The following is a 60,948-nucleotide window of genomic DNA, read 5'->3' as shown; positions in this document are numbered from 1 at the left end:
CAAAGTTAAGACCGACGTATCGAACTATGCGATCGGAGGATAATTAAGTTAATGGGATAATAACGAAAAGTTGTACCTTATCGTATTCTTTTTTAAAAAGTTAAATAGATTAGAACTTAATTATTAAATTTACGATAAAGAGTTAATAATTATTATTAAAATATTCGAAAAATAGAGATATTATTTTAATAAAACATCGGAATTAGTAAAAGTTTATATCGATTATAAGAATTTTACGACGTTTATTATTATAAAGGAATTTAATAAACGATAAGTACGATATTTCGAATTCTTTTCTAAGTTTAATTTCGTTATTATTTATTGAAAGGGTAATAAAAACGGTTATGCCGACGCGTTAAGTAAGCGACCGGACTATTAAAAGGAAGTTTTATTAGAGATTAGGATTATTTTTAAATAAGATTAAGACGGTAACCTTATGCCGTTACGATAATTAAATATTACGAGCTTTGTTTAATATTACGATAATTAGGTTATTAAGTTTAAATAATTAAACCGGACCTTTGATTTTATTAATTATATTAGGGATTATTTCGAGGACCGTAATGGCCTCGTTTTTTACCGAGATAAGATCTATATTTCTAAGTAGTATCGGGAAGATTTTATTAAGGATTTTTACGAATACCCCGTATACGGATATTAAGGAGTGTTTAAAACTTAGAAACGAATTATTAAGTAATTCGATTACGAAAACCTTAAGTTAATTATAACTAAGGTTATCGGTAAATACGATTTATATAATAAAGCTAAGCCCGTAAAATATTAACCGTACGGAGAACTATAACTAATTTTATTACTAAATAGGGCGTAAAAAATAATCGCGCTCGACTTTATAGTTAAGCTATTTTTATTAAAGGAATTATTAATTAAAATTAATTACGATAGTATCCTAGTAATTACGGATAAATTTATAAAATATACCTACTTTTTACCGTATAAGGAGTTTAGCGATATTAGCGATTTAGTTTATACCTTCCTCCGTATTATTATTAGCTAGTACGGGTTATTAGAAACGATTATTTTTAATCGAGATAAGTTATTTACGGCTAAGTTTTAAAAATTATTTATAATATAATTCGGTATTAAGTATAAACTATTTATAATTTATTATTTTTAAATAAATAAATAAATTAAGAAAATAAACTAAACTTTAAAATAATACTTATATTATTATATTAATTACGAATAAGATAATTAAATAATATTATTACTTATAACGTAATTTATATATAATAGCGTTAATAACGAAACTACGCGTATTTTATTATTTTAAACGAATTATGGGTATAATTTAAAAATTATTAAATAATTTTTAAAAAGAGAGTTAATATTAGTCGCGACTATATAAATCGAGAAATTAAAAGAACTTTAAATTATTTTATAATAAAACTTTACTTTTTTTTAAAAACGAATAAAGAAATATGCCGATAAAATAAAATTAAAAGGATTAACTTTTAAAGAGGGGGAAAAAGTTTACTTTTTACGATATAATATTAAAACTAAATAACTTAGTAATAAATTAAACTTTAAAAAGATTAAATTATTTAAAATTATAAAAATTATTTTAAAAACTAATTATTAATTATTATTATTTAAAATAATACGGATATACTTTATATTTTATATTTTATTATTCGAACTAATTTTTAAAAATATAAAAATTAATGTATAATTAAAAGTCGAAATAAATTAATACGAGTACGAAATTAAAAAAGTTATTAATAAATAAAGGAAAAGGCGAAAGCTTTAATACTTTATTTAATAAAAAAGATATTTATTAAAAAATAATATTTAAAAACTTAAAAAATACTTAAAAAACGTTATTAAAAAACTTTAAAAGTTTAAAGAACGACCTTAAACTCGGCTAATAGCGACGGCTTTAGCGGGATATTAGGGTACACCTCGTTCTAGTCGAAAAAGAAGCCCGATAATAATATAGGAGTAACCGCAGGCGACGGCTCGGCCGCTACCTTACGACGGGCCTCCTCCTCGGCCTCTTCTCGCTCGACACGCTCTAACTCTTCCACATTCGAAATACCACGACGAACCGCCCGCATTATCTTCTCGAACCACAACTTCTTCTACTTACGAAAACGCTACACTTTCGCGTTTATCTCTCGACGACGCTCTTCGATCTCCTCGATCTCCGCCTCTAGCTTAGAGTGCTAGAGAGTAGTATCCGTTAGGACCTTTATAAAAAACCTTATATCGTAACTAGACTAGTAATTAACGATATATTTATCGTAACGCGATAAATTATTTAAAGAAGCACGGTAAAAAAACCGTAACGAATATAATAAAAATAACCGTCCGGTATTTTTATAAAACTTTTAAAAATAATTTATATAAAAAAATTATAAATATAAAATTTTTTAGTTTTCGATTATTTTAATATATAACGTTTTTTAATATAATTAAATATTATAATAAATAAATATTATAATAAAAAAAAAAAACTTATTAAAAAACTTAATAAAACGGGAAAATAAAGGTATTTATAAAGATTTAACGTTTTAAAAATAAAATAATTAAAAAAGAAAGAATAATATTATAACCTAGTTTAATTATACGGGCTAAACTTATAAAAACTACCGGCGCGGAAATATTATACCCCGACTAAGTTACGATATTATTAATACCGACTAAACCGCTAATTATATTAATATAAACTTATTTACGCTTTATGACCGATTACTACCCGACACGACACCTCCCCGACGGGCCATAAGACGAATAGGCACCCCGGACGAAGAAGGCTAAGGACGGAGGTCACGTGACGGATCTTAGGATCACGGCGAGATCCCAAGATCCGGCTTAAGCAGATATCGCGAAATCTACGAGATCTAAAAAATTAATAAAAAAGGGATTAAATATATAAACGACGAACGTTTCTTATATATTTTATATAAATACTTTTTATTTTAATAATTAATTTAAATATTAATTTAATTTATTAATAAAATAATAACCTTAATAATTTTATTATAAATACTTTTAAATTAAACGTACCCCCGTTACTTTTCGTTTTTACGGCTATTATATATTATATTAATAAAAGCGGACTTCTATCGCACGTTTAGATACGCTCTCGTACTGTTAAATATAAACCCTTCGGTACGTCTTACTAGGTTTCTATTTAAACCCTTAATAGCGTTCGTTATATAAGTTTTAAAAAATTTTAATAATATAACTCAGTATTAAATATAACTTATTTATAATTTATTATTTTTAAATAAACGGATAAACCAAACGAATAAATTAAACCTTAAAGTAATATTTACGCTATTATATTAATTATAAATAAAATAATTAAATATAATTATTATTAATAATTTAATTCGTTTATAATAATATAAATAATGAAGTTATATATATATTATTATTTCGAATAAATTATAAATATAATTAAAAAGTTATTAAAAATTAATAAAAAGAAAGTTAATATTAATCGCGATTATTTAAATTAAAAAAATAAAAAAACTTTAAATTACGTTATAATAAAACTTTACTTTTTTTTAATAATAAATAAAAGGATATACTAATTAAATAAAATTAAAGGGATTAATTTTTATAAAAGGAAAAAAAGTTTACTTTTTATAATAAAATATTAACATAAAATAATTAAATAATAAATTAAACTTTAAAAAAATAAAACTATTTAAAATTATAAAAGTTATTTTAAAAATTAATTATTAATTATTATTATTTAAAATAATATAAATATATTTTATATTTTATTATTCGAATTAATAATTAAAAAAATTTTAAATAATATATATTTAAAAGTTAAAACGGATTAATACGAGTATGAAATTAATAAAATTATCGAAAAAAAATAAAGCTTTTAATACCTCGTTTAATAAAAAGGTTACCCGTTAAAAAATAATATCTAGAAGTTTAAGAAATATTTAACGAACGCCGCGGAAAAATTATAAACGTTTAAAATAAAATAAGGTTAAAATTTATCGCGTTTTAATTTATTATTTTAAACGCCCCGAAAAATTACGCCTTAATAACCGCTTCGGACTTAACGTGCTCGGCCGCCTTTAATTCGTTTAAAGAACAAAGACCACGCCTAACTATCTCTACGCCACGCGTCGCTAAAAAGTTCCGCTATTACCGAATTCGCTCTAGGCGTTAAAAGGCCTCTTAAGCCTCTTAATAAGCCTTCTTTAAAACCGCGCTCGCCTCGTATAGAAAATCGCTAGCCGCCTATTCCTTAAAGCGTAAGCAACGGGACTTATCGACAACCCGAAATACCGTAAAAACCAATAAACCAGAACCATCGTAAAACCGACTATAATGAACGTACTCCTTATAGCGAAAAATATTATTTAATATAACATATTTCTACCCTTTCTTTAAATAAAAAAAGTACGGCATAACTTCGAAACTAAACTCGTCGAGGAAGATAACTAAGTTATAATATTATTTAATCTTTTTAAACTTTATATAAAAAATAAATTTTTAACTCGATTTAATATAATAAATAAATATTATAATAAAAAGTATAACGGAAAAAAAAGGAGCTTACTAAGAATTAATACAATAAACGGGTAAAAATATTTAAAAAACCTAACGCTTTAAAAATAAAATAATTAAAAAAAAAAATATTATAACCTAACCTAATTATATAGCTAAAACTTATAAAACCACCGGGCCGGATTTATAATACCCCGCTTAAAGTACGATATTCCGGTTACTAACCGCGCCGCTAATTATATTAATATAAGCGTACTAATATTATAAAAACGTACGGCGATTATAATAATAATATCTTAAACCGTAATAAATTGGACACGGCTTAAAAAAATAACAAAAATAACGTTACGTAATAGATCACGGGGATTATTAAAAACGGCGAAATAAGTCAGTATTTTAACTTATAAAGGAATTACCCGAATTATTAAAATACGAAAATAAACTAAATAATTTAACCGATTAATAAAAAAAGAAATTAAATATATAATAACGGACGTTTTTTATATATTTTATATAAATATTTTTTATTTTAATAATTAATTTAAATATTAATCTTAACTTATTAATAAAATAAATAGTTTTAATAAAATTATTACGAATACCTTTAAACCTACGCACTTTAATTATTATTCGTTCTTATTAATTATTACCTACTATATTAATAAAGGCGATCTTTATCGCACGTTTAAATACTTTTTTATATTATTAATATAAACTTTAATACGTTTTACTAGGTTTTTTTTAAAACTTAAATAGCGTTCGTTATAATATATTAACGCTAATTAAGTTTAAGTTTATAACTTAGCGAATATTAAACGCCTTTAAAGCTTCTTATACTTTAAAATAATAATAGTATACTCGTTTTTTAACTAGAAATAAGTTCGTTAAAACCGTAAGGTCGAAAATAATTAATTATAGCCGGGTTAATAAAGCTATAATAATAAATATTAACGTTTTTTTTAATAAATTTAATACTTTAAAGCTAGTTAATATCTCTTTTAAACGCTTTTATAATATTAATAAAATAAGTATCGGCTAAAGCGTTAGCGGTAACTATTAAGTAATTACTAAAACTATTAACTATTTAGCCCTTAAGAACAACGTCGAAAAAAGGGAATAAATTACTACTCTAAAGTGTATAGGCTGTAATAGGGTAGCCCTCTCGCCGTTAATTATTTTTAAGGGGGCCAACGTTTAAAGCTAGTGGTTTTTAAACTAAAACGGCCATCTTTAAAATAACTAGCGGTTTAAAGCGTTACTTAAAAGGTGAACTAATAATATTATAGCCTTAAATTAAATCTAAGACATTTTTATTTTTTATATATAATTTCGCTATAATAATAAATAAGATATAACTAGTTTTTTATAAACTATATTATAATTATATAATATAAGTTTTAAATATAAGAATTTTCGACTTATTAAAAAAAATTAAAAATTATTTTAAAAAAGTGCTTAAATATAATCCTTAAATTAAAGCTTATAAAGATAAATATATTAAAAATATACCGCTAAGTTAAAATTAATATATTAATTCTTTTTATAATTAAAAACGTTTAAAAAACGGCTAAAATTTATTCGCGAGATCGCTTAAAGTCGTTATTATTAAAATACGTTATCTTAAAAAATATAAAAATTACCTAGGCACGTTTAAAATTATCGGAAATAATTAAAAAAGAATTAATACTCGATTTCCTCGCCGAATTAATTTTAATATTTATTAAAACACTTTTTAATAGTTAAGAATTACGAAATAATAGTTAAAAATTAGTTATTATAAACTTTATTATTAAATTACCCTCTTAACGGCTCTTTATTAAAAAAGGTAATAAGGCTTTAAATTAAAGCAGTAATAAAATCGCGTATCTTAAAGCTTAAATTAATTATTTTTAAACTAAACTCGATAATAAAACTACGAAAGTATATTAAAAAATAAAAATCGCACCGGGATAACGATTTATTTACATAACTAATATACGCTGGGCTAAACGAAAGCTAAAGGGTAAGGTTATATATAAAGACGAAGCTAATAATATCGAAGTGTTAAGAGGGCCTCGTAATATTATAAAAGCTATAAAAAATAATAACACAGAAGCGGAGGACTATATTATTATTAAAAATAACGAAAAATAATATATTTACGTTAATTCTAGCCGTAGAAATAGCTTTAATTACAGGGGTAACAGTAGCTCAGTAAAGTAGCCCGTAAAGGGGTGGCCCGTGAGGGGGCGCTTTAGCTTAAAGTCTAAAAAACTAGCATGCCTGCTTAGGTATATCTTTATCCCAACGACTTTACAGTATGCTTGCTTAATGGTACTATTTTTATCTGTAGGTGATAGGAGAGTGTGTATGGCGTTAATGACGTAGGTTAGCTGCCACATGAAAAGTGGTATTCTTCGCAGTTGCAACCTTCGTACGTACAATTGATATGGGGTGCAGTTGGGTGGCACTACAGGATCCGTTCACCTACATGTACTCCGTACCATTGAGCCTAACGAAGAAGTGCCGGTATTGTTTGCTCTATTTGGTATCCCGACTTCCTCCGATAACCGTCTTTGCCGCGCTCCATGGGCCGACAACCGCTATCAATCTTGGCAGGGGTCCTTGGCTTACAGCACAATGAGGGAATCGAAATCGAGATGTTGGATGTCAGTAATCACCTTCATTGCCGGTCTGCTAAGACCCCAGAAGTAAGGGTTATTGGCTTGCCCGCTGATGTGGCTGAACAAGTGATTATCGGATCTTCCTACGAAGTCAGCCCAAGTTGCGATAAGATGTTAACCTAGGACCCCCTACTTTTTGATCAGTGCCGCATCAGGACAGAAGTTCATCATCACGGCTCTACAGAAACTCAAGCTTGTTCTACGGGACATCATCGTTGTTGTTATGGAGCATCGTTGATTTCCAGATGAGCCATGTATTTTTCCTCTGCACTCTCCATTGAATGGTGAGAACGGATAACAGAGGTTGAATGATCATCGTACTGATACGCACGAACCTTCGGGACAGGCTCCTGTGCTTCAGTGTGTTCATGTCCACTAATTCCACTAATTCGAGGCGCATCAGGCCCACATCCGCTAAAAAGTATCGAATCACAGTGCATGGGCTCAAAAGCTGACCGCTAAATCCACAGGATTAGGTGGTGACTGGGGCCCGTGAGTGACCGATGAAATTGTCCCCGCGTTTCCCCTTGGTTCCCGAGCCGGGTTCCCCTCGTGACCTGACCCATCCTGCAATTTTTCTGACAACTGGTTTTCTACTTCTCTCCTCTCTCGCAACACTTTGGACGGAGGAAGCATTTCCTCGGATCCGGCCTGGTGTAATGCCCCGAAAGACCCGCAATCCGACTACCCACGCGCTTGGAGATCGGACCCCAGATCGCCTGCGTCTGCCATGGAGATGGAAGACGTGAGCCTCGAAGTGGCGGAAAAGGACACTGCTGCTGAAATCGCCGCCGAGGCTGCCGTCTCTGACCCTGCCAACCACAGGCCACCGCCAAAGCAGTCGGATACGACCAATCCCCGGAAAACATGCCAGCCCTGCCGTCTGAGGAAAGTGAGATGTTTACAGCGTGACGGTGCTTCTTGCGCCAATTGTGACCGCCTAGGCTTCACGTGCTCTTTCCAGGCTGCATCGCCCCAGGGCGACGGTGAGAATGGCTCCGCGTCGTCCATGACATTACCACGCCGGCGCGTCCGGCTGGCGTGTAGCAATTGCCATTCGCGCAAGGCGCGATGCAGCGGAGAGATGCCGAAATGCAAACGATGCCATTCCCAGGGCATCGAGTGCATATACCGGCCGACCAAAAGGTCGGGAACCATGACCACCCCAGCTCCGGGGCAGGCCGGCGATTCCGAGCACGAGTCAGTCTCCTCCGAACCCCCGGAGAAAAGGAGACACGTACACAACAACTCCATTGCCTCACAAGGCGATTATTCCATCGCCAATCGGGCTAGTACCCATGGGCCCTGGTCCATGAACCATGAGCCGTCAGTATTAACCCTACCGTTGTTTACCTTGCTGCCCAACGAGCTCGCTGTTTGATAATATGGCTGAACAGTATCACAGAAACATCCCATTTCCTGATGAGGCTCTTATCACCCGCACTTTCGACAACTACTTCAAGCATGTACATCACGTGCCGGTATTTTCTTTCCTGCACCGGGCGTCGCTAATGCAACGATATCACGCAGGCATGATGGATCGTGCCTTGCTACTGGCGCTGGTCGGCATCACCTCCCTGCTGACCGACCTGGGCCCAGGAACGAGGGAATACGGGGCTAAGTGCATCGATGAATGCCAAAAAATGATCCTGGCAGATATGGAGAATCCGTCCACCATCAAGATCCAAGCGATGGTTTTCATCATGAAGTATCGGATGCTGACCCAACGGTTCACGAGCGCCTTCATGCTAGCCTCCGTTGCCGGTCGCGCTTCATACGCCCTGCGCCTCAACTACGAGAACCCCAACCTCTGCTTCCTAGCACGCGAGTCGCGGCGAAGACTGATGTGGGCTTTCATGACCATCGATTCTGGCATTAACGGAGGTTACCCAGATTTTACGCTGCTGCCATCTGAAGCGCTGCATATACAACTGCCCTGCAACGAACGGAATTTCGAGTTTGATCTTCCCCAGATCACCGAACACCTTCGTCCTATACCTACTAAACCATTTCCAGATGATGTTGGATCGCTGGCACTCCACGTGCGCCTGCTCTGGATCCGCAGCCGGATCCTCTACTGTACCAAGAACGTACTCGCGATGCCGGAAACTGAACTCCGCGAACTTCCCAGGCTCGTCGAGGTCCTGGCCCAGGAGCTCAATGGCTTCAACGAGCACCTGCCAGCATCCTTCCGGTTTTCTGACAACAACGTCAAACTTCGCGCTTACTCGCCCCGGCTCTGCGTTTTCATCATGATCCACGTCTGGTGGCGCCAGTGCCACTGCGACCTCTACCGCATCGTTCTAGTGGGGCTCAAAGAGGCACTCCCGCGGTCCTCGCTCGAACGCCTGCCGCCCCAGTTCGTCGACCTCTGCCAGCGCCAGTGCTACGAGCACGCACTGGCCATGGCCGATATCTTCCGGGTCGTGCTGTCCCTGGACGGCGGGCTGCCCGTCACGGACCTGGACTTGCCCGTCTGCGCGTACCAGTGCGCGCGCATGCTCTTCTTCGCGCACCACATGGCGGGCCTGCAGTTCCAGATCAGCGCGGACCAGGTCCACGAGCATTCGCAGCGCTGCCTGCAGATCGCGCGCCACATGTCGCACATACCCGCCGTGCAGACCATTCTTCGTGATCTCGAGAAGCTTATCGCGAGGGGCTTCTCGACGAGCACGACGCCGAGCCACCCGAGCAGCCCGGACTTCACTCGAGCCTCGATCCCGGCGCAGCAGATCCTGTCGCGGCACAACCCGATTACCCTGATGGGCATCACCGACGAGAACGAGATCCCTGCCAGAGCAGCAGGGATGGTGGCCTCGCCGTCCATCCATGGGGCCGTCGCGTCGCCCCTCACGCACGGTGGGCACGGCGGCACTCCGATCCTGCAGACACCGCTGTCGCAGTCGACACCGCCCGCGACGGCCGCCCGTGTGGCCGCCTTCGCCGACCAGATGCCTGCACAGCACCACGTGAGCATGCCTCGACCCCACCTCGCGCCCGTGGACCCGCCCGAGGGGCTCGACAACAACAACGCCTTTGAGGGCGCCATGGACGGTTTCGACTTCAACATGGAGTCCTTTGGCAACACGGGCGCCGAGGCGGTCTCGTGGTTCTCCAACGAGTGGCTGGGGAACGATTACTCGCAGACGACGGCATGAGCTACTGCACTTTCTAACAACTTTTTACTAACCCGTGGGGCATTGCGACCCCGGATCAGTTACACGACACATTACCTCTCCGCCTTGCAGCACGACTTTCCAACCACGAATAATTTGATTATACTGGGAAAGATTTTGTTGCTATAAAATGTTATATAAAGCACACTGAATATAGTTCAAAAGGCATGCTGGGTGATTTGCACTGCTTGAGGATTTTGATTATATACCCCGGGGACTTCGTTTGGTGCCTGGAGAAAGCAGGCGTCATATCACATAGCAATGCGTTTGGTGTATATTTAGAGCGCTTTTTTAAATCTAGGTAGAAATAAAATAATTCAACTTCGAATACGCAATATATTTGGCACTCATAGATGAATATTTGTGGCTCTCAAGATGGTGGTATTTGGTGGCTGTCTTACATTGCTCAGTCGAGTTCGCCCTCGGGGGCATGAAAGGGAGGCAAACAGACATCCTCCAAGTCGCACAAGCCCAAAAGAAACTCAAGCAACTGCCCAGACTTGAAGCATTGCATCTGAATAATGTTTATATGCACGTTTGGGGGTAGAGAAATCACCAAACGGAAGACTCCTGCATACCGCAATCCCTTCCCCTATGCCACTCGACCAGAGACCGCAATATTGGATGAGGAACCTAGGCTAGCCTAACAAATTTCCAGCTGGGAATAGAGATGGAACACACTCAACGCTCAACATATGCATACTTAACGCTTGGGTAGTATGTAAATTATAGTATCGGCAAAAAGCGAAGGTAATGCCTCCCAGTTCTTAGCCAGTTACTGGCATCTGCTTCTGTTGGCGTCATAGGGATCGGGTGGTCTTGTGGTCTATCTAAGTGTGTGCTCAACTACTTCGCTGACGGAGAACTGGTGTAAATGGGTTTATATCCCTAGGACTGGAGGTATCGGTGCAAGCTTAAGGCACATGCTTGCCAATGGGTTGAGCCTCCACCCAGTCACTGTATTTAGTGCTAATTCTGCCACCAGTTTCCGCTAAAATTCTCTTTATCGACTAGAGCCATTAGCACAACCCCGCCATTGGCGATAACGAAATTCTGAGAGACAGCTTACCCCCACTAGCGATTGATCGATCAAAAAATCGTTGCGATCCAGTCCCTAATTGTTGATCTTATTGAACACCCGAAACGAAAAGTACGAAACAGTATTCTCCCTCTGAGTAGCCTCGATTTTCAATCGGAGAAAAATTCGCCAATATGGAGGAGCCGAACGCAGTCCCGCCGCCTCCTTCGATGGCAGCAGCAGCAGCCGCAGCTGTACCAGCACCAGCACCAGCCCCAACCCAAGCACCAGCGCAGCAAGCCTCCGAGCCGACCACCACCGCCGACACGACCACTTCCTCCCAGAAACCCGTCAAGCTTTTGATCGTCGATACCGGTCCCCTGATCAAGAACGACCCGCCGCTGAGCACGCTGCTGGCCAAAGCCGACGAGATCTACACGCTGCCCTCTGTCCTCACTGAGATCCGCGACGAGGCGACGAGATCCCGAGTCCAGACCCAGCTCCTGCCGTTCCTGAAGCTGCGCAGCCCCCGCCCCGAGAGTGTTCAGTTCGTGCAGGGATTCGCGCGCCGTACCGGTGACCTCGAGGTCCTGAGCAAGCCGGATATTCACCTGATTGCGCTCGCGTACGAGCTCGAGTGTGAGAAGAATGGTGGCGACTGGCGCTTGCGCAAGGAACCCGGGCAGAAGACTTTGAACGGGAAGTCACCTTCGGCCATCGCAAAGGAGGCCCAGGAGAAAGAAGCGAAGGGAGAGACGGCAGAGAACACCACAGCCAGCACATCGACAGAAACACACGCTGTCTCAACAACAACGGCGCCAGATGTGTCAGAAGAAGAGCAAGCGAAGAGCGAAGAACCAGTAATCGGCCAAGAAGAGGTGTCACACAAATTAGATACCCTCAGCCTAGCGGAGACGACAACAGAAAACACATCGGCCGATAACGCACCGGCAGACGCAGTGGCGGAAGACGAAGACGAGGATGATGACGAAGAAGGCTGGGTTACCCCATCCAACCTCAAGAAGCACCAGGCCAAGGACCAACTCGCGACGCCCGAACAGCCCATCCAGCGGGTCCTGCAAGTGGCCCTGCTCACGTCCGATTTCGCCATGCAGAACGTGATCCTGCGCATCAACCTGAACCTGCTGTCGCCGTCCATGGCGCGCATCACTCGGGTCAAGACGTGGGTGCTGCGCTGCCACGGCTGCTTCCAGACGACGCGCCAGATGGACAAGCAGTTCTGCCCGCGCTGCGGGCAGCCGACGCTGACCCGCGTCAGCGCGACGACGGACAGCAGCGGCAACTACACCCTGCACCTCAAGAAGAACTTCCAGTTCAACAAGCGGGGGAACGTCTACAGCATCCCGAAGCCGGTCCACGGCACCGCCAACAGCAAGTACCGGGGCCAGGGCGGCGGCAAGGGCGGCTGGGGCACCGAGCTCCTGCTCGCCGAGGACCAGAAGGAGTACGCCCAGAAGGTCGTCGACAACCAGCGGATCCGGACCAAGGACCTCATGGACGAGGACTACCTGCCCGGCATCCTGACGGGCAACCGGCAGGCAGCGGCGGAGCCGGCCGGCCGCGCGTGGGCGCGGGGAGGACGATTAACTCCAAGAAGCGGAACTGCTGAACAGTTGGAGACAGAAACAGTAAAATCACCAAAGACTTTATAGATATGACATGACACACTACGTATAAATGATACCACCAAAAATTTGGAATTGCTGGATAAAATCCGACCTTGCTTCTGCTGTGCAAATAACGCGTGAGCTACGATACCTGTCACTGAACCATGCAGAATCGCAAGAAGCCAAGCGGTGTCTGTGAAGCAAGGGGGAATAATCCACCGATATTGCCAAAAGTCCTCGGCTCCAAGCCCCAAGCTTGTTCAGAGCAGAAAGAAATCAATCTTCTTGAATCTGGTATGCCAATCAAATATATTCCACGCCTTGAACTCCGTTTCCCGAGGTGATATCTGCTTCGTAGTAATAGACGAGCCAATCCGGTCTTCTTGCTTCTTGAATGTACGTAGTAAGAGCATTTCCATTTTCATCGTATCCCAAACCCCCAATTCTTGCGGCTGTCGTTGCTACTCCTGGGAGAGTGCTCGATTCTTATTGACATGTGCGGGTGCTCCTTGGAAGATGCAGCACAAAGTTTCGTCCAGCTCAGTCCAGTCCAGTTCCCAGCTTATTCCTACGCTGAAGAGTTTTCAGTCGTCTTGGAGGGTGGCCGATTTGGGTCATTTGTCTTGTGCCGTCTTGTCTTGGGTATTCTATTGCGCAGGCTTGTCTAAATAATTTTAAAAGTCATATGTTAGCGATCTCCCTCTGTCTGCCATGGCACGTTTCTTCTTCGTTTACCCAGAATAACAAGTCCCTTGTTTGCTTTCCCACCGTCTTGAACTTGGGCTACAACACTCAGCCGGAGATAAAAACAAACGGGGGGAGGGCAGGAAGAAAGAGACTGCTACGTACCACCCTGGAGGTGAAGCAGAAGGCCGTAGCGCTTCTTGAGGGTGACGCGCTGGCGCGACCACTTGTCGTCGGGGAGAAGCGCGCCGGGTGCGCCGACTTGGTGACCTCGCCGGACAGGACCTTCTTCAGCGTGTAGATGCGCTTGCCATCGGGGGCGAGGGTGTACATCAAATGCATCTTGGGCGGTTAGGTATGGGTATTTTCTTGAAAATGGCGAAGAAGGTAGGCGTTCGTCGGCGTCGGCGGTGTCGTGGAGCTGGGGAATTGTACTGAAAGCTGAAGCTGTTGCTGCACTGGATGGAACTATTTTTTTCTTCCGCAGAAAATGGGCAATTGGAATTATTTTGGGGAAAGGCTTTTCAATAGGCAGGCGGTGAAGAGCTTGGCGCTTGCTTTCGGTGGGGCAGCCGTTAGCTATCTGGCTGTGGGGCAATTAAGTCTCCAGGCCCCTTTCACCATGCGACGACATGTTCTTGAAATGCCTCGGACCATCAAGACTTGATCGATCTTATCTGGCTTCTTTCTCGCAGCGATCAGAGTGCGGGTAGTTAGCACTGAAGCGCTGGAACTGCAACGGCAGAAGCTTGATGACACGTATACAGGAGTACCAGAAGAGAGGGTATTATTCACAGGAATCAGAAATTGGGCAAAAAGTCTGGACGAAGGTCGGCAGATCCCTATGGATTCCTTCCTTGAACTGATTTAGATGCACCACGAGAGGATTCGAATAATTGCAAAGAACTTTTGTGTCAATGGATAGTACGGTCAATTCGTATAATAAATCATGAGAGGATATCTGGACTTGCTACGGAATGGCGATTCCATTTCAATTGACAGTGTATTCGCAAGGCGACCTCCCTCAACTATACTTCAACATCGGGACCAGGTCATGGGGAAACTGTCAGATACAATTGCTTCTGGCTATCTTTGTGCGGTCAACTGCTAAACCAAATAAGAGGGCCGCTCTGGTTGCGAGTATGAGATTTCACCGCCGAGGTTGATGTAAATCACTATCAGAACACGGTATCAGCCGTATCTGCGGCGCCGTCATCGCCAACAAGCGGAGCCACATCCAGAGCCACATCACGCATCAGCACGACGAGAAGTTGGCTCGCCATCGGGATTCGAAGAAAACCCCAGAAAATCCCTGGGTCTGCCCTTGTGATGGCGTGCCCCGGGGCAGCTGGGTGAACTACTTGAACCACTTGCATAGCACACATGGCTTCCGTGGTGTATCCAAGGCCATTCGTGAGGCCCGCGGTGTGAGTTTACCTACTACTCTTTTATTGATTCCAACCCCCACCCCCTCATCGTCTAAGCGCAGCTTTTGGATCTAGTTACTGATTTGTCTTGATTTATTTCACCCCTCTGTAGGTCAAAATCGACAAGAACACAAACCGCGTTATCATGCCCAGAGCTAAGGCAGAGGATCAGGAGGAGGAAATGGAAGAAGTTGATGAGCCCTACGAGTCCTTCCTCCCTCCTGACCACGGACCTAAGGGCCCTGAACACAAGGACGATGACGACGAGGATGGTGGTCTCGGCCCGTCTGGTGCTGCTGGTGGTCTTATCCAGGCGACCGCATGAACGATAACTAGCGTGTGAGTATCTGCGATCTTCTTCACGGAATGAAATTTGTCTAATGGTCTTCTACAAGCAGTCTAGGTTGCTCTTTAGCGAACTCGCCAGGAAAGCAACTTCCATCCGATGAACACGATGGAGTGGATATCCTATAGGCATGACGCTGCAAGCGGAACCGATCGATTAATACACTATTGAGCTCTCAGAATTATAGCACGTTTTCACACAGGTCCACGGTATGTTTCCATATAAAGCCAGGACTCATCTCCCTCGATATCCATGCCTCTTCAACCGTTTGGTGTTTCTTATGCGTAGGAACTGGGAGATATGGTAGGTAGATACCGGCTGTGGCCCACCGCAGTCCACCTTGAGGCCCCACCACGTGGCTGCCTGGCTCAGGGGCAGTGCTGGTTCCACTGGGTCCAGTGCTCCAATGTTTGTCATATGAAGGAGGTAGGTATTTTTGCAAATGGCAGTCTGGGTCGAGACTATGTGCTCCATTTTCCCTCTTCATCTTCGTCTTCCTGCTTAAGCTTCCGGGCATCACTCCTCCATATCATCATGTCTATCCAAGAAACATTCGAGGATGTTCCATATGAGCTCACAATAAATACTGCCCGCGACCCGAACCTAGATGAAGATGCTATGAATCGCATGTTTAGGCTTTATCAGAGTACGAGCAAACATCCACCAGGGGCATATGCTCGCGGCTCCTGGGGTTATACCAGTAAGCGTAGAAACTCTTCTTTGTATTTCTGTCTGGTAACTCTCCTCGACCTACTGACCGCGGCCAAGTTCTGCGTACCGTTTACACGCCTGAGTCTGACGAGTAGGTTGCCAGCGTCGGACAGGACCCCCGCGCCCGGTACCCTATCAGCCCCCGGTTTTGCGACTGCCTGGTGGTGGACGAGGAGTCCCTGCGCTCGCTTGCCTCCCTTCCTGACGAGCCGCCTCGGTTGCGCGTGTGCGCCAACTTTGAGGAGAAACAGGTGGGTAAAACCTGCAGCTAGAAGACATATCTTCTGTTGGCATGCGCGCATTACCCTCGTATCTTCGCTAACTTGAACCACAGCAAATACGCTGGGGCCATGATGAATTACTCTGGTTGCTAGACACGCGGTCCGTTAAGAGCTTCATCCTGGATCCCAATCCGGTTCCATCGACCAGGTCAGATCCAATGTTTCGAGGTTGGATGAAGATGGCAGTCGGGTACTTAGATGCTGCCTGGTTTGAGAGATGCTCGAGGTTGGTATTATGGTCGGATCATATCTTGACTTGCGAATACGGCCACTACCCAGACCCCACAGAGTACTGGTACAAAAATTATTACTTTTGACCGGCACCAGGGATAGCCCTCCAGCTCAGCCTTGGTACGGACTAGACAGACATTCCTACGTATACAGAGCTACTAGGGGGAGCAAGCGCACAAAGCCCGCACCGTTTGGGAACATGATGGAACATAGTGTGGGCCCTGCTCGATATCTGTCTCTATACCTCGCTCCTTTCTCATTTCCTTAAAGGTCCATGTATCAGACAAGTCAAATGCCAAGGTAAGCACGGGAACGGGATGGAAGGCGAAGTCAGCAAACCCCGCACATCCTTGTGGGGCCGGATATGATATCTAGGCTGTACTCATTAGAAGCGCATTGTATGCGGTTTACTTAGTTGTTTTTATGTCACTTCTATACTTCCTGATATAATGGTGCTTGATATACTGACCTTAAACATTAACACGGCTGTAAGTACATTCGCGGACCTCAATGCCGACGTCCTTCACATAATAGTAGACGAAGTTCTGTACCAGTACCAGCGAACTTCGCCTGGCCACACGGCTATTCAATCACAAAACCGCTTTCTCGAGCTCATTTGCCTTAACAGAAACACGTACAGCTCGCTGCAACATCGGCTTTATCGAGACATCCATGTCTCCACCACCCGATCCCTCGCCTTGCTGGTGAGGACACTGCTGGAACGGAAAGACTTGAGAGCGCTGCCTCATTCGTTCACCTCGGTTCCCAGAAAGTGGAACAAGAAGGTGTCGGGCATGGACGATTCTCTCTGGGCCGAGATGAGGTGCTCTTTAGCGGGCTATGGTCCCAGCTGTTATGATGCTGGCGTTAGTCGAGTGCTGGACGTCATTGCCAACAGCCCAGACGCCGACGGGCAGGGTCGGGTGCTGGTCTCGGTCCTCATCGTGACGGCCCTCTATCTTATGACAAACCTGCGGTCGGTCGTTGTCGGCCAGCATCTTGTAGAGGGCATATCAAGAGAGCGTGAATGGCTCACCGACTTGGCGGCGTCGATCCGGCAGCTTGATAATGACGATCCCGCCGACAGCGGGGGCTACCAGCAGCAGCAGCAGCAGCGCCTGCCCCTTTGTCGCGCGTGTCCCGGACTGAGGGAGCTATGGCTCCGCCAGGCGACGAGGGCCCGAACCGTAGAGCAAGCCCTGCAAACCTGCAAGGGCACGCTCGAACGGCTGCGGCTCGACATCGTGGGGCCTAGTTGCCCTTTCCCGTTACCCTGCCTGGCCCAGCTGTCGAGGCTCCAGCATTTGAGCGTCAATTTAGGCGTGCTGTGGCCTGGGCTCCTCCAGGACGGTACCCCGTACCCGAAGCGCCCGAAGACGCGCCCCTCGAGGTGATCTTACCGAGAACTCTCAGGAGTCTCCGACTGGCGTACGGATGGCGGTGGGCGGATCGCGTGCGCGCGGAGCGGATACTGCTGCAATTGTCGACGGATCTCGTGAGGTTCTTGGAGGATGGTAGTGCCATCATCTCCCCGCGTTGTTGCCGTCCTTTCCCGCACCTCGAGGAGATTAGGTGGACGGAAAAAGATCGCTGGGCTTCAAAGGAGAGATGCTACAGCGCCGGTCTGTATGATAAGAATTTAATGGGTCTGGCCGAAGCGTGCGAGCAGAATGGTTTACGGTTCAGCTTTACTTAACTCGATAGCCCGCGTTCTCGAAGAAATGTTTGATATCCTTTCTTTACATATGTTTTGGGGGTTTCAATCCTCCAAGTTTGGTGATGCGGCAGGCAGACACCGTTTCACACGCTTTCGCGGGTAAGTGACCAATAGACTGCATTGCAATGAAATATAAAGTATTAATTCTTTTTTTTTTTTTTTTTGAAATCGGTGTACTCGGTTGGTCCTTGGTGCATCGAAGCCGAAGTCAACACCTTGCGTGGTTAAACACGGCTGCCTCTGAACCAACCTAATTCTTGGCGTACACTCTTGTCATGCCATTTAACAAATTGACTGTCTCGAAATGGCACTTTTCGGTGACCAACTGGACTATTGATGCATCTACGTTATTGACGTGGTTGCCCGCAATGCAGGAAAGTTTTGTTGGTTTGTCGATGAGCGAGACATGCATCCGAGCTGTAAGGAGTAACGGTACCAACGGCCAACAGCGCAACCTTGAAGCGGGGTCTAGCGTAATTCCATCCCCTTTCTGAGCCCTGTACATTCGTGTCCCTGTTCAATGCATTGATGGTAGCAAGCCTTTCTTGAAAAACTTCCTCGTCACGACAGTAGTCCTACTCGAACATCTTTTTCATTCAGTTCAGAACTGAACACAAGGAAGCCATGGACAAGCAGCGCCAAAACGTTACCATCTATCTGGCCGAGAGACCAAGCTACGGCATAGTCCCAGGAAAGACCTTCGCGAGCAAGACGGAGCCTGCGCCTACGGTTGATGATCTGAAGGATGGCGAGGTTCTCGTGGAGACTCTTTATCTCTCCCTCGATCCATCCATGCGAGGGCTCTTGAATGGAAAGTGTTCTTTGATTTCATTTCTTGCTCATGATGTCTTTTACAAATCGGATTATTAAATAAGTGAACATCTGAGACTAACACTTTATTATTGCAGATCGGAAGTCATACATGCCTCCCGTAGCCATTGGCCAAAAGAGTACGTATAGGTCCCCAGGTTTCTCTGTCAGCTCCCAGCACTATTTAGGTCCCATGCGTTTCTCTTATCCCCGGAGGCCAAAAATACAAAAACATACAACACCGAGGATTCCCAGGTCGTCACCGACCCTAGTACTAATTCGGCTCTCTGCTGCTTATATATGGGAGAGCGGACGGGATCCCTAGTATTCAGCAGGATATGGTCGTATGTGAAAGAAAGATAGCTTTTCACAGTCTATATATCATATGCTCTTACACTCGCCTCATGCTGACACTTTTCTTTATCAGTGGTTGGTGGAGCAGTTTCGCGTGTCCTGGGAAGCAAATCGGCCAAGGCTAATCCAGGCGACATTGTGCACTCGTTCTCGGGATGGACAGAGGTGGCTATAGTTCTTGAAGCTGCTGTCGACGTATTTCTGGTGCCCCAAGGAGGCAAGCTCACGGATATTCTGATGGCTGCCCTCAGTAAGTTCTCCGGCGCAATTTTGACCTGATAACCCATTCGCAATTGCTGATACGTGCGATTCATTACAGATGGGCCTGGACCAACCGCGTACATGTAAGCCACGCTTAAACCTCTTCCCTTCCTGCTTTTATCCGACTCTTGGATTCAGGAAGCACTGACTGTGGATCTTGCAGTGGCATGAAGAACATCGCAAAGGTCAAGCCAGGCGAAACGGTCGTGGTTTCGACCGCAGCCGATGGCAATGGCACACTAGTCGGTCAGATGGCCAAGTTGTATGGTGCCGCCCGAGTGATCGGCATCACCGGCTCGGACCAAAAGTGCGACTGACTCCGCAACGAGGTCGGCTTCGACTTTGCCCTGAACTACAAGTTCCCCACCTTCCTTCAGGACCTGGAGACCGCCACGCCGAAGTGGACGTGTATTGGGACAATGTCGGGGGGCAGCTCCTCGAGACGCTCTTGAATCGAGCCGCCAAGAAGAGTCGATTCGTCATCTGCGGTGGCGTAAGCGAGTACAACACCCCCTTGGAAGAGCGCTATAGGGTGACAAACATACTTGAAGTGGGGAAGAAACGAATGCGAATGGAGGGGTTCGTCGTACTGGATCATGCTCAAGAGATGCCCCAGGTGAGAGCCGAGCTGTTTGATTGGGTCGCGCAGGGGAAGCTCAAGATATTCAACACCATCCTTAAGGGGGGAATCGGAGAGGCCGAGAACGCCTCGATGAAACTGTTCGAAGGCGAGAATTGCGGCAAGCTCTCACTTGAAGTCAAGGCCGCCTTGTGAATTAGTGCGAGGTACGTTCGTGTAGTCGGGTCCGAAGGTAGGATCCGCGGGAGGATCTTGACACTTAGGTAGTTGCGTATCTTGAAGCATCTTATGTTCGAAACAGGCGCTGAATATGGAGCTCGCATTCAAATGCCGCCAGCTAATGAAGATTAGCCAACGTCCCCTGATACATCAGCGCTGAGGTTGCACTGGCAGTTCAAGACGTACATCGATGATGTCTGATATTTCTATTATCAGTTCTCTTGCCTATGAAAAGGTTTCACAGCTCCGAAGAGCAGAAGCCAATCTACCCTTGTCGTTGAAAAAAAGCAATTTGGTTACACTGACTCGGAACAGTAACAGGCTGCCGTGAATCCCAGGCGTCGACTGCACTGCCGCCACATGGCGTATCTTATGTTTAACAAGAACTTATGGTAATCTCATATTTACGCCACCCTCCAAGGGTGAATGTATTGATAAGCTAACATACACATTATGGTACATCTACGGCGTCAGTATCACCGCGAAAAAAATGTTCCTGTGCATATCATTGGGCAATAGCTATCCAGCCACGACGACAAGTCATTAACCCAGTGGCCACCCGCCACCGCCCATTTATTTCCTGTCAAATGACTCTCAACAAATCAGGCTGGAATCTATTTCGAATCCCAACCTCATCAAGTCAAATAACTCACATTCTACCTGGGCAACGGTACCGGGATTAGACGAAATCATGTCAGACACCTCAGGAAGCGAGGAACTCTCATTTGCGGCAAGGCATCACCGCATGATGCTCATCGAGCCCATCAAGAAACAGGCCTTTACCATATGGGATATCCCCGCGGACTGGCCTGTAATGTTGCGTGGACTCTTGGAGAAACTGTTCTGCTACTCGCCGCCGAGAGTCCCAGACAACCTCAAGAGATCAGATGAGGAACACAGCTTCCGGGTTAGAATTACGGAGATGCAGAGGCTACGGCTGCGGAAGTTGCAGTGGAAACTTGCCGAGCACGCCGCCGAGATCCAATGCGACGGCAAAGAAGCGGATGGCTGGGAGGCGGACCTGGACCAATATGGTATATAATTTCTTTCTCGCCCCTTCCTCCTACGAGCCTTCAAGCTTCATACCAACTGACTTGAACGCGTTGAAGTCTTTGTCTTCAGTGAAGGCGCTGCAAGACGACGAATACATGGAAAAGCGGAGCAGCCACGCAAGAGACCCATTCCTCATCACGGGAAAGCGGCTCGTAGACCACCACGTGTTAGAGACAGTTCTCGGGGGGCGGTGCGTCGACCCGAACGGCAGCCCCATCATGGTCCGGGGGCCGTGGGAGCAGGATGTCGAGCCCGTCGTCGCGGGGTCCCGCGAGTTTTTTCCAGAGGCGTAGTGGACTCAGGAAACGGATGAGCCTGGCGGTGATTGTCGCTTTGTTTCTCCTGACTCTGATGCTGATAAAGATCCGGGCGAATGTTTTGGCTACGGGTCTGGTGGTAGCCGGCGTTGTGATTGTTGTGGTTGGGTGTACGGCGACAGTCTCTCTGTCGAATCCCGCCGATGTCATGCTCTTCACTACTGCATCTGCGGCAGGGGTGGGCGTCTCTGTCGGCCTGCGGTGGTGGGCGAGTTTGACGGCCTAGCTGCTGCGAATGGAAACAAACAAGAAGTGAATTAGCGCAGGAAAAGTATCAGTATGATTAGGGAATGATGGGGACATTCCATTACGCGAGGATGCTTGAGCCAATGGACGGCAGGAAACGTATGTGGACAATCATAGCATGATGCTGGCGTCAAATGTAAACCGAAAGAATGACCCACTGTCGAGGTCAACAAAGCTTGAAGGGGTTTGGATATCATGAATCATCAATTCGCTATTCCCCCCAGTAATTAAATAAACCGTACTATCATTAGAAAAGACAAAAAATGACCAGTCAGTCCAGCCTCGAACCATCCTCGGCCATGAACACCAACTCCTCGATCCGTATCTGCGTCTTGCCCACCATCATCCACGAGTCGCCCCGGCCGTGGTACTGCTTGAAGCGGTCGACGAGGACGAGGTACTGCATGTGGCGGTGGTCGGACTTGCCCTCGAAGCCGTCGAGGCGGCAGGTGCCGCGGTGGAAGCCGGCCGGGGGGTCGCACCCGCGGTAGAGCACGAGCGTCAAACGATCAAGCTTGTGGAACAGGGCGCGCTGCCAGATGCGCAGCGTCGGGCCCGCGTAGTCATGCGCCCAGGGGGCGACGCTGAGGGCTAGGTGCCGTAACCCGCGCGGGTCCTGGTCCTCGACCTCGGCGAACAGCTGCCGCAGCCGCGGCAGGTCCGAGTCGCCCAGCACCACCAGCACGTCGCGCATCGGGTCGCAGTACAGCATACCGCCGTGCGGCATCGGCAGCGCCACCGTCAGCGCCTGCAGGGCCTCGCCGCGCGCCTCGTCGCACACCGACAGCAGTGCCGGGTTGAAGCAGTCGGACTGCCAGGGCCAGTCCTCGGCCTGGGCGTAGTGCGTGCGCCGTGAGTGCAGCTCGAGCACGCGGGGTTCTAGGGAGAGGCGCCTACGGGTAGGTTAGTATGATGATCAAACAAGACCAGCTGAGAAGAAGAAGAAAAAAGGAGCGAAACCCCGAAAAGGAAAGCAATCGGCGATAGGATCGCAATTCTATGCGACCGGGCGGGGCGATAAAGATGGGGGAGACGGGGAGACGGCATGACTCGGGACTTACCATATCTTCAGGCGGATCTCCAAGGGCAATTGCGGGAAAAGGTGGAAAACTGGTTGGGCCATGGGCGGTTGTTTACATGTCTCTGGTACGCCGCAGTCTGAATCTGGTGTGTCGCTTTGTTTATCCAGCAGGTAGTCTGGTGTGTCGCTCGTTATCCAGTGATGCTTCATGGTATGCTCTTGTCAGTGTCGCTGTCGCCCCCCTTGCGTGCGTGTGTGTATATGTGCGTATGTGTGTGTGTGTGTGTGCGGTGGATGGCGCCCTAGAAGGTTTTGGCTGCCCAGTTTCTTGGAAGGAGGCTGCGGGTTTTTGCTTCGTTTGGTGGTGTTGGATGGTCGGTTGAATGTTGACTTGAGAAGGGGATGCATGGCGAGAGAGGCCTTGTCTTTACCTTTATCCTTCCATCCATGGCGGGGCCCTTGCCCTGGTCCCAACACACCTCCCTTTCCCCTTCTTGACTTAGCTAAGCAATACTGTCCCGTGTTGTTTTGGCCCCCAATGGTCGGCTGTTCTGGTTCAGGCCATGGAAACTTTACGGGCGCAACGTCCGACCAAGTCCCCTTGCTCGTCCGACTGCCGGCCGGATGTAACGCTGAGGGTGCAGCGACCTAGGGTATGCCTTCTAATTTTCAGGCGACATAGACCGGTGGCGTTCGTGAATCCTGCTTTTTGGGCTTCAAATGACCCCGTCGGCCAAGGCAGGATTTCATGCAAATTGATAATAATAATAAGACCTCTCTTCTTTTTTGTCAGTCAATAGCATGACGACGTTCCCGCGTTCGCACATGAACCACAATATAGGCTTCAATCGATCGCGCAAACCGGCTGATCCGGATTAATCGGAAATGAGATCTGCTTCAAGTGGTGAGCCTGCGCCTCAATCCATCGTCGTCGTCTGCCAACTTCTTGGTGTTCCATCAATCATGCCAATAAGCCGCTTCCCGGTTCGTCGTCGCCTAGAGACACGATGCTCCCCCGCGATGCACGCCTGAATCAGGGTCATTTTTTATCTCTCACGCACACTAAAGTAGTCTGAACCGGTGGTCCCACCGCCCTGGTTAGTCCTGAAAATGTGACATTGCAAACCGGTATATTGAGTTCGTATACCGGTTTGACCTGAGTCGGGACGTAGTATCGAGTCTGTTTCCAATTGAGGGACAGAGGACGGCAGACAGAAGAAACAAGTTTCATGTGCTGTCACGAAAGCGCCATGGGCATAATAAAGGGGTTTCGCTCGCCTGGCTCGGCAGTTAGGGCACGATAATATGATCCCGCCCAAAGGGAAGATGTCGAAATGAAACCAGTGCGCGATTTTGGGGCGGCGTGTTGTCCGACGGATGTCTGTCGATGCACGCTACTATGGATCAGACGATAGCGCACACCGATACAGCTGCAAAACAGAAGTTGCACAGAGTACAGTACAGCGAGATAGGTGCGCGAGGTGGTGGAAGGGTTTCAGCCCCGTTGCTCAGGTGGCACGTGGGATGTCTATTCTTGGAATATATGCTAGGTAGGTAATAGGGCATAGGATATATGGATCAATCTATGGCCGCAAGAGCGGTGACTCTTCATCGTGTTCTTGCTGGTCCCCAGCAGCAGCAGCACGCTCACCGCCTTCGCCGTGGGGATACCTCTCGATGGCCTTCTCCCTCAATAGCCAGGACCCACACAAGCCAGCCCCGGGACCGAGAACAACGGAGCTGACGATCATGACCGCCGTCGTCAGCATGCCGGCCTCGACGAGGAGCCAGTACAAGAAGGTGGCGCCAATGATGAGGAAATCGATCTGGATGAACTTGGTCGTCGCCCGCGTCATCTCCCTACGATCGTCGGGGCTGCCGAAGAGGTTCACAAGAAGGAAGACGTGCGACGCGATGGAACACACGACGGGCACGGCATACATGAGACCGAGAGATATTTGGTGAGACTCGAGGCGGTGCGGCTCGGGATCCCGGATGGCGTTGACACCGACGACCTTGACGGCGTACCGCACGAGGGAGACCCAGAGCGGGAAGAACAGCCAGACTACGACGGCGATCGGGTGACCTACCGTGACCAGCATGGCCGCGCTGGGCGCCACGAAACCCAGCAGCACGGCCAATGGGATAGCAACCACCTCGACCTGGCTCGTGAGGCCGCGCACCTCGAGGTCGATGAACGAGTCGACATCTCGCAACCGCTCGGCCGCGGCCGACTCCTTGGCGGCCTGGACGTGCTTCGCGCGGCGGAGGAACTCGGGCACGATGACTATGTCCCAGACCAGGGCGCCCCCAATCAGGTTGAAAACCAGCCAAGGCACGGTGGGCCGGGCGATGAGCCAGCTGCGGCGATTGCAGAGGCGGGCGGACTCGACCAGGTTGACAGTCAGCAGGGCCGCGACGAAGGAAAGCACGACGCTCATGATGGCGAGGGCGCGGACCGAGGACGAATGATGATGATGGCTATCGCCACTATCGCCGTCGCCGCCACCGACAGCGAGCTGGAAGAAGGAGGTCAGGAAGCAGGAGGGCGCGCCGACGATGGGGACGCGTGACACCCAGCGCAGGCGCGACCTAGCGTGGCACTGCGAGTAGAGGGCCGCGATGTTCAGGTCCGAGTGAAAGCCGAGAAGCGCGATGGTGGCGATGGCGAGCAGGCCCGGGACGATGAGGAGGTAGGGCAGGCGGAGGCGGTGGAGGAGAGGTCGGTGACCCGCCAAGGGTAGAAGCTTCTTCTGCAGCGCGTCCATTGTCTTCTTCCAGGGTGAATTGAAGGGGGTGGAGATCGAACGACTGGGACAAAACAGTGGACGTCTTGGACTACCGCTGCTGTTGCTGCTGCTGCTGCTGCGCTAGACTACCTGGGGAATTCCGAATGACTGACTACGATCGGAATAAGGATGGGGGTTCGCCAGGTAGGCCGAAAACTCTCGTGACAAGAAGCCGTACGAGGGGGGGATAGCTGGCAGGTTGGATTGATGATGTTGTTGCTGCTACGGTGCTACCAAGATCGGCCAACAGCCCGCATTTGTGTTAGTTGCCCTTCTTATGGTTAGTAAGGCGCGCTGGCAGGGTTTCTCCAAAATGTCCCCGAATGACCGGGCCCCGGCCGATTGTCACTTGAAAGAAGAGCAATCTTGGTTCTGATCTTGCTTCTGCTGATCTGGAGTTCGACATATACCGACTTCCAATTATTACTATTAAACTGGGCGTGGAGACCATTCCATCGGAATTGGGGGAGGTGACGTGGAATGATCCGATAATTCTTGTTTACGAGTCAAACCAACGTGGTGCGAGGGCAGGCGGGTCCCCACCCAGAGAGGATGGGGATGGGCAGTAGGTAAACTGGAGAGAGCCCATCTGCCATGGAAATCCAAATATGCGTCATGCAAGGTACGACTTGGCAATATTTTTTCTATTTCTTTTCTGTGGCCGGTTAGAGGTATACTGCTTACCTTGTAGGGCATATATTCGAGGCCCAGACCTAAACCTACGACTTCAAGTTGAAGAAGATATATGTGTGGACTCTAACAGATGCTGCGTAAACATGGCAACTTTGGTTTCACAAGTGCCCACACCTCTCTTCCAGCTTCTAGTAAGCAGTCGACGTTATTTCGTTATCTTCAAAAGGCGAGTGTGATGACAAGCCATTAGACATTGAGACGATGCTAGCCCATTACAGGTTTTACTTGACGTGACGTCGGGTTCGGTCCATTTGACTTGGTTCTCAAATCAGCAGCAGGTTCCTTGGAAAGATCATACCTCTCGCACAGAAACGAAGTATGGCTTGAATCGATACCTGAGGCAGAGGGAGACACCCGGGTCTGAATGGAATGAATGGTGCTCTCTAACTTCGTTATACACATGGATATAGTATTTTATACATGTTGTTACAATGCAATGCTCCTTAGGCTCCTTGTGTCCCACTCTCACATCTTTTATTTAGTTTGGCTTGATTCTCCTAATTATGCGCTCTCGGACAACTCGGCTCGCGACCTTGCCACCGTGTTGCAGAGAGATGGCTCCGATGATGGCGTAAATAGCGCCGCCCATGACGGGAAGAACACCTGAAGCTTTCATGCTTTCGGGCTAATCAGATGGGTTAGGTATTAGACGTTCCGGGATACTTCAGAGAGTTGAATTGGGAGTCAATTGGAAGTGACCGCGCTCACCTTTCTCGGCTTCCACCTAACAACCTCCGCAATGCCCGTCGACACCGCAATCTTTTGCAGCTTCTTTAGCGACAAGATGTCGGTAGCCTGCAAGATGCTCAACTCGTCGGTCCTCTCCAGAGCGGCGTGCTGGAAGGGCTCCCGCCTGTGGCCGTAAATATCCTCGGGGATGCCCTTCTCCTCTCTGGCCATACCCTCCACGACCTCGGCGATGACGCCCTCGGTTGGCGATGCGGAAGGAGGAGTTGCGGCCGCGCTTGCAAATTTAGAAAACTGGGCGTTCAGGATGCCCTGCATGGCCTCCATGGTGGCGACCTGCTTGCCCAGGAAGGCGAGGCGGTCGTTGAAGCCGCGGCGGCCCTGGTCGAAGGACTTGTGGGTCACGGCCAGCCACTTGAGCTCGTCGGGCAGCAGGCGGTCGCCGTCGTGGCCGAGCAGGTTGTTGAGGGCGTCGTCGAGCTTCTGCGGCGACTCGTTGACGGCCCAGATGGAGCGGCTCGGGTCCATGGTGATGTGCGGGCTGAAGGACGCCTTCATGCGCTCCGGCGTGTGGGCCCACCGGGGGGACAGCTCCTCCGACGAGACGTAGAGGGCGGAATCATCTTCTTGTAATAATCTGCTGTTGGAGGAGGAAAAGGATCGGTGTGGTGTCGTCGTCGTGGCGGCGGCAGCGGCGAGAGGTCGTGTGGTTATGGCGGGCGAGGAGCGCTTGGTCGAGCTTTGCAGAGCTTGTCGGGCGAACTGCGCTGCGGACCTCGAGGCATTAAGCGCCATTGCGATCTGCCAAGTCTGCTTGAAAAGAAAAGAAACAGGACAAAATGGAGACGGCTGGCAACAACTTGGTAGCCAAATCGTCCCAGGCAATGGCAGTCTTGGTGGTTGCGAATCGGCACCGGTGGTTTTTGTGGCTGGAGCTGGCGATTGGGAAATTTTCTGGAGTCACCAGCGATAATTCAATTGAGGGACCAAAAGAAGCGGCTACTGTTCCTGCGATTGGATTGGGTGCGCTGTCACGTGGGGACGTGCATTTTCGATACTTGAGATTCGCGCCACAACGCTATTGAGCTGCAAGTATTAAATTCGCGCTACTGGCCGCAACCCCCCTGTCGATTGATTTACCTTGTCGGAGCTCAAGCTTAGGGGGTTTGGGCAATATGCCGGTAATCGCCAATCGGGGAGCGCGTCCACTGCTTGAGCATTGCGTCGAGTCGAAGCATGACGGACTAGAGTCTGAGCCACCACGTCCCCTTTGGTCCTGATCCATATTGAAAATGTGTGCTGTTTGAGCCTGACTGTATGAAGCTGGAGTCATCATCATGTCAATTGTATTCACACCAGTCTAGATGACTGTTTCCGCAACCTTAAGTATGACTTAAATTGAATGGGTTCTCTTTCTGATACTTTGAAAATAACCCCAACTCCAATCCCGATCTCCAAATATGTCGAACCCAACAGAGACAACGGGCGGCGGCCCCGAAGCCAGCGCCTCGAGTCCCAATTCCAAGAAGAATGCCCTTGTCGAACAGCTCGCGCAGGTCCTCCCCGAACATGCCAAGTTCGCCGTCCACCATCTCTCGACGCCTCCCACCCTGACCGAACCTCTGAACAACCCGCCCGCGCTTCCGACCGAAACCACCAAGAACGGCGCCGAGGCCGTCGAGGTGCGGCCGCGGAAGCCGCTCAAGACATACTGCGAGAAGCACTTCCTGGCCGTCTCGATCGAACACCCCGAATCCAAAGAGCAGGTGCTCGTGCTGGCCCTCGAAGTGTACATATATACGACCTCTTTTTCCACCATCATCTTCGTGTCCAAGGCCGACTCGACCGGCTACCTCAATCTTTTGAAGCTCCCGCAGGGCACCCTTTCGCCCATCCGGCAAGTCACAACTACCTTCGTCTCGTACCTCGTTGCGCAATGGCGGCGCAAACACATTCAGTGCATCATCAACCTATTCGCGCGAGCTCAGTCACAATACATCTTCCCCGGAAGCGTCAAGAACGGCGGGAAACATGTCCTCGACGACCGGGGCCTAGTGAGATGGTGGTGTCGCGTCCTTAACCCCTTGCTAGAACCGCCGGGTGGGAGCACCCCAGAGTGGGAGCAGGTACACGGTTATCTGATCGTGCCGGGTCTGGAGCAGTATGATACCCGGCTCCTGCTACCTCGCACCCAGAAAGCCAAGGACAACTGGACCCTCAAAGATCCCCTGGAGCGCATCTCGCCTTACACCTCGGATCCCGCAACGTATGGAAAGAACATCCCCCCCACGCTGTCTTATACCCATGTACCCAGACGACCCAAAGGCCCGCTTCGTAGATGAGCTGGAGGAAACTACGCCCCAAAGGCAAAGGCTGACAGGTGGATGGCCAACACCAAAAACACTCGACACATTCTGGGAGCTGATGTCACACCGTCAAGAATGCTCTAGTGGGCGCTTGACCGGTTTCATCTGGCTTGTTCTTGACCCGCCCTCTCGACCTACACACTCTGCTGCAGATGCATCTCATGCAGCACAGGGTGGTGTGCGGTCAGCTAGTGCAGCTGCAGCTGCAGCAACTCTAAAGCGCAGCGAGACAGATTCAAAGGCGACGAGGGAGAAGAAGCAGAAGAAGAAAAAAGTGGTCCTCAAGGGTCCCGTTGTTCCGCGCCCACCACGCATCAAAACCCACCAGCGTGCCCACTTCCCCAAGCACACGAGCACCGCCCACTACTACTGGCCCGAGGAGGGCCGGGGCCAGGTCATCCTCGACGACTCGGGCTACAAGCGCGCCGTCGAGCTGCTGCTCCACCTCGAGTTCGGCTCCGTGAAGCAGGCGCTCGCAAGCACCGCCCGGTGGATCAATGAGGTCAACGTCGGCGAGCGCTGGAGTCTGGATATTGTGGGGCGCCGACCGAATCCTGTGCTACCTCCGGAGGCGAGTAGCGACGGCGGCGGGGCAACGACAACAACAGGCACTGCCATTAACAACCTGTCGGGCATGGTTAAGCGAAAGCGCACGGCAGCGGATGGCGAGGAGGCTTCTTCGTGCCCTGGCGAAGCAGCACCTCCTATAAACACTCTGGGTGGGGGCCTTGTGAGGAAGAAACCGAAAAACTCGGAGTCGCAGCAAGCTCTGCCGACACCTACACTGTCCAGCAACGGAGAGCAGGTGAATGTACTTGGCGCCGGGCTCGTGAGGGAAAAGCAGAAGTCTTGAAAGAAATGAATCTCGATTGCTCAATGCTGTGAGGTGTTGGCTGGCGTACGCCGCAATTGGCAGGACTGGCCTAGAAAGAGAGCAGCAACACGTTAGCTGACAGAACCTCTCAAGGTGTGCTTGGATAAAGTCGTTCTTTGCCGATGTCAACTCACTTTGTGCATCACAGAACATCATAGTGCCGCCATTGTACAGCAGTTTACCGATTTAAACACATGCCTCCTGGAGTGCTGACAATCTCTACGCTAGCGCGAGGAGCTTTGATGCTTACAATCGAAGTGATGCCTTCGCATACAGGGCCTTGCTTAAAGCAGCTCAGGTGGTTTATGGCTCTAATGGTCGGCGACGCTCAGTGGGAGCTTTACGGTTGACCGCTGGGTGAGCGTGCCTTATTCAGGCGCCTCAGGCGATATGACTTAGCGGTCTTGTTTGGCCACAACACTGATTCGCAGTGAATAGCACTGCGTAGGTCACAGTTGAGCCATTGCTCTCACTGGGAGCTTTCATTGTAGATATTGTGCTTTAGGCTCGATTCAACTTACACACACTGGCGCGCAAAAACGAACTTCAGTCACTCTGTTTACTTTTGCAAACCTCTGAGAAATAATATCATTGATACCAACCAACTGCGCCCCTGACTTCACACGTTGATCTTTGATATTGGAATCATATATATTCACACACACACACACTCTCTCTCTCTCTCTCTCTCTCTCTCTCTCTTACTCTCTCTCCCTCTCAAGGGATTTTCGGCCTGTAAGTGCATTTAATGCTGCTGCCCACGATGCACGCCTCAGTTAATACTCACTCATGCCTAGCAGACATCATGAACAAGATCCTGGCCCTGCTTCTGGTGGCCATCGTCACCATGGCGATGGGCGAGCGCGCCCTCTGGGTGCCTCGCGAGACTGGATCCGTCTCCCCCGCCGCCGCCGCCCCTGCCCCTGCCCCACCCCTGCTTCTGAGACCGCCGTCGCCTTCGCCGCCGCCTCCGCCCCTGTCTTCCTCGCCGCCGCTGCCGCCGCCACCACCACCAACACCTGGCCGAATACCAAGACTTGCGGTTGGGTCTCCGGCGTCTCTTGTAAGTTTCTCGTCTACTTGAACTCCGTTATGCGTCGCTTCTCATGTTGTTTTTGTCCTAGCAAAGCATCATTCTACTCTGAGACAGATAGGGAACTGAAACTGAGGACTGAGGACTGAGGGCTAACAATATTTATTAAATAGCTTACCCCTGGACATACAACGAGGGCTTTGCTTGCGCCACCAACGAGGCGCACGTCGTCCGCTGTGCTTCGGGCACAAACTCGCCGCTGTTTTCGGTCTGCGTGGACTATAGCGCCGTCGTCGCCGGGTCTTGCGACGAGGCCAACACCGCCGCCGGCTGCTGGTAAGTGATTTAACCTCCCTTTTTCCCCCCTCATACTTCTCGAGCTCTTCTTCTATTACCTTGTCTAAAACACATTTCATAATTCACTATTTATTATGGGACTGACTGGCTGACTTGAATATGTAATATAGCACCTACACCGACTTCCCCGCTTGCGGAACGTACCTCTGGACCGGGACGCCGGCCCGGTCCATGTACAGATGTTTTCCGACCACCTCGGTGGTGACCCTGCTGGACGAGCCGCAGTTCGTGGTAGATGCACGAACCAACACCACCAGCAGTGCTGGGGGCGTTGCCGTCTCGCCAGCGGCAACGCCCAGCACTGATGTGAACGCTGGTGGAAGCGGCGGATGGGACAAGAACACGATGATGTACGTCATCATCACGGTCGGCACCATCCTTGGCTTTTTCCTCGTGCTCGGCCTGGTCCGCCTCGCTGCGTCGTTCCGAAACCACTTCCCCGGGTTCCCCTGGTTCCGCCGCGGCGGCAACGACAGCAACAACAACAACAGCGGGATCGAGCTGGTCGACTTGCCGCCGCAGCAGCAGCAGCAACAGCACTAAGAACATCAAGTTTAGGGAGAGGAAAGGGGGGCGGGCGACCAATCCCATGTAGTCTGTTTTTTTGCTTCCTCCCCTCTTCTTTTTGTGTCTTTTCAAGATTTGAACGCTGGCCAGAAGAGCCGTTTCCTTTTTTTTCTCTCTCTCCTTTGCTTTGCTTGTTTGGAACCGCGCCATGCGTGCGCTGGATGAGACTACCGGCGGCAACGCTTGGGCCTGCGAGATGATGAATACGATTTGCAATTTTTGACGGGGTTTGATGATTCACCCCGGACCGAGTCTTCATCTTCTTACGTTGCACATTCTTCATGCGTGACCGTAACTCGTTTGGTGAATTTTTTTAATCCTTTCTTCACATACCGAGTTTACACGTTATATGCACTACTTGATTAATCAGGTGGTAGCTAGTCCGTGACAGGTCTTCATCTTTCAAAGTCGAAGATAGTGTGAGTAAATTAGGTTAAAATCTCGTTTCAATGTCCGCGATTGGCACGTTCAGAAATCTGATTCTAGCCTATGGGACTTCTCACACTGCAATGAGGTCGAGGCAATGTAAATAACCCAGCACCAAGTCGAAAAATGGGTTTCTAGACAGAAGGAACGGGTACATCACCCATTACTATCCTAAGAAAATATACCTAGGCTCATCCTTAGGCGCCTGATGTTCCTTGGGGGGCTGGTGCGGCGCCACCTCGGCCCATTGCGACGCTGGCTGCCAGTCCCCGTTCGGCGCTTGCACTTCTACCGGTGGCGGCGATCCGCCTGCCTCGGGGAACACGACCACGGACGGGTCCTGCGCGGCAAACGGCAAGACATGTAAAGGCTGTGTTTTCGGCGAGAAGGAGCGTCGTCTGGAGCCTAGCATAAGAGTATAGTATAATAGTTCGTTATATTGCCATTTGTTTACTGACCCCCCTTTCCCCCTAGGTGTAGCCTTTCTTGAGCCTTTATAGGGTTTATAGATTCATAATGAGTGTGGTAGACTTAAGATACAAGGATTATACTCTTAACGCCCACATCTTTGGTACCTCTCCAAGCGAATGAAATCCCAGTGCATTGCAATGCCTCATTCACCTTGTAAACGCGGAGAGACTGCGGCACTAACGTAATACTTCTTCAAAGACTGGTCTAGCCTGAACCAAACACTCTAGTAGCACCCCCGAGACGATCCCCGAGAGCAGCGACGGCACTGCAAGTTGCGGGTGCCGAGCCCACAATGGAATCGATGATGTCTGCATACCGAGCGTAGGAGACCTGTCCGTCTTCGATACACTTGGTGCTGATCCCTACTTTGAATGTGGCGTCCCCAGCCATGGCACGGGGATCGGAGGGCATGCCGTCGGCCTGTTGTTTCGTCTGTATCAGCCACACACAACTATCTTCCCACCAAGAAAAAGTGATGCTCGACTTACTGTACAGATCTTACACTTAAGGCGCTTCGTGAGGAAGGGCTTCACATCTTCCGGCTCGAGGCTGCGGATAACCTGTTGAGCTCTGAAGTCGATCAGCATCGAAGTGATGGGGATCGTCGTCTCCACGAGGGTCGCGGCCGCCGCGTGGTCGCCGCAGTTGTCGCAGACCTCGGCGGGCGCGGTGAAGACGTGGTGCACGCCCACAAGAGCGGGCGCCTGGAACGCGTCGTGGGTCGTGTCGGGCGCGGCGCCGTGTTCTTCGGTGAAGATGAAGAAGAAGACGGAGAAGGTGCCGTTGAAAAATTGTCTGCCCGAAGTAGTTAGTATCCAGGACATCTCGATCGATGCAATACGCATCTATAGATGCATCACATACCTCGTCACCATGTTGTCTATGTACCACTCTCTCGAGTTGTGCTTCGGGTGGAATACGGCCAAGTGTTTCCCAGGGCCTGGTTTTTCTTCACCTGATAGCAGCTTGTCTCCAGGTGCTTGGCCACTGAGGATCGGCGGTTCTTCAATCAAAGGTGCAAAAAATGGCGTTTTGTCTACAGCTATCGGCTCCACTGTGGTGTGAAGAAAATGAGAGTCAGCCTTGAACCTCAAGGGTGGTTGAAGAATAGGAGACTCACTATTGGCCGGCGCCTTGACTTCACAGTCGCGGCGGCTGTCAGGGTCGTAGATGGACCAGTTTTACATATCCTTCAACCTATTTCGGATCTCCTCTTTGGTTCCCTGGACGTTGTCGTACGTGTATCCGAGAGTCTCGTGGTCCCTCAACATGTCTGCCTTCCACATGTTTTCAGCGGCTATGCCTGGTGACTGGCGAAACGGGAAGAGAGCGAGTTCACGATCAGAGGCCTCTTTGAGCCAGCTGTGCTCCTCGTCTCGGTGGATAGCCTGCCAGATGGAGGCAAGCCTCTCCACTTGACTGAGACAACTTCATTAGTAGGAGGACAACTTGTACGATGTTTCAAAAGCGCTCGATTAATATTTACCCATGGTGCATCCACTAAGTAGGCAGTCAGTCATAATGTAGATTAGTCGAGCAGGACTTGGATAGGTAATATGAGTGCCAGCTGACGGGCAGTACTCACAAAAACGGGGTCGAATGCCGCAGTGCTCATTTGCGACATATGCCCTCCGCCGCCACCAACGATAATTTCGTCGTTGTCTCCCCTTTTGATCTTGGGGTTTCCCCCAATAAGGCCGTGGTAGAGGTTGTGCAAAGATTCGAGGGACCCTGATGCCTTCTCGTCCATGTATCTCCCTGCGTCCGTGTTGCTCGTGTAGCCTTCCTTGCGGCTCTCGTTGGATGCGAACACATCGTACTCATTATAAGCCTCATCCAACAGAAAGGCCTGTGCAAGGCGGTTGGAATCCATGCGCAGAGCGTTGAGCACCTGGTTGAGCAGCGTCTCGGATTCCGTTGTAGGACTAGGCGTCTTGCCCTTCCCTGGTAATGGGTAGCGGGTGGTCCTATTCCTGGCGTACAGGAGCTATAATGGTCAGAACTCTGCTTCTGTAAGGAACTCTTTACGTACCTCATCTTGGACGAAAGCTTTGGTGCTGACCCAATCCTTCTCGGGTACGAAGTCCTTCTCGAAATCCCAATGATGGAGAGGATTTCCCATTGCCATCCATTTGTCGTCCGGAGCAGCGCGCACATTGATCTTGTCCACTGTGAAAGCAATGGGGCAAGAGTAGTCGTAGGCGAAGGACGTCATTCCGTTCTTAATGATGCCGGGAAAGTTGACTCGGGGGCCCCTTGGACGGTAGTAGTCCCAATACGGCATTCTGAACTCGAGGGCAGCCTGATGATATTTTTCCCTGTTCTCCGTCGTATTCCACTGTCTGGCAAGTTCCACCATGGTGATGAAGAGGGTTTGCTGTAGGTATCGAGTCAGAAGATGATGCAATCTGCTTGGGTGAAATAATCTAAAGCATACCTCGAGTAGACCCACGTAAGGCCGATGCCAGACTGGGAACGTGGACCTGGAGTGATGACAATACCCGCAAGGTCACCTCCAGCCATGTTTACCTTACCGGGCACCCCATCCCATAGTTTCATGGGTATGCCATGGATTCCTTCGTCCGTGTCAAACACAAGTCTTGGTTGGATAAAGGGGTGAAATTACCGGAGATCTCTGCGTATCGCAGTCCACGAGGTTGAAAGTCAGGCTTCTGCATCTTGTCAAGAGCCAGGATGAAGAGATTGAAAGTGTCAGGCTGGTCCCGAATCATAACATCAATGTCAAGACGATGCTTGACGCCCGAAATGTCTTTCAGGCCCTTGACAATGCCGGCATCAGTTGCATCCTTGAGCGCTTGAATTAGATCCATCCTGACGTATAGACTGGCAGAAGGCACGCGAAAGGACTTAGAGCTTGGTAGTGATTGGTTTAGATGGATGTCCAGGTTGCGGTCCAGACGGGTTCGGTGGCTGTAAATTGAGGATCAAGGATTGGTGCACAGGATGTCTTTCGTATCAACGCGAGCAGCAGAAGGCAGTATAGGTGAGAGTATGGGGTCGAATACTTCTAGAAGCAGGTCTGATAAAAGAGAACTGCCGTATGGCTCTATATATATACAACAGGCTTCTTCTGAGTTACAGAATTTGAGAGTTTCTTATATGTGAGTCTCGATTTCTGCCCAGGCGCCCTTACCGTGGTATCGAATCAAAGAAACTAGAGAAGAAGAAAAAGGAAAAAGAAGAAAGATAAATATATATAAGAGACTGACTAGCGGACCACGCTAGTCACAATAAGGGGCTTTACCCTTGTTATATACTGCGACGATATCTTTGATTTTGATATAATATAATCAAGAAGCTGAGCTTCGCTAGCGTTCCATAAACCAGGGAAGAATGGTTCTATAGAAACCTGAAGCCTTGCCGCTGCTACACAGTCTACGGGAGATACCCTCCCAAGACAACGTGTAGAACAACGTGTAGAACCAGAAAGGCGATCTGCAGGAATGCGGGACGAAATGTTGCATTAATTCTGGGGTATGTCAGCAGTAGCTGCTCATAGACCTTCCAGGCTTCAAATCAACTCGCCACGAAAATTCTCAGATCCCTAGCCGAATGACATGGCATCCTCCAGTGCCTCAAGCAATGTTAAATCCCAGTACTTTTGAAAGGTAGCTGTGCCAAAAGACCATCGTTCAAGCACCAACGGTATCACCTCGCTGTGACGTAAGTGACTTGCTGCGTATCATGAAGCTGCAGATTAGTCCAACGAGGCCGAGAATGGCCGTGAAAAGGAATACTTGGTGTAATCCATCGCCATAAACGACGCATATTCGGGGACGATTGGGGCCTGGGAACAGATACCTGTCACATTGCTCCGCGATATTGGGCAGATCCACGGGCTGGTGGCCAGCATGGGCCGCCGTAACTAACCCCAGGATGATGCCTGAGCTTGCGACGCCGCATGCGGCACCGGTTTGACGAGTGGAATACAACATGCTGGTTGCTGTAGCTTGAACGTGTCGCTCCGTCAGCGACAAAACCGAGATCAGAAGCACCGTCAACACACTGCCAAAGCCGGCTCCCATGGCGCCCAAGATGGCCACCGTGACCCAAGGGCTCGTGTCCAGATCGCTCAGCATGAAACCGCAGGGGGCGACAAGATAGAGCAGGAATACAACCGGCTTCACGGCTTTGTAACCCCCCAAGGTCTTGATGACAATCCCCGTCGCTAGCGAACCGACGGATGCGCCTACAAGCTCGCCAAGCATCTGTACACCAACTTCGGATGCACGGAAACCCCTGACCTGAATTAAGAAGGGGACGTAATAAAGAAGGCCGTGCATGGAACCTGCCACGAAAAAGCCTGACAGACAGGCCATCGAGATGCTGCGATCTTTGAGGAGGTACAGGGGCATGATTGGGTTGGGTGTTGACGGTGCGTTTTCCACGTAAACAAAGCAAATTGTGAGGAGGAGTGATACAACCAGTAGCCCCGACGTCAATACGACACTGCCTTGCTCAGCCAGGGCAAGACCCACAGTCAGGCATGTAACAGCTCCAGTGACAGTCGCGGCGCCCAGGAGATCAAGCTTGCCCGATTGACCTTCTGAAGAGATTCCGTGTGTCTGCTGTGGGAGAGTCAGAGTGGCGCTTGCTCCTATTGCCACGACTAGGGTGATCGGGATCGCGCCGAGAAATGCCCAGCGCCAACCAACCCAGTCGTTCACTAGGCCGCCGACCACACCACCCAGACCGATTCCTACAGCCCATACAACATCGGCAATGCCCGACCACACGGTCCTTTGCCGAAGCGGTACGAGATCCGTGGTGATAAAGGCACATATGCAATTGACTGCCGTTGGTAGCAGGTCACCGTCAGCCGTCATGTCACGGATGAGACCAAGGTGGCTACTTACTCGCTCCTCCGCCGAGCCCCGCGATGATCCTTCCCGCAATAAGCACCCAGGCCTGTGGTGCAATCCCGCAGGCAACGTTGCCGAGACCGAACATGGTCAGTGCAACGAAGAAGCCACAACGGCGGCCGTATATGTCCGACAGCTTCCCGCATAGTGGTTGAACGACGGCAGAGGCGACGAGGTAGGACGAGCCAAGCCAGGAGACCAGAGACAGTGCGGAGAAAGCGGCGGCCATGGTAGCGGAGAGGGTCGACACCAGGGTCACGTCTGGCATTGAATCAGTGATACATTAGCCGCCTGGACACAGGCGTGTTTCCTTACCCATAGCGACCAAGAGAAGGGCCAAATAGGGAAAGCCAATAGCGAGGCACAGGTGGACGCCGTTCAACTTTCGATCCTCATGATCCTCCTCTTCTTGCGGGGTATTTCCGTTGCAACACAGGTGCGTTTCGAACAGAAGAGGTGCTTGCTCCTCGTTGTCGGCTGTCATGTTGGACGACATGATGCGAAGGTTGGATGGTGATACTGGATAAGACAAAAAAAGAACCAATCCACGGACTTGTACTTGAAATTATGCCCCAAAGAAGAGGAAAAACCGGGTTGTATGCGCTTTATATACAGTTTAACAACTATCGGCAACGCCGAACTGAAGAGATGCGTCAGATGCTGTTCATATTATACCGATCGGGACTGTTGATTGGTGGTGGCGAGATGAGCGGCTCACCCACGTCGTCCATTGGTGGACAACAGCGCGCACACAAATTACATTAAAAGTACCTCATCATCTCAGGTCATACCTGTATACCTGTACTGCCAGCTTTACGCGATATGACACAACATTAAACCATTCCAGGATGGACCGCTAGTCGGCTTCCTAGAACCTCCCTTGCCGATAACGGGCAGAGTGGGCAGCTGCGACGTCATGGAAGGAACGTACCACACATACCTCGACATCAGACATCTCGGGCCCTTGCACACACAATGTAAGATGCAATCACGCAAGGGTCCAACTGAGTACGCAAGGGAAGTAGCTACTAGACCTGGGCACCTGCACCGACCTCGGCATTGCCGCCGCAAATCTGCAGTAAAAGTAGAGAGGCCGTATGAAAAGAAAAAAAAGAAGGAAAACAAAACCGTTCTTGTGACTTAAATTCCTACATGCCGAGCGGAAATACGAGCCTATCGGCCGTAGCCGTATCGGGAGAGGGGGGTGGTGTAACTGTTGACGCGGGAGGACCGTAGGTGATAACGGGGAAAAGAAGCCGGCATTGAAGGGGATGCTAGCCCGACGGCGAGTGTGTTTGCCGTTGACAAAGGGTCCCGTCCTGGGCGACGGTGCTGGCGTCGACGGTATTGGTAGAACGAGGGGATATGGGAAGTCGATGGGGGCGGCTGGCATTGGCTATTAACGTAGCCGTAGCACTCGCTAAGATATATTACTGGCATTGCCAGTGAGGCTTAAAGCGACGCTACATGTAGCTGTCTCGAAAGATGCCTGTGCAGAAAGCATCCAAACTCGGCACATCTTCCAATGATCCAATGAAACCGACGTGCTGATCCGGTCGACACACGACTAAACATCCCTTTTCGCCATCTACTCCACACTTGGCATACATATCGGTGAAAGCACCATATACGTCTGGCTCATCACTGAAGACCACGTCATACTTCCTGTCCTGCCCATTCTCTCCGCGGTACAGCAGGGGAGGTAGACCCATCAGCGGCAGGCTGTCTCTCGAACTGGCCGTGATGGTGACTAGCTTGCTGCTGCCTTGAGTGAGTAGCAAACGTGATCTGAGGAGCGCCGCGCACGTCTCTTCCAGCCGCCTCAACTGGGTGGCCTTCCTCAGGTCGCCCGCGAACAGTATCACGCCCCATCTCCCGTCCGAAGCCAATTTGCTGGCGAGCTCAGTTGGCCTGGCGTCGGCGTAGTTGATGACACGGTAGGAGGGCATTCGTCGGCCCAGCTGGATCCCCGTTGCGAGCTCAATCGCTGAAGGCGCATAGATTAGGGCGTTCCCTTCGTCTGCCTGACGTCAGCACTACCTCCTCAACTGGATATTGAACGGGCATCCCTCCGGGAGAGGATCTCCTCGGGAGAAGTGGAACACTGAATTCACTTACTATAAGCACAAGTCAGTATGAAGAGCATTGAAGGCATGATGACACGGGAGAAAATTTACCATTGTATGGCCACACCGCTGAGAAATGCGTAATGACGTTCGCGGAAACACTGGAGATCTCGGGTTGCGATATTATCACCGCGAGCGGCATAGAAGGCCACCGTCTCCTGGTCGACGGAAATGAGGCTCTCGGCCACTGGGCGTCGCTCCGTTTCATACGTCTCGAGCACATGTGACTGCAGCTGTCCTTTGAGCACTCCACTTACTTTCCAGCCCAGATTGTAGGAATCCTGCATCGAAACGTTCATTCCCTGCAAAAACCACGTTAGATAGAGTGGCGACGCCTGCAGAACACGGGAATTGCAAGTCGTTACCTGTCCAACTTTGGGCGAGTGGGTGTGGATGGCGTCGCCGACGAGGAAGACGCAGCCCCCTGCGCTGAACCGGTCTGCGATGCGCTGGCCTACCTGGTAGACCGACCACCAGTCCAGACGGGCGCATTCCAGCGAAAAGGGGTGCAGGGCCTTCCTGGCCGTGGAGAGGATTATCTCGAGCGTGGCTTCGGACCGCAGCCCGGCGCTGAGGCTGACCCCGTCGAGCTGGACGTAAAGACGCACCATGCCGCGCTCACGTGGCACGACGTGGATGTTGCCCTGCTCGGAACAAATGACGCAGGTCTGGCGGATATCAGGGAAGTCTGTGATTGCGACGAGATCAATGACACCCCAGACGTGAGGAGCCTGCTCGCCTCTCATGGTGAGGCCCAGCTGGCGACGGGTCCAGCTGTGCGCGCCGTCGGCACCGATGACGTACTTGGCTCGGACGGTCTCGACATTATCGTCACCCATGCAGCCTCCTCTTTGCCGTACGGTCACTTGAACAGGATGAGTCTCTGCGCTGGGATCATCCCGTTTGTGCAAGGTGAGCCTCAGCGTCTCAACATCACGCTCTACCCTTAGGCGGCCCCTTCGGGAGATTCGATCCTCCAGTAGCTCTTCGATGCGGCCCTGACTTAGAAGACATTGCTGGAACCTGCTAATCTCAGCGGCCTGGGAGTTGATGGACTGGGCACGGTCAAGCCGCCCCTCGGCATTGAATCTCTATGGGGGAAATTCCGTTCGATCAGCAGCGTCACCAGCCAGCGGAGGTCACTTGGTGTCGGGACGTACTACTCACCCAGTAGCGGATTTGATAGTCCAGAGCAGCTTCATCGTAAACATGACCGGCGATGCCGAAGCTGTCGAACATCTCCATGGTCCTGCATGTGATTCCGTCGGCGTGGCCCTTGGTGACGCGGTCTGGCTTGTCATCGATAACCCGAGCATCGAGGCCATATTCCGAGGCCCAGTAGGCGGCTGCAAGGCCCGCCGGCCCGGCGCCTATGATGAGTAGGTCAATATACGAAGTTTGGGGTCCCATATTGTTTGCGTTGAGAGGCAATCTCCTGGTCCAGATGTGGGAGAGGAGTTCTGAGGAGGGGAACCTTCAAGCCGTCACTTCTCCAAGCCGCGACGAGAGGTCGCTATCTGGCCCGGCGAATGCACCACCCCGCTCATAGCCTGCAGGGCTTGTGGCTCCGCCGAGTTTCCTTTTGCGAAGCTAACTCTATTCTCCCACGTGTACGACTTGAGTGACGGCCAAGACTATGTTTTGTTGAGGGCATTGGTGTATCCAGTTATCGAAAACTGTGTCCAATTGTGCTACAGGGCAAGCCGTTCTGCATAATAATGCGGGACCCCTATAATGCAACTGACCACTGGCTGCCAGCAGATCAGGTTGCTTGCGTCTGTTGGAGAGAATACCGTTGTCCCCTGCCCGCTCTTTCCTCGTGTTCGTCGTTCGGACGGCAGCAGCGGCGGTGGCGATCCGTCGATATTCACGGGTAACAGCGGATAGGTACCGACATTGCAGGGCTTTGTTTGTTTCATTAATGTTTGTCCAGCCTCCCGAGGGGTATGACACGTGCTCCTAATCCTCCCATCGATCCATCTGCGGATTCTAGCAGTGATATCCGTATGGCTGGCTCTTGACAACCCGAGGGGCACCTCTTGTGTCGTTGTACAGTTCCGTACCGTGTTGCGAGGGGTGATTACTCATCGGTCTGTCGGCCTTGGGGTCGTTTGGAAGGAGTGCGAATCTTCTGGGTTGACTACTTGCATAAGTAGGGGTTTCCACGGTGTTTAATCATTGGACTAGAAATTATCGTTACCTGCCACTCAAGCTCGCTATATCTGAGTAACTCTAACAGTCACTATTGGTGACGTTGATCATGGACCCGATGGATAGTCATCACCGTCCGCATCCCCACATGGAGCGGACCAAGGCCATTTGGGCGCGCATGGACCGGTACAGAAAACTGCAAGAAATCGTCATCAACGGCCAGACTCTTGATATTGCGGGAGTTGTAGCAGTCTCCAGGTGACTGACCTTGCTGCTCTATACCGATTACTGAGCCAGAGAGCTAACCTGCGTGTAGGTTTGGCTGCAAACCGGCCATTGACAAGAGCCCTGAGCTCGGAGGTGCCATGAACGACAGTATCGCGACACTGAACAAGTACCTGTCTGATGGTTCGTATCTCTATGGTTCGACCAATTCCCGCTTCCAACACATTTTGAAGCAGCTATTGACTTGACCCCAGGAGTCAACACGGGATTTGGAGGGTCGGCTGACGTCCGCACCACCGATCTCCATGGTCTACAGGTTGCCCTGATGCAGCATACCCAATCTGCCATCATCGTCAGCAGTGATATCACAGGTGACCATGATGAGCTGCGGCACCACACACTTCCTAGGGCCTGGGTTAGGGGGTCCATGATGGTGCGTGCCAACACAAATATCAGGGGCCATTCTGCCATGAGGCCTCTGGTGGCTGAAGCCATTATGCAGCTCGTCGGCTCCGACTGTACTCCGCTTGTTCCCCCTGCGGGGTTCCATCTCGGCCTCGGGGGATCTCATGCCTCTCTCCTACATCGCGGGGAGCGTCATGGGCAACCCCGACATCAAGGTGCAGATCGGGCAGGGCGCCGGTCGGCAGATCATGGGTGCAGATAAGGCGCTCCAAAAACTGGGCATCACCCCCGTGACCCTGGGCCCCCAAGGAGGGCCTCTCGCTGATCAACGGCACGGCGCCGTCGGCCGCCGTCGCGAGCCTCGCCATATATGACGCCAACAACTTATGTGTAATCGGCCAGCTTCTCGCGGCCATGACGGCCGAAGGGTTGGCTGCCAACGTCGAGTGGGCTCATCCATTCATCGCCGACGTCCGGCCCCATGGCGGACAGATCGAGGCGGCCCACAACATCCGCGGCTTCTTGAAGGGGTCGCAGCTGACCACGGGCCTCGGGGCACGGGCGAAGGACCGATTCCTCGTCGGCATCGCGCAGGAGCGTTATGCGCTGCGCAGCTCGCCGCAGTGGCTCGCCCCGGTGCTAGAGGACCTGCAGCTCGCCCTACGCCAGGTCGAGACGGAGCTGAACTCGACGTCGGACAACCCCGTGGTCAACGTGGCGCAGGACGATGTGCACTGCGGGGCCAACTTCCAGGCGGCGTCCGTCACGGCGGCGGCCGAGAAGACGCGGTTCTGCCTGCAGATGCTGGGCAAGCTGATCTTTAGCCAGACGACGGAGCTGATCAACAACACGCTGAACAACGGGCTGCCGCCCAACTTGGCGGCCGACGACCCGAGCCTGTCCTTCTGCCTCAAGGGCGTCGACGCCAACATGGCGGCCTACCAGTCGGAGCTGGCCTTCCTCGCTAACCCCGTGTCGTCGCACGTGCAGTCGGCTGAGATGCACAACCAGTCCATTAACTCGCTCGCCCTGTTGACCTCGCGCTACACCATGCAAGCCGTCGAGATGGTCTCGCTCATGGCCGCCGCCGCCCTGTACGTCACGTGCCAGGCCATCGATCTCCGCGTCCTGCACATCACCTTCCTCGAGACCCTCCGGCCCGCGCTCGCCGAGACGCTCAGCCGCTACCACCGCCACGCGTGGACCACCGACAGCACGTCATCGTCGTCTTCTTCATCGTTTTCGTCGCTGTTCTTGGCCGTCTGGAAGGCCGTCTGCGATCGCTGGTACGAGACGGCGTGCCTCGACGCCGCCGAGCGCGCAGCCGAGGCGGCGACGGCGACGGTCCCGGTGCTCGCCGACTACTACGGCGCGACTACGACGACGGCGACGACGACGACGAAGGGGGACGGATCGGCGGCTCCCACGACCATGAATCTGAGCACGCTGCGAGACCTGAGGGAAGCCATCGGCCAGACCGTCTACCGGGGCTACATCCAACACCGGGAGGCCTTCTTCCGGGCCCCTGGCTCGGCGCAGTACCTCGGAGATGGCACGCGGCGCGGCTACCAGTTCGTGCGCGATACGCTCGGGGTGCCCTTCCACCGCGGCATCGAGGAGCAGCCCGGACCCTCGGACACCGAAATGGACAGGCGACCCAAGAAGATCATCGGCACCTGGTTGTCCATCATCTACGAGGCCGTCAGGGATGGTCGTCTGGATGACTGCATCCTGAACGATACGGAGGAGGGGGATTGATACCATGTGGGAATAAAACGACGCGGTTTAGCCCAGACACGGCCTCAGATTCCATAGCTCACGCATGTACTCATGAATACGACTTGCAATTTTTGATGGGGTTTGATACACCCCGACCGAGCCTTCATCTTCCTACGGCTGCACATCCTCCATGCGTGACCGTGATTCGTTCGGTGAATGTTTCTTATGAGTACACTAAAATGTAGTCGCCCTTATGCTCGTGGGATTTTCCGTTGTGAAAGAGCTTAACGCAATCACATATTACTATAAGTACAATGGGCAGCAGCAGAAGCATACCAGCTCACTGACTGACTGGCTTGTGATGGGTGATTTCAATAAGGGAAGTAGAGCACAGCCCAACAATTCCGAGAGAAGTTGAGGGTAGGTCCAAGCAGCTAAATGGTAGCAATCTTCTGTCAAGGGTGGCCAAGCGGCTGAGTTGGTGCTGGTGCTTCCCTCGATAGGCGACGTCGGCTTGGATGACCTGTACAAGCAAAAGGCTTTGGTGGCAATGCACCTCCCTCGACAGGCTTCTCGTGAGATATGATTCTAGATTGAGCTTGTTACAGTATTAAGTTGAATAAGTCAGATCATATATGCAGATGGCCGCCTACCTATCGCCGCTGCATCTGTCTGTCCCCCACTCCAACCCCCACCCCAAGCTCCCGTTGCGGCACTTCCCTCTCGGCGATCATCGGAGTCAATTGACGTCCAGCGCCCATACAGCGCCCATACAGCGCCCGCACTATCTACCCCAAAGGGGTATGCCGGAGCTGCTTGGGCTGCTGACATGGGACGGCACAGAAAAGTTCTCTCTTCTTACCTTGTACTGCATAGTGCAAGCCACTGCAGCAGCTCCAGTTCCTCAACCTCCCCTTCGTATGTTGATGATACCATTTGCTTAACTTTCCTCCATCTCTATTATCATTCGTGCTGTCTACGCCTTGGAGGAGCGGAATTCGGCTGGATCATTGGGCTGAGGTTCTCTTATGGTGTAGGGCTCTCCTATACGGCTTTACTCCAAAGATCGGCACTAGCGGTGAGAGAGAGATCAGATTGCCGCATCGTCAGGTGGAGTGATCAGTCAATCCATCTTACTTAACCCCCGGATTCTGTCCCCCGCAGAAAAAGAAGTGGCCCAAATCACCATCCTCCAGGGGTTTACTCACTCGTCTACCTGTGACCCAAAATCGTGTCATAGTTATTTGTGTCAGGCCCAAGCATCAAGCAACCATGGCGGAACCAGCAAACACGCCCATGCCCCCCCTCGACGCCCATCTCAGCGACGCCGCGCTCCGCATCCCCCGCACAATCCGCGCCACCGCTGCCGGGCCCGCTTCCTCCCATCCCCCCCTTTGTCGGATCCTCAGCTCCTGTTCCTACTATCCATCATCCCCATCAACAACACTCTGGCTCTTCGTCAGTCGATAGCACCGCCGCCGCCTCTGCAACAAAAAAACCCGTAGTCCTCCACATCGGCGACCCCATCCAGTACAACCCCGCAACCTACGCCGCCCTCTCGTCCGCCTACACCGTGATCCGCCCGCCCACCGCCGAGCGGTCCCGGCCCGAGTTTCTGCGCGCCCTGCGCGAGCGCCGCTGGGGCGACTTCGACGCCGTGCTGCGGCCCTTCTGGGGCACGGGCGGCGAGATGGGCCGGTGGGACCGCGAGCTCGTGTCGCTCCTTCCCCAAAGCGTGCGCGTCTTCGCGAGCGCCGGCGCCGGCTTCGACTGGGCCGACGTCGAGCTGCTCGGCGCGCGCGGCATCGTGTACTGCAACGGCGGCCTCGCGGCGGCCGAGGCCGTAGCCGACTTCGCCGTCGCGCTCGTGATCGGCACGTTCCGCGCGCTGCCGTACAGCCTGGCCTCGAGCCGAGCGGAGAAAAGCTTCGAAAGGTGCCACGACGACGCCACGCAGCGCAGCCGCAACCTGCGCAGCCAGACGCTGGGGCTCGTCGGCCTCGGCAACATCGGGCAGCAGCTGGCCCGCAAGTGCACCCTCGCGTTCGGCATGACGGTCCTGTACTACGACATCGAGCGCAAGCCGGCCGCGCTCGAGGCCAAGCTCGGCGTGCGCTTCTGCGGCTCGCTCGAGACACTAATCCGGGCGAGCGACTGCGTGGTGCTGTGCGCGCCGTCGGGCGCGGGCCAATTGATCAACCACGAGAGCCTGGGCTGGTTCCCCGCCGGGAAAGGACGGCTGGTCAACGTGGCGCGCGGCTCGCTCGTAGACGAGGAGGCGCTGGCGGATGCGCTCGAGGCCGGGCAGCTCGTGGCCGCGGCGCTTGACGTGCACGCCGCGGAGCCGCGCGTGAACCCGCGGCTCGCCGCCCTCGCCGACGACCGGGTTATGCTGACGTGCCACAACGCCGGCGGCACCGTCGAGACGCACGTCGGGTTCGAGGAGCTGGCCATGCGCAACGTCATGGCCGTCCTGGGCGGCGGCGCGCCCATTACGCCTGTCAACTTGCAATACCTCAAGACTAATAAGGGCGGGGCCGATTGATTTGATTGATTAGTTGAATGATTATATGAAAGAATACATGCCGGGATGATGATGGCGAGGATGTAGTCTACATTTTGGTCTGACTTTTTGTTTGTTCGATACCAGAGAGAATGCATGCGCGTGTTGTGGCACATGGAGGAAGCAGCATTTACGAGCCCGTGTTTATTAGGAATGATGTGTAATTGAGTAATGATACTACATAATTTACCGTTCATCTCATCATCTATTAAGGAGCAGTGCTGAAACAAGTCACAAACCTAACGCTTTGCCTCGAAATGAAGGGGAGGGATGAGGGGTAAGGAAACTCTGTCGCGTTTTCTCAACGCCACGTCACCGCCATCCGTATGCCTTGTCTCAGCCATACTTGACATCACCTAGCCCCGCGCCCGCCTGTTGATGTTGCTGGCCCTCCGGGTGCACACCCTCAGCCGTCGCGAGGTCCCCCGGCGTCGGCCCCGTACCCAGACCGTCCATCAGCTTCTCGTCCGCCTTCTTCCCCTCGGCGCTCTTCAGAACCTCCATCAGCTGGCGCGCGCCCGCGGGCCACATGACAACATCGCCCTCCTTCGGTGTGACCGAGCCCGATGCGGGAGCGGTAGGTTTGACATCGCCCTTCAGGATGCGCTCGGGCGTGATCTTCTTCTCGCCGTAAAAGGCCGCGTTCGCGTCGGGCCGCTGGATGATGACGGTCCCGTCGGCCTGGACGCCCGCGTAGAAGCCGCGCGACTTCATGTAGGACCAGACGGGCTTGCCCGCGCCGAGGGCGCCCTCGAGCGCCTTTCCCGCGCCCACGGGGCCCGCGACGACGGCGATCTCGCCGCCGAGGCTCAGGCGCGGGCGCGCGAAGGCGCGCACGGCCTCGGCCGTGTTGAGCACGCAGACGCTATCGTAAATGTCGAGGCCGATCATGAAGCCCGCGCCGAGCGTGTGCACGAGGAAGCCCGAGGGCGGCGACCACGAGCCGTCCGGCAGCCGCGACACGACGATGCCTGAGCCGCCCGCGCCGCTGAAGTGCAGGCCTGTGCGGAACGTTGTGAAGATGGCCAGGCCCTGCGCGCGCTGGATGGCCTCGGCCGGGATCTTTACCAGCGTCTTGCTATCGCCCTTGGGTCCTGGTGTGGTCGGGTGGCCCGGCGACGGTGCTTGTTGGCCCGAGGGGTTCGTGTAGAAGCCGTCCTTGCAGAAGGACTTAAGGATGCGAGCGGCCTTGTCGCACTCCTTGTCCATCGTGGTCGGCCAGAAGGCCTCGGAACCCAGCTTATTCGTGATCTTGTTGACGGGCACGCCCGTCGCGACGCCCCACTGGTACAGGCGCTCGCCAAAGGTCTTCTTCTTGGATCCCTGCTGCGACTGATGTTGCTGCTGTTGTTGGTCCGGCTTTTCGTTGCTGCTGGAGGCGACGCCGATCGCTGCTGCGCTACTAGGTGTGTAAGGTTGTTGCTGGGCTGCTGCTGCTGCTGCGGGCCCCTCGCTTGACGCCTGGCCTGGCGGAGGCGCAAAGTAGGGAGCTTGCGCTAGGCCACCTTGCCCAGCATCGTTCGCTTGGGTGGGAGGAGGTTCGAAGTACGGTGCTTGTCCTTGTCCCTGTCCCTGTTGCCCTTGCTGTGACGACGGTCGCGGCGGCAGTACTGGTCGCTTCTCGTCGTCGAATGTCACCGACGAGCCGGGCGGGGCGGTCTCTTCGTAGCTCGGAGGGGGCGCGGATGTGTAGGGGTGCGACTGCAGAGGGTGCGGGTGTGCATCTTGGTTCGGCGGCGGCCCTGGCGGAGGGGGCGGGTAGTATTGCTGTTGCGCGTTTGCCGGCGGGGGACCGGACGGCGGCGGCGGGTAGTAGGGCTGGCCGTCTTCTCCCAGGGCTGGTCATTGAGGTTTATCTGGTAAGGTAGAGAAGGAGGACGTGATGAGGAAGATTCGCCGACGAGTTCGGCGGGAGAGGCGCCCGCCACATGGGAGGTCTCGGCGTAGTAGTTCGGGTTGCCTCCGGCGTGCGGGGGTTTGTTGTCTTGGGCACTCATGGCTGACTGACGAGACCTGTTGGCCGTGATGATTATAATAGTACAAGCTGTGTGGAACGTTGATGAAGGTCAAGCTTGCTGAGATGCGTAGTAGTAAAGATGGGTATGATTGAGGAGGTTGATGCTGTGCTGGAGATGAAGCTATTTGATGGTGTAGTAACCAGCTGCGCGCCCAATGAATGGTGGGGTTTGAGAATGTTTCAATACAGCGCAGCTCGACACGATTCAATACGGTACGACACGATACGACACATCACTTCGCCTCTCCTTGCATAGCCCTTACGTAGCACAGTGGCTGGTGTTACTTTGTGCCTACCATTTCTTGCCTATGCCTGCCAGTTGACTCGTTGATCAACGCATCTTGTTTTCGTGAGTGACAGGTTGACAACTGATGTCATACGCAATCAGTTGGGCTGTGCGCGCAAACCACGCTCTACTTTTATAGTGCCAAGTGCCTGCCAAGCCACAGCTAACAACCACCGAGCAGATTGTGGCAAAGACAGTTACCAGCCGATGCGAGAGCTCCGGCTACCTCAATAGAAATATTATCAAATGTTCCATACCTCACATTGAACTTAGTCACCGGGCCATAGCCGCCATCGGGACACCCGGCAATGGCGGAACCCTTTTTTGCTCGGCTAGGTAGATGGTTCCAACCAACAGCTTTGAGATCACTGGGCTGCTGGTTCTGGACTCGGCGTGTCTCTACAGAACATCATGAAGACCACATTATGGCACAACGAAGCTGAGATGTTTCACTTCAGCGCCGTGTAGAACTCCACCTTCTTCTTATTTTTCGTAATAGTATAGCTCCTTCTCGATGACTGTTTGAATTGGGTGACGGTCACCGGGTCATCGCGCCATGGCTTTGCGCTGTCGGCTGGTTTGCTTCTTGTCTCATAAGTGGAGTGAAGACAGTTGTTGAAGAAACTTGAATTTAGCTTCATGCACAGGATTGACTTGGAGAATCTTGGGCTATTTATCTGCTCTTTTCTCTTTCTACATCTTTCTCTTCCGACCGGTAACCCATTCATAATACCATATTCAATTCCAACATACCACTTGCAACCAACAAGATGGCCGACGCAAACAACACCCTGCTGGGCCCCAACGTCTACGTCTTCGACCCCAGCATGCCGGCCGGGGCCGTGCAGGAGCAGGCGACCAAGATCTTCCGGCAGATGGAGGCCAACGAGTTCGGCCCGGAGCGCTACGCCCTGCTGTTCAAGCCGGGCACCTACCCCGTCCTGTTCGACGTCGGCTTCTACACGGCCGTGGCGGGGCTCGGCCAGGGGCCCGACCAGGTCCGTATCGAGGGCGGCGCCAACGTGCCCGCCTACTGGATGCCGCACAGGAACGCCACCTGCAACTTCTGGCGCTCCTACGAGAACCTGGCCATCAACGCGTCCGACGCCACCAACAAGACGACCACCATTGCCGTTTCCCAGGTTAGTTGTAATTGGTCGGTCTAGTAGTGTGTGACGTCAGTCGCTGCGCTCACTTTACTACTCGTCTTCCCCCCCCCCTTGCCCTTTCTTCTTTTCGCAAGCGAAGACTGACACTGACACCCAATTAGGCCGCCCCTCTGCGCCGCCTGCACATCACCAGCCCGAACGGCCTATGGCTGTTTCAGGTCGACCCGGAGACGCACGCCGGCGGCTGGGCCAGCGGCGGCTTCATGGCCGACTCGCTGGTCGACGGCCAAGTCCTGCCCGGCTCGCAGCAGCAGTGGCTGTCGCGGAACTGCTCGTGGGGCAGCTGGGCCAACGGCGTCTGGAACATGGTCTTCGTCGGCTGCGCCAACGCGCCCAGCGGCGACAACTTCCCCACCGACCCGTACACCACCATCGGCCAAACCCCCGTCGTGCGCGAGAAACCCTACCTCCATGTGGACGACGCCGGTCGCTTCGCCGTCTTTGTCCCGTCCCTCCAGCGCGACACGCAGGGCCCCTCTTGGACGGAGGGTCGGCACACTCCCGGGCGCTCCATCCCGCTGGAGAGCGAGTTCCACGTCGCGCAGTCCGCGTCGTCGACGGCGGCGTCTCTCAACGAAGCGCTGCACGCCGGCAAGCACATCCTCCTCACTCCGGGCGTCTACCAGCTGGACGAGACCCTGCAGGTGACCAAGCCCGGGACCATCGTCCTCGGCATGGGCTTCGCCACGCTGATCCCGCGGCAGGGCAACGCGGCCATCACCGTGGCCGACGTGGACGGCGTCACCGTGGCCGGCCTCATCATCGACGCTGGCCCCGTCAACTCGCCCTGCCTCATGGAGGTGGGGACCGCGGGCAGCGCCGCCAGCCACAGCGCCGACCCGACCTTCCTGTACGACATCACGGCGCGCACGGGCGGCGCGCAGGCGGGCCGCAACGACGTCGGCATCGTCGTGCACAGCCACGACGTCGTGTGCGACCAGCTCTGGCTCTGGCGCGCGGACCACGGGCCGGGGGCCGGCTGGGACAGCAACCCGACCAAGCACGGCCTCGTCGTGCACGGCGACGGCGTGACCGTGTACGGCCTCTTCAACGAGCACCACGAGGAGTACCAGACGCTGTGGCACGGGCAGGGCGGCCGCGTCTACTTCTACCAGTCCGAGATCCCGTACGACCCGCCCAGCCAGGACCGGTACCTGTCGGAGGGCGGAAAGCGCAACGGCTACGCCTCGTACAAGGTGGCCGACCACGTCGACACGCACGAGGCCTGGGGGATGGGCGTCTACTCGTACTTCCGCGACAGCCCCGTCAAGGCCGAGAACGCCATCGAGGCCCCCGCCGACGGGCGCCCGGGCGTCAAGATCCACCGCATGACCACGGTCTGGCTCAACGGGCAGAACGGCAGCGAGATCTCCCACATCATCAACGGCAGGGGCGACAGGGTCTACGGGAGCAGCCCTGCCGAGGCTATGCGGCAGACGATGGACGAGTTTCCTTAGTACATAGTTACACTTGCTATTACTCACTTATTACGATGCTTATTGAATACTTGCATGGCTTGATATGACTTACTCATCTCTATCTACTCCCCAGACAATCATGCTTTCTCCCTGTAATGCCCACTACTGCGACCGAGAAACCAGTCTCCCAGTGTTGCACCTAAGGTAAGGCAACTAGCAAAAGCCGAAATTCCCAGACATCGGCGCGCCTCAATAATCCCACTCCTAGACTTGGGGTATGTAGCTTACCCATCTACGCGGTATCGTGGCTTCACCATTGCTGCACGTTGTCAACTGTAATCTAAACCAACAGTCTACGTTATGCCACCGACTTAGTGACGATGTCTTCTCAAGCTCGGAGGTATCTCGCAGTTGAAGACTTGTGTGACACATGCCCCCCAGCTCCCACCATCTTATATGCCGGACGGCCGAACGTCTTAGCTCGACGCCTCCAGACACCACCACCACCATGACGGCATTCGCGTATTGAAACAGCCCCAAATCGATAGGCAGACAAGCCTCTTCGCTGGCGGCCAATCTCTTCGGTGCTAACCTACCTTGGGGAGCTCTCGCTCTTATCGCAATTCGCGCGGCCGACCGGCACCTGCGGCAAGGACGATGCTGCAACAAACAAGCCGGCATCCGGCATCGATCCTCGCGCGCCGAGGAGCGGCGGAGAAACAAGTTGACAGACGCGTACATGATGATGATGCTCACTCAGTCACTCGCATAGACCGGTGTGAAGTTGTCTTTGAAGCCAGCATCATGGCCGCGTCTTCCCATAATCATATTCTCTCTCAAGCGGGCTGTGTGCGTACGCGGAGTTGGGGATAAGATCGCAAACCGTAGTAGGGCTGGTGGCTGGGGTGGCTTACGCAATTGCTTCGTCGTCCCGTTCCGGTCGACCGTATTGGCGAAAACGGACGTATTCGAGGGAAAACTACCTATCAACACACAACTTCGGGCAATATGCCGTTACTGTTCACATGTCATTTCACCTATTAGTTGTCAGATTTCATTCATTAGTTGTAAGATCTTCTCAATTCATCTCCTCCCACATCAGCTCAGGGGCCCACTGAGTAGCAACATGTGAATGGCATCGCACGACAGTTTATCTTTGGGCGCGCAAAGTAAATACAGTAATACAGCCTAATTCCAATAAGTTGACAGATGAATAAATGGACAATAGTAATTAGTTTGCCAAAACGTATGTAGTCAGCCGTGGACCGGAGGAAATGATGAAACAACTAGTCATATTTCCTTGCGGCACACCGCCAAGAAGGTGAGTCGATAGGCAGAGCGCCGCCTTCGGCGAAATTAGAGTAGAATTGTCGTGTGGCTTACGCCACGAGGCTTGTGTCGTGCGAGTTGTCAGCGAGCGAATTTTCTCAGGTCCTTATGCGGTATTGCGGCAGATAGAGTGCAATTGCGCATCTAGACTATTGAAAGAACGCCCTGCTTACCTGCCCTGGCTCCCTGGGGCCGACTCGGCTGCGGCCTGCCTCACGATGGTTTGCTATGCCATTAACCAAACCATCACATGCGGGGCCGACCGACCATCGTGGCTTTTGCTATATTTAAGGTTACATAGCCCATTTCCCGAGGGGGACCCGCCTGGCCACGACGCCCAAGCACACACCAATGCGTCTAAATATAGCGCACGTAGCTGTATGTATCATTGTTTCACAAACAACCTTAACGAATTCTAAAATAACGAGAAACGAGAAGGGATATGCCTCTCTCAAGTGACAAACTTCCAAAATGCGGGATTTGTTTTACGTTGAGGCCTGGAGAGAGGCGTTCGTAGGGGGATTACTGCATCGCCACGACAACGGGCTCTCCCTTCTCCCGGAATAGGACATAACACGTACCTTGAGAGAATAGCCGCAGCCGGTCGGTCGTCCCAGGGCACCACACCACACAGTTCGCCCCGGGCCGGCCGTTAGTAAGTAAGTAAGTAAGTGGAAGGAAGTTCTAGTAGTAGTAAAACATGAAGAAGGCGTGTTTCCGGACTGCGCTATGGCTGCCGCCTTATCTGCCTATCGCGCCCAATTCTCCCTATCGCGCCCTGTCAGGAGCCGGAGGACGCTATGGCTTCAGCCCACCGGAGCTTGGACCAAAAGTTTGGACCCTTGTTTTCTCCCCTTCTTTGAACCCCCTTCTTTCTCACCCTTTCCCTCTTTTTCAATAGATGCGTTGTTCCGGTGGGGACTCCTCGCTGTCTCGGGCAAATAACAATAGCGCACGGCATCCGCGATGTCTGGCGGTTTGGTTTGCTTGAACCTAAGGGGCCACTCCTCCGGAAACGGAAGAGCGTCAGATAGAGTTAAAAGGGCGAAAGCAATAGTACGCTCATTACTGGCCAGCAAATGCCCCGTGACAGGCAGGGTCCAGGATTGCAATAAGCTCTCTGTCAACCTTAGTGGCTTAGGTGGCGGGGAGTCCCGGGAAAGGCCGATTGAGGAGGTTAGCGAGCGGTCAGGTGAGGCTCGTGGCTCATCAGTGGAGGAAACGGAAAAAGACCCCTTGCTGGGCTCGAAACGGAAAAACCTGTATCAATCAATCGATGACGGTTGTTCATTACGGTGGTCCATACGATGATGCATTGAAAATTATTGAACGTCATAAATTGACAAATGCAGTAAAGCAGGAATGTCGGCGTGTGGTCATTAGTGACGCTGTTTGTCTGACCGACCTGGTGCCTGGTACGCTGGCAGATACATACAGTACATAGTGTGCAAATGCCTGATCTGACGGGTCACCGGGATTTTAGGAGCACGTGAACGAAGAGGCGAACCCAAAGCCCCAATGCCCGCTTGTGCAAAGTTTCCATAGAATGAGGAACGCCGGAGGGCCTAGGCCCTTCCATATGCAATCCTGTAACAAGCCAGAAGGTCCGGGAAAGACTTCGAGAAGGAAAGAGAGGGAACACAGCTGATCAGTTGATCCCCCCCAAACGCAGGGAGAGCCACGAAAGTTGTGGTTCGGTGAGTTGTTTGTTGCCAACGAAAACCACAAAAAACTGCTCCGGACACCAGGAGCCTAGGGAAGCCGGGAACGGATCACTCCACCAAGCTACCTGATCGTTGGGTCTTGGGTTTTTTTTGTCGATCACTCTATGGGCACAAAGTCCGAAGATCAAACGCCCGCACGGGTGAAGTCATGCCAATGTCAACCCATCGGCAGCCAGCCTGGTATGATGCTATTCCATCCCCGGGGAACAGGAAAAACAACTTACCTACCTACTCTCCGAAGACGGGGACGGGGAGAACGGTTCGGTAGCAGTGTCAAAGCGGCTGCAATGTAACGGTCGCCAATCAATATAATAATCAAACGATGGGAAATTGGTCGCCATTGACGACGGTTGGCTCACGGTATGGTACGTACAGGCAGGCAGGCATCAATATCAAACTGACATCCACGGGGCTTGCATTTGCATATGGACTGTATGTACTCCGTATGCCGTGATACTAGGATGAGGCAGTTCGAGTACCCTGCCCTTGCCCTGCCCTAATCTGTAGGTAGTGCAATACGATAGACAGCACTAGATTCATCCGGAGTGACTCACAATATTTGGATTGGCTTGCGGTGTGTTCAGCTCGGCATGGTTCGATCTACCGAGGCACGAGGCGCCGCAACGGTAATAGACTTTCTGGAAGACAATAGTAGCACGCTGGTTGAAGATGCCATGCAGCATGGGACGACCGCGCCATCCGTTCTTCCTCGCGGTTCCGTGTCCCATCTCTCACCGGCTGAGAAGAGAAGAATTCGCAAGAGATTGCTTCCACTAGCTGCTGTATCTTTCGATGTACGTGGTCATGTTCACGTCCCGTCGGGGTTTAGACAGATGCGACAGGATGCGACGGGATGCTAGTAATTTCGACGCGGGCGGGATGGGTATCAAATTGATCTTTGATATCAGTGCAGATCGGGGCTTGCAGCAGTACTGCAGCAGCAGCAGCAGCATGGGTGTAGTACAGCATGTCCCATGTACGTTCCGAGGTTGTCCTGCGGCCGTGTTATTTTTATGTATTTGATGCAGTTCTTACAGTTCACAGACAAACAGCACAGGAGATACCAGGAGTACAATGGCTCGATGGTGAGCCGAGCTGGCTTAGACGGAGCCCGCGGCAGTTCGGGTAGGTATTGGACGGAGTGAGCGACAGGCAGGGCTTTGCTTTTTTTTTTTTTTTTTTTGCTGGAGACAAGGGCAGACTGGCAGATTAGGTTTACGGAACGAACGCGACGAGCAGGGTGCTTATTAGAAGTTAGCGGCTGCTACGGACGGAGTACTGTAGCAGTTGTTGCACAATTGTCACGCTTGTCCGTCAAGAGATTCAGAGGGAGGTGCAAAACGGAGCCGTGTTGTCGCAAATTGCGTGGTTATGAGTGGTAGTTCGGCCGCCTGGGGGAGAACGTTTCCCTGATCGCCAGCGATTGCCAGCGATTGTCCAGATGGCGAAGAGAACCCTAGGGTGATCATGCTTAGCAACGCTGTGAAGAGATCAAGAGGCTGCGGAACAGTCTGGATCGAAGATTTGGTGAGGCGATCGGCAGTGTCATGGAGGGCTAGACTGCAGATGGACTGATCAGCCCCTCCTTTTTCCCTTTTTTTCCTCCCAAGGTCTCCCTTTTTTTGCTCCCTTTTCCTTTTCGCCCCCAGTTTCCGTCCCATCCCCTGTGGACTGGAGCAGAAACGTTGCTCTGGGCTACGGGCTAAGACTCGTTAGCACGCATAAGGCCTCCGTCTGATTGGAACGGTCATTAGCCCTTTCGGTTGGACACCGTCGGAACGAGCACACATAAGAAATTTGAGCCTCCGTTATCGATCATCTCGATCACGGCCCCTGGAGGTAAAATGGTGCCCACGACCGTTGCCTAGTGGCTGCATCCGTCGCGTAAGGAATCAGGTTCAAAACTTTTCACCAAGAATGACACCTCCCAGGGCTTAACGTGATATGGTCTGGCCATCGAAGACGGAGGGGCTGATCGCCCTTTAGATACGGGAGATTCGCCGCCAGCTGCCCGCATGGCCCTAAATTGTACATAACCAGGCCAATATCGTCCCTTTCCCTGGACAACCTAGTTGGTCTCGTTGCATTTGGTCGCCCCGTAGTGTACACAACTTGGCGAAAGGAGCATGTCCTGCAGAGAAGATTTGGCATAGATTTGCATGCGCATATAGTCAATCTGCCCGCCGCATGCAAGACAGACATGAGGCTATTGGGGATGTTGGGTCAGGCAGTATCATGCCTACAGTAGCGAGACCAGTCACGGCCAAATCAGGTGAAGCAACCAGCCCAGCCGTAACTGCAGACGTGTACTCGTTTACGCGTTTTTCGCCCCCTAGGTTCGTTTGATATCAGATGGCAGCGGGGGATCTAAGATCTGTTGGATGAAGTCTCCAAATTTCTCGCTTTCCCACCAGGCCACTCTCAGTCGACTAGTAGCGGCTCTGAAACTCAACTTCGATCCTCGATCACGATTCACGATTCCCTCCGCTCAGGGCGAGTGTCCGGACTGCTATGGGAAACGAATCGATCCGGATCTTGGATTCCCATACTTGACAAAGTTGATCTCCTGTGTTGTTGTCTGTTGCTTTCCGGATTGATCGGTGGACTAGTAGAACTATTGATTAGAGCGCGTTACTTATATTACTGCGCTCGTCACTCGTGAGAATGGATACACATGCATAATTGCTCAGCGTGATGCCACCCATAAAGAGTCTGTACCCCCCAGTCTCATATCCGATGTTTGCTGCTTGATTCTATTCTTCCACCGATCTTTCCAGTATTCTACCGCAATATCTCTTCATTCGCCGAGCGAAAGAACTTCGACCTAAACCCTACAGCAACGGTGGATTCCCATTCAATACCGTACAGGATAACGGATCGAAAAACACCAGTCCATTCCGTTTCCCATCCCACCACAGAGACACGGACAGGTGTCTTTGATTGAAACGAGCTCAAATCACGGCAATCACCAGTTGATTCGCGTTACTACGACAAAACCAGAACTCGGACTTGAAAACGGACTCTATAATTGAACCGCCGTCGTCGTTATCTCTGTCTACTTGTTTCCTTTTCTGGGCCAGACCAATACCGTCCAGACCCAATTACTGTGCATTCCATTGTATCCTTGCCTGTGGTGTTCGTGCTCCGCTGTACTCGCCCAGAGTCCAGACTACTGCTGCAACTACATACGACCCAGGTCCTTGTCCGAGGGCGCGAGCTTGTGCCTAGTGTACTTTCTCTCTCTCTCTCTCTGTCTTCCAGTGTCTCGGCTGTGAGGTGTCGCCATAAGCCACGCCATCCACCGTCAAATTAATGCAGAGCGCCCGAACTATCCAGGCTGTCATCAAGCCCGACCGTCCTGTAATCCTAGTACCGTCTCCGAGGTACTTACCTTAAAAAGTGCTACTGCGACAGCTACGACCACTACTTCTACCACTACCCGGCTACTACTACCACCTACTGGACAGTTTGGAACAAACTTTCTCCTTCTCTCTCACTCCAGTCCCTCTCGTCCCCTTCCAAGGCCCCAAGGCAACACAGGCCAGAGAGCAAAAGAGGCGCCAAGACCCTCCCTCTCGTTCGCTCCAACAAACTCGCAGTGCCCAGTCCAGTGCCCAGCCAGTGCCCAGCCAGTGCCCAGCCAGCAGCGCTACCCATCCACCAAACCTGGTCCCAGTACGCTTGTCTTGTTTCGAAGGCCGACCCCACTTCTTACATGACATAGCTTTTCTGCCAGAGTCTGATGTTATATTACTTACTACTTCACTTATAACTCTGGTTTGTCCAATATCTCCATCCAGACTCCAGTCTTTGTTGGCATCTCGACTCAGCCCTTTTCTCCCTATTGTTACTTGACCGGGACCAGCAACCTTTCACCCCCAAGAAAATAGACCCTTCCGGAACGAATCCATCTACCCAACACTAGGTCAACCTTGCAATCAGTCGAGTTCGCATCTAGCTAAAACTATTTCAAACCAGAGCTCCATTCCAGGGCTACCTATTTCTAACGGCCACCCCATCCACTTGCTGCATACATCTACATATATACAGCAAACAACCAGCCTCCCCAACACCCAACTATTTCTGGAACATCATCATCGTCCATAAATATAACGTACTACTACTACGTGACTCTACACATATACTCTACCACATCAACGAAATGGCGACTAGACCACCCAAAGCGCAATACTCCAGCTCCTCCTCCACCTCTTCGGCATCTTCCTACTCTGCATCCGACTCCGACCTGTCATCTCCCTCACCCTTCCGGGCCAGCATGGACACCATCTTCCGGCCTATCGCCTCTGTCGAGGTGCTACGCTGCATGCGATGCGCCAGATCCGTCGAGGCCACCAGCACTGACGATCCTGCCTCCTCTGGAATGGTCCGCGTCGGGCACAACATCTACTACTGCGACCGGTGCGCCAAGATGGTCGGTTACAAATGAAGAGAGCCGGCTTTCCGCTTCTCGATGTTCTGAAGCAAACGAGAGCCATTCGGCATCTCACTAATTCTTTACGTGACATTGTCACGGCGACTTACCACCACAGCGCGCACCGAGCTATTCGACAATCCGCTGGTTCGACTCCGTACACCATCTATTGCTGTGCGGGGCAACCTCGGAAGACTCGCGCCATCGGCAATCCGGCGGTCACAAATCCATGGATGCTGCATCGCATCTTACCACGAAGTCAAACAGAATACGGCGTGCCGATGAGCCGCCAATTGACTTGGGACTGACCACACGTGGTGTTGCGAAAGCGAACATCCCGTCTGCAGACAGGCTAATTCCCTGTTTCGCCGGAAGCACGACCATGCTGGAGAGTCTGGACCATGGCCATTGAGCCAAGACCGATGTTCGGTTTCGTGATGATAAAGCACGGGTTACCCTCTGGCAACCAATTGTGCCGACGTCCGGCTGCATGCAGACATGAGACGACAATTACTAAGATTTCGGCGATACAACTCTCGAAAATTATAGTTATGGATATATCGGCATTCGATTGACCCCATTGTCGCGCGACAAGTTTCTAACGGGGCCCCAGCTGGGATGGAACACCAGATCACTGGTGGAATTCGCACAAGGTGCGAATGCATTTGTCACTCTCGTCATCTCAAACATGGTGCGAGACGACATGATTGCTGTGTCTGCCATTGATTCTTCGCTACCTCTTTGCGTTGGGCATTGGTTGGTTCGGGATTGAGTGTGCAATAGTGTGTCCGTTCAGGGATCTCGGAGGGGGGCAATCATCACATGAATCCGCAGCGCTCGAGGTTTTCGGGCTACGATTCGCCAATGAGTGCGCTGGGTGGAGGGATGCGCCCACGGTCGAACTCGAGGATACCCACGTCACTAGTCTTAGCCCCGAGGCCAATCATGACTCTGCGGTGCCTTGTGGTGCAGCGAAAAGCCTCACAGCCCCCTCC

General features: G+C 51.5%; 20 protein-coding genes across 20 annotated transcripts; 12 read left to right on the top strand and 8 right to left on the bottom strand.

Annotated features, from left to right (window-relative positions):
- Positions 1-7,893: 7,893 nt before the first annotated feature.
- On the top strand, positions 7,894-10,321 carry PG994_009804 (uncharacterized protein; the record flags this gene model as incomplete). Its single annotated transcript, XM_066861213.1, has 2 exons — positions 7,894-8,489; positions 8,569-10,321. 2 exons carry the CDS (start codon positions 7,894-7,896, stop codon positions 10,319-10,321), a joined length of 2,349 nt encoding a protein of 782 aa, XP_066713383.1.
- A 1,230-nt stretch (positions 10,322-11,551) lies between these two features.
- On the top strand, positions 11,552-13,030 carry PG994_009803 (uncharacterized protein; the record flags this gene model as incomplete). The annotated part of the gene is made up of 1 exon (XM_066861212.1): positions 11,552-13,030. One exon carries the CDS (start codon positions 11,552-11,554, stop codon positions 13,028-13,030), a length of 1,479 nt encoding a protein of 492 aa, XP_066713382.1.
- A 602-nt stretch (positions 13,031-13,632) lies between these two features.
- On the bottom strand, positions 13,633-14,011 carry PG994_009802 (snoRNP complex protein; the record flags this gene model as incomplete). The annotated part of the gene is made up of 2 exons (XM_066861211.1): positions 13,633-13,644; positions 13,835-14,011. 2 exons carry the CDS (start codon positions 14,009-14,011, stop codon positions 13,633-13,635), a joined length of 189 nt encoding a protein of 62 aa, XP_066713381.1.
- Positions 14,012-14,646: 635 nt separating this feature from the next.
- PG994_009801 (uncharacterized protein) lies at positions 14,647-15,421 on the top strand (the record flags this gene model as incomplete). Its single annotated transcript, XM_066861210.1, has 3 exons — positions 14,647-14,809; positions 14,852-15,096; positions 15,209-15,421. 3 exons carry the CDS (start codon positions 14,647-14,649, stop codon positions 15,419-15,421), a joined length of 621 nt encoding a protein of 206 aa, XP_066713380.1.
- A 1,693-nt stretch (positions 15,422-17,114) lies between these two features.
- Positions 17,115-18,059, top strand: PG994_009800 (uncharacterized protein; the record flags this gene model as incomplete). The annotated part of the gene is made up of 1 exon (XM_066861209.1): positions 17,115-18,059. One exon carries the CDS (start codon positions 17,115-17,117, stop codon positions 18,057-18,059), a length of 945 nt encoding a protein of 314 aa, XP_066713379.1.
- A 947-nt stretch (positions 18,060-19,006) lies between these two features.
- Positions 19,007-20,582, top strand: PG994_009799 (putative endo-polygalacturonase 6; the record flags this gene model as incomplete). Its single annotated transcript, XM_066861208.1, has 6 exons — positions 19,007-19,199; positions 19,291-19,332; positions 19,620-19,796; positions 19,866-19,890; positions 19,971-20,053; positions 20,167-20,582. 6 exons carry the CDS (start codon positions 19,007-19,009, stop codon positions 20,580-20,582), a joined length of 936 nt encoding a protein of 311 aa, XP_066713378.1.
- Positions 20,583-21,297: 715 nt separating this feature from the next.
- PG994_009798 (uncharacterized protein) lies at positions 21,298-21,952 on the top strand (the record flags this gene model as incomplete). The annotated part of the gene is made up of 2 exons (XM_066861207.1): positions 21,298-21,640; positions 21,729-21,952. 2 exons carry the CDS (start codon positions 21,298-21,300, stop codon positions 21,950-21,952), a joined length of 567 nt encoding a protein of 188 aa, XP_066713377.1.
- A 541-nt stretch (positions 21,953-22,493) lies between these two features.
- PG994_009797 (uncharacterized protein) lies at positions 22,494-23,345 on the bottom strand (the record flags this gene model as incomplete). The annotated part of the gene is made up of 2 exons (XM_066861206.1): positions 22,494-23,115; positions 23,284-23,345. 2 exons carry the CDS (start codon positions 23,343-23,345, stop codon positions 22,494-22,496), a joined length of 684 nt encoding a protein of 227 aa, XP_066713376.1.
- A 1,481-nt stretch (positions 23,346-24,826) lies between these two features.
- PG994_009796 (uncharacterized protein) lies at positions 24,827-26,011 on the bottom strand (the record flags this gene model as incomplete). Its single annotated transcript, XM_066861205.1, has 1 exon — positions 24,827-26,011. One exon carries the CDS (start codon positions 26,009-26,011, stop codon positions 24,827-24,829), a length of 1,185 nt encoding a protein of 394 aa, XP_066713375.1.
- Positions 26,012-27,203: 1,192 nt separating this feature from the next.
- On the bottom strand, positions 27,204-28,207 carry PG994_009795 (mitochondrial 54S ribosomal protein mL57; the record flags this gene model as incomplete). Its single annotated transcript, XM_066861204.1, has 2 exons — positions 27,204-27,350; positions 27,434-28,207. The coding sequence occupies 2 exons, from the start codon at positions 28,205-28,207 to the stop codon at positions 27,204-27,206; spliced, it is 921 nt and encodes a 306-aa protein (XP_066713374.1).
- Positions 28,208-28,872: 665 nt separating this feature from the next.
- PG994_009794 (uncharacterized protein) lies at positions 28,873-30,631 on the top strand (the record flags this gene model as incomplete). The annotated part of the gene is made up of 2 exons (XM_066861203.1): positions 28,873-29,678; positions 29,779-30,631. 2 exons carry the CDS (start codon positions 28,873-28,875, stop codon positions 30,629-30,631), a joined length of 1,659 nt encoding a protein of 552 aa, XP_066713373.1.
- An 826-nt stretch (positions 30,632-31,457) lies between these two features.
- PG994_009793 (uncharacterized protein) lies at positions 31,458-32,585 on the top strand (the record flags this gene model as incomplete). Its single annotated transcript, XM_066861202.1, has 3 exons — positions 31,458-31,719; positions 31,859-32,021; positions 32,153-32,585. The coding sequence occupies 3 exons, from the start codon at positions 31,458-31,460 to the stop codon at positions 32,583-32,585; spliced, it is 858 nt and encodes a 285-aa protein (XP_066713372.1).
- Positions 32,586-33,232: 647 nt separating this feature from the next.
- PG994_009792 (Tyrosinase) lies at positions 33,233-36,436 on the bottom strand (the record flags this gene model as incomplete). The annotated part of the gene is made up of 11 exons (XM_066861201.1): positions 33,233-33,440; positions 33,494-33,527; positions 33,749-33,926; positions 33,995-34,301; positions 34,371-34,661; positions 34,746-34,925; positions 34,993-35,006; positions 35,092-35,493; positions 35,539-35,914; positions 35,959-36,082; positions 36,133-36,436. Coding segments are annotated over 11 exons (2,418 nt in total), but the record flags the coding sequence as incomplete, so codon positions are not given.
- A 723-nt stretch (positions 36,437-37,159) lies between these two features.
- On the bottom strand, positions 37,160-38,885 carry PG994_009791 (MFS multidrug transporter; the record flags this gene model as incomplete). The annotated part of the gene is made up of 3 exons (XM_066861200.1): positions 37,160-38,319; positions 38,384-38,650; positions 38,705-38,885. 3 exons carry the CDS (start codon positions 38,883-38,885, stop codon positions 37,160-37,162), a joined length of 1,608 nt encoding a protein of 535 aa, XP_066713370.1.
- Positions 38,886-39,852: 967 nt separating this feature from the next.
- Positions 39,853-41,925, bottom strand: PG994_009790 (fad binding domain protein; the record flags this gene model as incomplete). The annotated part of the gene is made up of 4 exons (XM_066861199.1): positions 39,853-40,409; positions 40,583-40,817; positions 40,881-41,606; positions 41,683-41,925. 4 exons carry the CDS (start codon positions 41,923-41,925, stop codon positions 39,853-39,855), a joined length of 1,761 nt encoding a protein of 586 aa, XP_066713369.1.
- An 889-nt stretch (positions 41,926-42,814) lies between these two features.
- PG994_009789 (uncharacterized protein) lies at positions 42,815-45,054 on the top strand (the record flags this gene model as incomplete). Its single annotated transcript, XM_066861198.1, is given in 5 exon segments — positions 42,815-42,924; positions 42,983-43,089; positions 43,128-43,372; positions 43,383-43,586; positions 43,606-45,054. The coding sequence occupies 5 exon segments, from the start codon at positions 42,815-42,817 to the stop codon at positions 45,052-45,054; spliced, it is 2,115 nt and encodes a 704-aa protein (XP_066713368.1).
- A 1,233-nt stretch (positions 45,055-46,287) lies between these two features.
- Positions 46,288-47,560, top strand: PG994_009788 (uncharacterized protein; the record flags this gene model as incomplete). The annotated part of the gene is made up of 2 exons (XM_066861197.1): positions 46,288-46,411; positions 46,479-47,560. 2 exons carry the CDS (start codon positions 46,288-46,290, stop codon positions 47,558-47,560), a joined length of 1,206 nt encoding a protein of 401 aa, XP_066713367.1.
- A 354-nt stretch (positions 47,561-47,914) lies between these two features.
- PG994_009787 (LAS seventeen-binding protein) lies at positions 47,915-49,575 on the bottom strand (the record flags this gene model as incomplete). Its single annotated transcript, XM_066861196.1, has 2 exons — positions 47,915-49,407; positions 49,458-49,575. The coding sequence occupies 2 exons, from the start codon at positions 49,573-49,575 to the stop codon at positions 47,915-47,917; spliced, it is 1,611 nt and encodes a 536-aa protein (XP_066713366.1).
- A 1,076-nt stretch (positions 49,576-50,651) lies between these two features.
- Positions 50,652-52,507, top strand: PG994_009786 (uncharacterized protein; the record flags this gene model as incomplete). The annotated part of the gene is made up of 2 exons (XM_066861195.1): positions 50,652-51,023; positions 51,152-52,507. 2 exons carry the CDS (start codon positions 50,652-50,654, stop codon positions 52,505-52,507), a joined length of 1,728 nt encoding a protein of 575 aa, XP_066713365.1.
- Positions 52,508-59,683: 7,176 nt separating this feature from the next.
- PG994_009785 (uncharacterized protein) lies at positions 59,684-59,968 on the top strand (the record flags this gene model as incomplete). The annotated part of the gene is made up of 1 exon (XM_066861194.1): positions 59,684-59,968. The coding sequence occupies one exon, from the start codon at positions 59,684-59,686 to the stop codon at positions 59,966-59,968; it is 285 nt and encodes a 94-aa protein (XP_066713364.1).
- Positions 59,969-60,948: the final 980 nt, after the last annotated feature.

The sequence above is a fragment of the Apiospora phragmitis genome (assembly GCF_038363925.1).
Source record: "Apiospora phragmitis strain CBS 135458 chromosome Unknown utg000009l:1.0-1189150.0:1.0-1190623.0, whole genome shotgun sequence".
NCBI lineage: Eukaryota > Fungi > Ascomycota > Sordariomycetes > Amphisphaeriales > Apiosporaceae > Apiospora > Apiospora phragmitis.
This window is presented reverse-complemented; position numbering and strand designations above follow the sequence as displayed.